General features: G+C 36.0%; 1 protein-coding gene across 1 annotated transcript; it reads right to left on the bottom strand.

Moving 5' to 3' along the window:
• Nucleotides 1–32,328: 32,328 nt before the first annotated feature.
• Nucleotides 32,329–37,295, bottom strand: LOC131150248 (receptor-like kinase TMK4). The gene is made up of 2 exons (XM_058100854.1): nt 34,726–37,295; nt 32,329–33,330 (listed from the first exon to the last, which is right to left on the bottom strand). The coding sequence occupies exons 1-2, from the start codon at nt 36,983–36,985 to the stop codon at nt 32,816–32,818; spliced, it is 2,775 nt and encodes a 924-aa protein (XP_057956837.1). The 5' UTR covers nt 36,986–37,295; the 3' UTR covers nt 32,329–32,815.
• Nucleotides 37,296–63,328: the final 26,033 nt, after the last annotated feature.

Raw genomic sequence — 63,328 nt, 5'->3', positions numbered from 1 at the left:
CTCTCTCTCTCTCTCTCTGTTTTTTATTTTAGTGAAGTCTTCGCCAATAAAAGAAAGACAACAAAAGTTGATGAATCTCACTGAACCCCACTACTTGTCTGTAAAATCCATTGATTATGCTGCTCTTCATATTTAATCAAATTAATTCGATTTGGTAGGGAAACGACTGAAAAAGATAATATTTTTTGAAAATTTTTTATGAAGACATTTTTATTGAATGTAATCCGATCAGATGAATAGATTTTTCTTTGTTTGTTTGGTTTGACTTGCTTTTCCTGTACTAAACTCAACATTATAACTGGTGCCTTGGAAAACTTCCCACCCCACCTTCAGGAAAAATGAAGTAGAGAGACTTGGGATGAAAATTATTGCAATGGCCCCAGCTCCTATGAACCACTTTAGGAGGAATGATAATAAAATAAAACGATCTTCTAAACAGGATTGGAGTACTCGTATTTTAACCTTGATAATTCTTCTTTTTCGCTATTCAGTATATTGGAATACTGAGCTAAGCATAAAGAGCTTTTTGAAGCCTGTACTTAAGTTATCATGGTTACATACTTTTGCAAGTGTAGAAGTGCTTGACTAGTCAAAATTGTTGCGATGCTGATTCCACCTCTAACTGAAAGCCACGTTACTAATTTGGCGACTTTTATCGAGCATTTGTTAGAAGTACACAATCTCGATTGAAAAGCAACGAAAATTTGCTTGCACAAAATGTTAGAGCAATATTAACTTCTAGCATCACATGTTATTGGTTGATAACAAGAGTATGCTGATATCCCGTTGTCACGCCCCGAACCCGGAATTGGGACCTAGGGATGAAATAGTAATTCTAACCCTTCCCTGTATCATACAAATCACCAAAGATACAGTATGATCAATGAGGATCCGACTCCGTGGGGTTTCCAGGCACCCTATACATATTCATATACAACCATATACACAACGGAAGATAAGTCTTTCTATACATATACAGTAACATACCAAAATCTACACAAAGGAGTCAAACTCCGCAAAATACAACACAATCCCAGGTGTCAGCCAAAACCACCGAAAGACTACCCAGTACAGTCCTAGTACTTACCCAAGTAGTTCTTACAGTACACCGACCACTACGCTCTCACATCAGGACGCTAGTTTCAATTACTCGACAGTCCTGAAAAATATGTACATACAGTAGGGGTAAGACACCTCTCAGTAAGGCAGATACATGTTATATCGGTGTGTGACATTTGAGTGTTATCATGATAGCAAAACATACACAGTTAAATGCAATTCTAGTACTTTCACAAAATAGTTTCAAAATAGTGCATACACGCACACACACATGATCAAGTAACCTGGTGTCGTCACACCCTTCGGCCTGAAGCCGGCTTGTGATACTTGGCGTCGGCCCATAGCCGGCCCGCGATACAGAGTGTCCGTGGCACACGACGAACCCCAGGCTCCTATGGCATCGTACCGGTACAAACTAGTGGATCCACACCCTTCGGTGATCAACCAGAAAGGCTCACGCTCTCGGATATAGAGTCAGACACTCTTGCCAACGTTGCAGGCGATAAACACACGCCCTCAGATATAGAGTCGGACACTCTTTCAGTACCTAGAATAGCTTGAAACCCAGTTCCTATTGCATTTCATTTTAAAATACAACTATGCATGCTTATATAACCAAACATACCACACCCATTTGGTAATCTATAAATCATGATTTTTCAAATGTACACAGTTTAATAAAGTTAAGGCACAACCATCCCTAACACAGTACATAACACAATATACCAAAGGTTTTCCAACAAAACCAAGGATTGCAGCCCAGTACCCTTTTTTTTTTTCAAAAACTGTTACATGAAAAACTCATAATTTTACCCATTAGATTTCCCCAAATGAGTAACCAAAACACACACAAAACGGTGAACTATAGTTCTACCGAGTCTGATTTCAAAAATAACCGACATATACTGAATCCCCTTACTTTTTCCCGAATGACAAATCCCGAACTTTAAGGCCCCTAAACCGCGAACCAAGTTCCAAAACCTACAACACACAGTACAAAACTCGCTCACAACTCTGTTACCTACAAGACTACTGAATCAGAACTGAAAGCCGAACCTTAACTCTATTTTGGGCCAAAAACCGAGAATACCCGAAACGAAAATCCAATTTGTAGAATTTGTAGAGAATCCTTCCCTGATTCTCGTGGTAATGTCGAATCTACGATTCCTGCTACATACAGCAAAGATATCTAGAGAGATAGAGAGTAGGTTGAGTTTCTAGAGAGATAAAGAGAGAATTAGAGTTTTCTTAGCTGATAAGTAATGAAAATATCTATTTATAAACCTTGGATCCAGCCACTCCTCATCGACAAGACTCTACACTTCGTCACCGAGAACTATAAAGACTTCGTTGACGAACTCTGGCTTCGTCAACGAAGCTTGCCTAATTACCAATTTACCCTTCTCTTAATTAATTAATTCCCTATATCATGGTTCGGGTTCTTACAACCTCCCCTCCTTTCAAAAATTTTGAGGAAACCTCCCCTACTTACAAAAAATTTTTCCTCAAAATTTGCTATCTCTTATTCATAAACTCATTCATGAAGTCAATTATACACTCGACTTTAAGAAGAAAACCGATGACTACTATAACGCAGCCCCATCACAACATATACATACCCTCACTTATGGCGGAGGAATACCATGGTTACAAACATAAATCATCTCAGGAGTTCACAAATACACACACTCCTCAAGACCAACCACCTATTCCAATACAAAGTAGGGTAATGTACATAACTCAGAACAACTGTGGATACTTCTGGCGTATTTCTGCTTCAAATTCCCAAGAAGCTTCCTTAACCTCGTGATTCTGCCACAATACCTTCACCAAAGATAGGTCCTTCGTACGTAGCTTCTGAACTTTATGGTCCAGAATCTGAACAGGTATCTCCTCATATGCTAAATTATCCCCAATCTTCTCATTCTCGTAGCTAACAACATGTGAAGGATCCAACACGTACCTCCTCAACATGGATACATGAAACACATCGTGGATCCTCGAGAGTGTTGGGGGTAGTGCAATCTTGTAGGCTATCATACCCACTCGCTCAAGAACCTCGAATGGTCCGATGTACCTCGGGCTCAGCTTGCCTTTCTTCCCAAATCTCATCACCTCTTTCATCGGAGCGATCCTAAAAAATACCTTACTCCCCACCTCGAACTCTAACTCACGACGGCGAACATTTGCGTAGCTCTTCTACCGACTCTGAGCTGATTTAGTCCTTTCTCGGATCAAACCTACCTTCTCAGATGCCTGCTACACAAGTTTAGGTCCTAACACCTGACGTTCACCAACCTCACTCCAATACAGAGGAGATCGACACCTCCGACCATACAGAGCCTTAAACGGTGCCATCCCGATATTAGCTTGGAAGCTGTTGTTATAAGCGAACTCTACTAGTGGCATAAACTATATCTAGCTACCACCGAAATCTAACACACAAGCCCACAACATATACTCCAAGTTTTGTATGGTCCTCTCCGACTGTCCATCAGTCTTGGGGTGGAACGCTGCACTGAAAGTAAGCTGCGTCCCTAATGCTTCTTGCAAGATCGTCCAGAATCAAGAAGTAAACCTTGGGTCTCGATCTGATACAATGGACATCGGTACCCCATGCATTCTAACTATCTCATGCACATACATGTCTGCTAGCCTACCTAAAGGGTAGCTAATCTTCATCAATAAGAAGTGAGCAGATTTCGTCTACTTGTCCACGATCACCCAAATAACATTCTACCCATGAAGTGCTGGTGACAATCCAGTTACAAAGTCCATGAAAATCTGCTCCCATTTCCACACCAGAATAGCTAAGGGCTGTAATGGCCCTGCCGGCTTCTAATGTTCAGTTTCACCTTCTGACACATCAGACACTACTCTACAAACTGAGCAATTTGCCTCTTCATACCACTCCACCAGAAGGTCTCTTGCAAGTCCCAATACATCTTTGTACTACCTTTGTATCGTATACAAAGAGCGACGCTCTTCCTCCAGAATCGTCCTTTTGATCTCATCGTCGTTTGGAACACATAGCTTGGTCCCAAACCTCAACACACCTCCCTCAGAGATGTTAAAATTCGCAGCCAGTCCCTGCTGCACCTTTCCCATAACCTTTGTCAACTCCGCATCACCAGCTGCATGACTTTTATACACTCAAACAAAGTCGGTTGGACCACCAAACTAGAAAGGAAAGCCTGATGATCACCACGCACTAACTCTATACCTGAGCTCTCCAGATCCTGTCTGATGTGATGTTGAGCTACAACTGCAGATACTTCCACGTAATCCGACTTCCGACTCAATGTATTGGCTACCACATTAGCTTTTCCTGGGTGATAACTGATGGTGCAATTGTAGTCCTTAATCAACTCAAGCCACCATCTCTGCCTCATATTTAACTCCTTCTGTGTGAAAAAGTACTTGAGAATTTTTTAATTAGTGAAAATCTCGCATTGCATACCATACAAATAGTGTCTCCAGATTTTCAGTGCATATATAGCAGAAGCCAACTCCAGATCATGTGTAGGATAATTCTTCTCATAATTCTTCAGTTGTCGAGAAGTATAAGCTATTACCTTACCCTACTACATAAGCACGCAACCCAAACCTTTCAGAGACGCGTCGCTATAAATCACAAAATTGCAATCCCCAGAAGGAATGGTTAACATTAGAGCAGTAACCAGCTGATGCTTCAACTCCTGAAAACACTGCTCGCAATCACTGATCCATTTAAACTTTACCCCCTTCATGGTCAATTGAGTCAGAGGCCCAAACAACTTAGAAAACCCTTCCAAGAACCGACGATAATAACCGGTCAGTCCTAGAAAACTCCAAACCTCCTACACACTCTTTGGCCTCACCTAGTTGACCACAGCTTCGATCTTGCTAGGATCAACTGATATACCTCACTAGTTACTACATGACCTAAGAATGCCACTTGATTCAACCATAATTCAAACTTCTATAGTTTAGCATACAACTTCTTCTCTCGTAGAATCTGTAATACTAACCTCAGATGGTTCTCATGCTTTTTCGTACTCCTCAAGTATACCAGAATATCATCAATAAACACCACCACAAACCATTCCAAGTACTCACCCTGTTTATAAGATCCATGAATACGGCCGGAGCATTCGTCAACCCAAACGACATGACTAGAAACTCGTAGTGGCCGTATCTAGTACAAAAAGCAGTCTTTGCTACATCCTTAGATTTGACCCTCACCTGATGATATCCTAACCATAGGTCAATCTTTGAAAAGACCTGCATACCCTGTAACTGGTCAAAGAGATCATCAATACGAGGCAGCGGGTAGCGATTCTTCACAGTTATCTTGTTAATCCTACGATAATCAATGCACATATGCATCAACTCGTCTTTCTTCTTCACAAAAAGTACTGGAGCTCCCCAGGGCGAAACACTAGGTCGAATAAAACCCCTGTCCAGTAATTCCTATAATTGTTCCTTCAACTCTCGAAGTTCTGCTGGAGCCATCCGGTACGGAGCTTTAGAGATCGGTGCCTTACCAGGCAGCAAATCTATCACGAAATCCACCTCACGATCTGAAGGTAAACCGGGTAAATCATTTGGAAACACATATGGGAACTCGCTGACTACCCGAATATCCTTGAGCCTCAACTCATCCCGCGGTGGTTCCCTCATACAAGCCAAGTACCCCTGACATCCGTCCAAGAGTAATCTCCTCGTCTGCAATGTTGATAGAATCTGTGGCATCGAATGCACATACGATCCCACAAACTCATACTTCTACTCCCCAGGAGGTCTGAACACTACAACCTTCCTACGATAGTCGATCACAACATATCTGGAGAATAACCAATCCATTCCCAATATAACATCAAAACTTGACATGTCGTATACTACAAGGTTTGCTGGTAGCAGCTTCCCCTAGATTACCACTGGGCAGTCCTCCAACATCCTCCTATAGAATGATATACCCCCAGATGGTGTGGCTACAAACAATTCCTCTTCCATGACTTCGGCCTCCACCCCACACAGTTTCACAAAATTAACAAATATAAAGGAGTGGGTCACACCCGAATCAAATAAAACCACAACTCTATTTAAAAGAAACATCATATTACCTGTCACCACATTCCCTGCATGCTCAGCATCCACTGGAGTAAGTGAGTACACCCTCGCTAGAGCTGTACTTGTCTAGTGGGTTCCCCGGGATACCTGATTACTCCCCCGATTCTAACTAGAAGAAGGCGTACCCCTCTTCGGTGCGTGACAATACCGAGCCATGTGTCCTGACTGACTAGAGTTGTAGCAGTTACCCCCAAATGGCTAGCACTCATCGCTATGCCATCTGCGGCACCTGGTACAACGATCGCCCACCTGGCTCATCTGAGAACCCTGATGCTCGGTAACTCGAGCCCCTGTTCCTCTTCTTCCATGAACCTTGACAAGATCCAGACTGAAAACCAGAAGGTACTGGCCTCTTCTTCAACTCCTGATCTACCTCGTCCTCTCAGATACTAGTCTCAATCACAGTGGCTTTATCCACCAAAATTGAAAACTCACAGATCTGAAGCATACCCACTAATCTGCAGATGTCCTTCCTCAAGCCCTTCTCGAACCTCTGAGTCTTCTCGTACTCCTTCGAGATCAAACACGGCGCTAATCGGGATAGCTCTATATACTGAGTAGCATACCCCTGCACCGTTATACTCCCCTGAGTCAGTGTAGAAAACTCATCCGCCTTAGCGTCACATACAGAAGCCGAGAAGTATCTATCAAAGAACACTTCCTTGAACCAACTCCAAGACATCTCCACAGGACCAACCCTTTGCTTCTCCAACAGATTCACTGCATTCCACCAACGCCCTGCCTCTCCAGACAATTGGAAGGTAGCATAGAGGACTCTCTGTTTGTCTGTGCAGTGTAGGACCCCCAAAATACTCTTAATCTTCTTGACCCAGTCCTCTGCTATCGTCGGGTCGTGTCCCCCTGAGAACGTCGGAGGTTGCGTGCAGGTGAACCTCGTAATGGAGCACCCCATAGACGTAGGGGAGCGTTCACATCTCCTGAAACTCTGCCCAATCTCTCGCAGGACCTACCTCGTCAGTCCTTGAGGCACAGAAGGAGACTCATCACTCGCTGTCTCCTCGGAGCTACTCTTCAAGTTATTATCCTTAGGCTCCATTCTGAAAACACTATAGGAATCTTATTAATACTCCTGCAACATATACAATTAACATAATTATCTAACAAAAATCATGTTAACTACCACATGTCAGGTCCAGGTTTGTCCTATCACATCAACACGAAAGTCATCAATGGTTTGCCATGATTTTACTAAAATCGTCATTCTAGGAAAAACACAAAACATCGCCGACGAGTCCCAGTTTAACAATAGAACATCCCTCAACCAACTCTACCCACATCCAACCTCCTATGCTCTGGTATGTACACATAACTATGTCTAACCAAGTCTGTAAGACCTAACAACCTGGTTAGCTCTGATACCAAGTTGTCACGCCTCGAACCCGGAAATGGGACCTAGGGGTGAAATAGTAATCTAACCTTCCCTGTATCATACAAATCACTAAAGATACAATACGATGAATGAGGGTCCAACCCTATAGGGTTCCCAGGCACCCTATACACATTCATATACAACCATATACACAACGGAAGATAAGTCTTTCTATACATATAAAGTAACATACCAGAGTCTACACCAAGGAGTCAAACTCCGCAAAATACAACACAACCCTGGGTGTTATCCAAAACCACCAAAAGACCACCTAGTACAGTCCTAGTACTTACCCAAATACCTCTCGCAGTACACCGATCACTACGCTCCCACATTAGGATGCTAGTTTCTGTTACTCGATGGACTTGAAAAATATGTACGTACATCAAGGGTGAGACACCTCTCAGTAAGGCAGATATAGGTTATATTGGTGTGTGGAATTTGAGTGTTATCATGATAGCAAAACATACACAGTTAAATGCAATTACAATACTTTCACAAAACAGTGCATACATGCACACACACACACACACATGATCAAGTAACCTGGTGTCGTCACACCCTTTGGCAAGAAGCTAGCCCGTGATACCCGGCGTCGGCCCGTAGCCGGCCCGCGATACACAACCACCTCGGCACACGGTGAACCCTAGACTCCTGTGGCACCAGTACAAACTGGTGGATCCACACCCTTTGGTGATCACCCGGAAAGGCTCACGCCCTCGAATATAGAGTCGGACACTCTTGCCAATGTGGTAGGCTATAAACACACGCCCTCGAATATAGAGTTAGACACTCTTTCAGTATTTGGAATAATAGTAACCCAGTTCCTATTGCATTTCATTTTAAAACACAACCATGCATGCTCATATCACCAAACATACCACACCCATTTGGTAATCTATAATTCATGATTTTTCAAACGTACATAGTTTAATAAAGTCAAGGCACGACCATCCGTAACACAGTACATAACACAATATACCAAAGGTTTTCCTACAAAACCAGGGATTGCAGCCCAATACCCTCTTTTCCCAAAAACTGTTACATGAAAAACCTATAATTTTACCCGTTAGATTTCCCCAAATGAGTAACCAAAACACACACAGGACTGTGAACTACAGTTTTACCAAGTCCAATTTCAAAAATAACCGACATAAACTGAATCTCCTTACCTTTTCCCGAATGACAAATCCCAAACTCCAAGGCCCCTAAATTGCGAACCGAATTCCAAAACCTACAACCCACAATACAAAACTCGCTTACAACTATGTTACCTACAAGACTATAGAATCAGAACTAAAAACCGATCCTTACCTCTATTTTAGGCAAAAACCTGAGAACACCCGAAACGAAAAATCCAATCTGCAGAAGTTGTAGAGAATCCTTCCCTAATCCTCGTGGTAATGTCGGATCTATGATTCCCGCTACATACAACGAAGAAATCTAGATAGAGAGTAGGCTGAGTTTATAGAGAGAGAGAAAAAGAATTTGAGTTTTCTTAGCTGAGAAGTAATGAAAATATCTATTTATAACCCTTGGACCCGGCCACTCCTCGCCAACGACACTCTGCACTTCGTCTTCGAGAACTACAAAGACTTCATCGATGAACTCTGGCGCCATCAACGAAGCTTGCCTAGTTACTATTTTACCATTCTCTTAATTAATTAATTCCCTATATCACGGTTCAAGTTCTTACACCCATAGTTGGATACCATCTTTTAGATTAATTAAAGTACAATGAGGTAAATAGGTAAAGACTCTCTAGTTGATTTTGTAATGATCTGTCTATTTTACCATAATTTTTTTTATATAATAATAATAATAATAATAATAATAATAATAATAATAATAATAATAATAATAACTCTATCATCCTTTGCTTGACTGTCAAGATCATGATCAACCTGGACCCATGGGTACCAGGGATATACCTGTCATACAATTCTGATACCTAAGCAGTGGAGCACATAAAATTATATATATACAATAAAACACCAGAAACCATACCAGAGTACTACTAAATCTATCGTATATACATACAGTCATACATAAAAATTCCCAAAAGTATCCCTAGGGTCTCACTCCAAAAACCCATTTGACCCTAGCTCAGTAACTCACCCTTCTAACACGGTAACCAAATCAGTATCTACTGCCGCAGAGCTTTATCCGTCCCTCTATCTGGATTTCTTAAAATATTTATAATGCTGGGGTGAGACACCACTCAGTAAGGGAAATAAACTAACATCAGTGTGTGGCAACATAAGTATTCTTGTGTGATAAATATAAATAGTACATAAATCATAACTGGTAAAACTATCTATAATTTTCTAAATAAAACATAACCTGTCTTAACATAACGTATCATATTATATTTCCATAACATGCAAATCATCTTATATATATTGTAGAACACATGAATTAATACTCAAGATGGATAGCTAGCTGATGTCATGTATTACCCCCACATGACTGGGTTATGCAACCCGAAAGCAAGACCTAGCAATGGCTGACCGATCATGCTAGATCAAACATAAGTATGTAAGTATGATGGGTCTGCCCCACCTGGTTTAGACTGCCAGGGGAGCGCTTGCACTACCATGAAGCCACATCGACTACCATCTCCCACACTCTATATAAGTTGTATGGTAGCACAAACATGAATTTGTACTTGAACTTGAACTTGAACTTTTAGCTACGGTACCGTGCTCGTGAAATCTAAACTAAACCATTCGGGTTTTAATAACATATAGTACATTTCAAATACTGTTACATGGTTGTTTTATATTCATAATAATACCTGACATGATAATATTTTCATGAATTCTTGCATATCATACATAATAACGGCATCTGAGCCAACAGGAATCACGACATTTGTAATGACCCAAAAAAAAATATTATTAATTAAAAAAAATATTATTATTAATTAATTAATTAATTATTATTAAGAAAATTAATTAAATTAAGAAATTTGAGGATTTTGGATATATATATATATATATATATGTAAGTATATATAATAGTTTAAAGTATGGATAAAGGAAAGAAAGAAAAAAAAAAGGAAAACTTAAAGGCTAAGTTTCTTGGAGCAAGTAGGAAGAGAAGAAAGAAAAAAAAGGGATTCACGCGCAGAACAGCAGGGAAAGAAAGAAAGAAAAAAAAATATATATTCTCTCAACTCACGCTCTCCACTCCTTTTCTTTCTACGATTTCAGGGTGAATTCTCGCCCAATTGAAAATCCGAAAATACCACTAGACTCCATTCTTCGCTACTGACATATCTAGCGAAGTGGATTTATCATAGGAGCAATGTGGGCATATCTCTTGGGGCAAGGCAAATTCTCATTTTTTTCTCAAATTTTCTTAAATTTTAAGCCAAATGGGCGATCAGACACCACCACGAGAATCCAGGGATGATTCTCTACAAGTCTAGCAGAGCAGATTTCTCGTGGGGTCGTTGTAGGAATAGCTCCAAAACTAGGATAAATGAGTTGTTCAGAAATTAATTGTTATTTAATTATTGTAAATTAGGAAAGCTTAAAATAATATTTTATTGGGGTTGATTTGATTGAATCAAGGTTCGGGTGAGCGCTGCGGGTATAATTTTGGGAGCCCTGTAGGCGTCATTCAGGGAATCAGGTAAGGGGGAATAAAATTATATCAATATTTTTTTTTACGGTAAACCGGTTATTTACGAGTGTATGAAATTTATTATTTATCTATATGATTTTTAGAACCGTCTAAGTACTAGAAAATGATGATTTTGTTTAAGATTTATATTTGGAATAATTGCATAGGATATTAAATTCGTGTGACATGGGAGTAATTTTTCCTAATAAATTGAATATGAATTACTGTGGTATTTGAGTTTGCATGTGGGGGTTGTTAGGAATGATTAGGACATGATGAATGAATTGTTATGTTTGACTTATGTGTGGAAATGTATTGATCTGTTGGGATACTGTGTGGGAAATGAATTGATCTATTGGATTCCTATGTGAAAATGCATTGATGCGTCTGTGTGAACTAACTGGTTTGGTTATTCATATGCATCTTAATATAACGTTGGCATAAGAAGGTTGTTATATTGCCTAGATATAAATCATGATATGACGTTGGCAGGTTGAGGAACTCGTCATACTGTAATTTATATGGAGTAGGACATTGGCCGGTCGAGGAGCTTGTTCTACTGATGTATAATGGGTAGGTCATGGGGATTGGATATTAGTGAATAGTGGTTCCTGTGTGGGCCACGTATTGCGGAAGCTGGAGTGGTGCCTGTGTGGGTCACGTTATATCCTATGTGAATAATGGCGCCTGTGTGGGCCATGTTATGTACCCTGTGTGGGTAGTGGTGCTTGTGTGGGCCACGTTATATCCTGTGTGGATAATGGCGCCGGTGTGGGCCATGTTATGTACCCTGTGTGGGTAGTGGTGCCTATGTGGGCCACGTGTAGATAAGAAGTACGTAGGTGCCTGTGTGGGCCACGTACTGACATGTACGCAGTTGCTCTATGTGGGCCACGTACTGAGGACATTGGAAGATGAAGTATGAGATGCATGATTCCTGTGCGGATGTGTTGTGCGCATGTAAATTTAATTATAGCATAAAAATAATGGTATAACATATTGTGAATGCATGTGTGTGCATGCAGCGAGGTAAACATACCACTGGGGGCTTGCTGAGAAAGGCGAGTGCTCTGTTAGGTAGTTTCTTAGTATTAGTACAAATGGATGCTACTTGTATGGGTAGGTAGACATCCCGATCATCGGAAATCTTTGCCTTTAAAATAATAAAGATGTGTGTACTGGCAGCGAGGTAATGCTTCACCTGAGGGCTTACTGAGTAAGGTGAGTGCTTTGGGAGGTAGTTTTAGCACCAGAGTAGAGGGAAACTATTTGTATGGAAATGTAATCTTCCCTATCCTTGGGGACTTTCGCCTGTATAAAAATTATGTACTTATGCATATTGGATGTGTGTATGACATTGGATGTCGGGAATGTTATTAATGGTACATTTTCTCAGTTGTTATTGATATTATTTGAGAAGTAGTTTATTTTGAAATATAAATATTAAAACTCAGTTGTCACACACTATTATAATTTATTCCACCCTTACTGAGAAGTGTCTCACCCTAGTGGATTAACAATTTTTCAGGTTCTTTTGGAGACTTGGTTTGAAGGCCTAGGCTGGGATTGTATTTGGTGGTTTTTTTTTGGGGGTGTTGTGATATATTGGTATATGTACAGATATATATTTGTACTGGGTTATGTTTAAGTACTGGTTGTGGATACGGATATCTGGATGTTGTAGTGTTCGTTTTTGGGCTGTTATATAGAACTCTAGTCTTTATTTGAGGTCATTTATTTATATTCCGCTACGTGCATGTTAATTATGGTATCAGATACAGGTGATTGGAACACGTGGCACCTGGACCCCACTTGGCGGGTTTCCGGGCGTCACAACATCTGCATCGGCATATCAGAACATGAAAATCACGGCATCTGTGCCAGCATATCATAACATACTGAACATGAAATTCTTGTATTGTTTATCATAATATTCATAAAATCATAGTTCCTGTACCGTTTTCATGGTTTTCCTGAAAAATTGAAAAAAACATGCTTATTCTGGGAAAATCATAATATTCTGATATAACATAATTTCATGGAAATTATACTCATGCCACACAAATATGAATAATAATTTTAAACATAAAACTTGATCTGAAATCATATTTCCCGATAATTAACATTAAATCCATTTTCCTGTTCAATAGTAGTATTCCCAAACACTGTACTAATATATACATAATTTCTGAAAATAAATGTTGTAATTCATGAAAAATACTAACTTAGTTTATCCCCTTACCTGGCTACTAAGAAGCCCACAATCTAACTAAATTTGCTCCTGTGGTGTTCCCAACTCAACACCCTGAAATTCACATTTTTCCCAAACAAAACTTCAGTATTATTTCATCTACTACACCTCCTCAATCCAGAAATACCAAATACCTTATAAAATTTAAAATAATTAACTTACCCAAATTTTAGGGTGGTGCTCAAGTTGGCCTAACCAACGGTCTACTACAATAGATATGAAGAAAATCTTCTCAAGAGTAGTGTGGTGGCTTCGGATCGTTGAACCGACGTGAAATGAGGCCAGATGTCTACAGAGAAGGAGAGGGAAACGAAGTTAGAAATAGAGAGAGAGAGAGAGAGAGAGAGAGAGAGAGAGAGAGAGAGAGAGAGAGAGAGAGAGAGCGAGAGAGAGAGAGAGAGAGAGAGAGAGGAGAAATCAACATGTTTCTCTCGCACAAGTGATTTTTTTGGCCTTTTATAGAAATGCTTATCCATGTTGCCTCATTGACGAGTCCAAGAAGGAGTTTCATTGACGAACGCTTACCCCTCGTCGATGAAATTCAGGCTCTGAGAAACAGTCTCTCGATAAGTTCTTGTTGACGAGACATATGTCCCCGTTGACGAGACCAAGAAGCTTGTTCATCGACGAGCACCCAGCACTCGTCGACAAAGCCCTGCTGAAACCCTTTTTTGAAAAATCCTAGCCTCTACTTTCTTTATTATTTAATTACTATAATTATTCGGGTCTCTACATTCTCCCCTCCTTATAAAAATTTTGTTCTCGAAATTTACTATCTGTATTGAACACCATCCTTTAAAGAAAATGGGCTACTTATTTTATTACTTACCCTCACTTGTGGCGGAGGAATATCGTGGTTACATTCAGGGTCTTGGGAGATTACAAATATATAAACTAAAATTCTCCCAAAACCAAAATACTACCTACTACCAAAATATTATTACATGTACTGATTAACCTAAAAAAGGGACCTTACATACTTATTTGCATTTTTTTCCCTAATTACTGCTAAACCCCACTGAATAAATGAGTGTATTTCTGTAGTATCTGCTCCTTGAGCTCCCAAGAAGCTTCCTCTACCGTATGATTTCTCCATAGGACTTTTACTAAAGGAATCTTCCTATTACGCAATTCCTGATCTTTCCTATCCAGAATCTGCACTAATACCTCCTTATACGCCAAAGTATCCCTGAGCTCTAACTCACCATAACTGATCACATGGGAGGGGTCTTGGACGTATTTTCTCAATATGGAAACATAAAATACGTCATGTATTCTGAACAAAATGGGTGGTAAGGCTAGTCTATAGGCAACTGACCCCACTCTCTTAAGGATCTCAAATGGGCCAATAAACCTAGGGTTAAGTTTACCCTTCTTTCCAAATCTCATAACTCCCTTTAATGGAGCTATTTTCAGAAACACGCGATCTCCTATATCAAATTCTAGCTTCCTGCGGTGAGTATCAGCATAACTCTTTTGCTGGCCTTGAGCTACACTGATCCTGTCTCTAATAAGCCTAACTTTATCATATGCCTGCTACACTAGCTCTAGCCCCACAACTCTCCACTCACCCATCTCATCCAGTATAATGGGGAATGACACCTTCTTCCATACAACGCTTCATAAGGTGCCATCTTGATGCTAGCATGGTAGCTATTATTGTACGCAAACTCCACCAGTGGCATCTATTAGGTCCAACTAACCCAAACTCCAGCACGTAAGCCCGTAGCATATCTTCAAGAATCTTAATAATCCTCTCAGTTTGCCCATCTGTCTGAGGATGAAAGGTCGTTCTGAAAGATAACTGAAACCCTAGAGGCTTTTGCAAGCTCTTCCAAAACCGTGACGTGAAACATGGGTCCCAGTATAATATTATAGACACAAACACACCATGAGAACGGACTATCTCCTGAACATAAATCTCTGCCAATTTGTCCATGGAGTAGTTGTTTTTAATGGGAAGGAAATGGATGGTCTTCGTTAGACGATCCATGATCACTCAAATTGCATTTTGACCATGCAATGCCGACGGCACCCCCGTAACAAATTCCATAGATATGTGATCCCACTTTCACTCCAGAATGAAAAGTGGTTGCAACTGACCTGCCAGTCTTTAGTACTCAACCTTAACCTGCCTGCACGTCAAGCACTGTGCTACAAACTCAGCAATCTCCTTTTTCATGCCGCTCCACCATAAAAATTCTTGAAGGTCCCTATACATTTTCATACTGTCAGGATGAATCGTGTATAGAGATCTATAAGCCTCCTCTAAAATCGTTCTCCTGATATCAGCATCTACATGCACACACAATTTGGTGTGAAACCTCATAGTTCTGTCATCTGAAATACTGAACTCCTCTCCCTGACCACCCTGTACTCTGGTTATTACCTCTACTAATTATGTGTCCTCTTTCTGAGTAGCTTTAATCCTTTCCTGTAATGTAGGCTGCACCACTAAGTTGGCAATAAATGCCCGAGGATCACTCTTTACCAACTCTACACCGAGTCTCTCTAGATTCATCAGGATTGGATGCTAAACCTCCATAACTGCCAGTGCTGGTCCCACTGATTTCCTGCTCAAAGCATCAGTTATCATGTTTGCTTTCCTTGGGTGGTAACTGATAGTGCAGTCATAATCTTTAATAAGTTCCAACCACCTTCTCTGTCTCATGTTCCTCTCCTTTTGAGTGAAAAAGTACTTCAAACTTTTGTGATCGGAGAATATCTCGCATCTCTCACCGTACAAATAATGCCCTCTAAATCTTTAATACGTGTACCACTGCAGCCAATTCCAGATCATGAGTAGGGTAGTTCTTTTCATACTCTTTCAACTATCAGGAGGCATAATCTACAACCTTATCATGCTGCATCAATACACAGCTGAGCCCTTTCAAAGATGCGTCACTGTAAATTACATAGCCATCACCCCCCGATGGAATCATCAGTACTGGTGTAGTGACGAGCAGTTGTTTTAATTCTTGAACGCTTTGTTCGCATTCATCGTCCTATAAAAATCTGGCATTTTTCTTGGTTAGTTGTGTCAAAGGCCCTGATAATCTTGAGAATCCCTCTACAAATTGACGATAATATCCCATAAGTCCTAAGAAACTCCTGATCTCCTAAACATTCCTCAGCCTTTCCCAGTTTACCACTGCCTCTATCTTACTGGGATCCACTGAAATTCCATCACCAGATATAACATTCTCTAGAAACGCAAGTTTTTCAAGCCAGAATTCACATTTTCTAAACTTGACATATAATTTCTTTTCCCTGAACATCTGAAGTACCAACCGTAGGTGCGTCTCATGCTCCTCAAAGCTTATTGAGTAAACCATTATATAATCAATGAAAACTACAACGAGCTGGTCTAAATACTCTTGAAAAACTCTGTTCATCAAGTCCATGAACACAGAAGGAGCATTCGTCATACCAAAAGGTATAACTAGAAATTCATAATGCCCATACCTGGTCCTAAAGGCTATCTTTAAGATGTCTTCTACTTTAACTTTCACCTGGTGGTAGTCTCATCTGAGGTCAATCATGGAATAGACCCATGTACCCTGAAGCTAATCAAATAAATCATCTATACGGGGTAGAGGATACCTGTTCTTGATTGTCACCTTATTAATTTCCTTGTAATCTATATACATCCTTATAGACCTGTCTTTCTTCTGTACAAATAACACTGGAGCTCCCCATGGTGATACACTAGGTCAAATAAAACCCTTATCCAGTAAGTCTTGCAACTGATTCTTTAGCTCTCCCAACTCTGTTGGAGCCATCCTATAAGGAGTTTTAGAAATTGACGACGTCCTTGGGAATAAATTGATAGCAAAATCTACCTTACGATCGGGGAGGCAATCCAGGTAACTCTTTAGGAAAAATTCAATTCATTTTCTATCACCTCCTTTACATAAGTCATAAACCCCTGACAACCATCCAAGAGTAGTTGCCTCACTTGTATGATTGACACTAACTGAGGTGGAGAATATACCCGTGACCCCACAAATCTAAATTCTTGCGTTTTCGGTGGTTTGAAAATCACCTCTTTCAGATGACAGTCATTGTTAGCATAATTAGTAGCCAGCCAATCTATACTTAGTATTACATCGAATTTATGCATGTCAAGCACAATCAGGTCATCTAGTAATACTCTCCCCTGAATTTCTACTGAATAACCCCTGAGCACCCTACGACACTTCACCACTAACCCTGTTGGTGTAGCTACTGGCAATTCAACTTCCAATAACTGGGTCTCATCTCTAGACAATTTAACATGCGCCACAAACACAAAGGAATGGGTGGCACCTAAATCAAATAAAACAATACATGGATATGATAAAGTAGTAAAGGTACCTGTCACAACGTCACCTGCGGTTTCAACGTCTCCTGACCATCAAGGCATATACCCTCGCCGGAGCAACATTCCTCTACTAACCTCCATGTGATGCCTGATAACCTCCCTGGTAAGGTCTAGGAGTACTTACATAAGACTCTTTAAGACTTAAACGTTCTAAGCACCAAGTCTTTATGCTTGTCTTTCTTTGTGTCCATCTTGTCTTTAAGATTCAATATACTTTAAGTTTCATCATATTTTTCTATCTTTGAGCCCACACTTTAAATATACTTTAATCTTTCATTTGACCACTTGTCTTTGGAGTATAAACTTTCAACAAAGCTTGTCAGCACTTGATCTTGAACTCATATGCTTGATTCCTGAAACATCATCACTTAACCAAAATATGTTAAGTTCCCTTTATTTGTTATCATTAAAATAAGATTTGTAAGCCTTGTTTGGCCAATAGTACAAGATGACCAAAAGAAAGCTTTAAGCTGAGGCGGATGAATTAACTAAAGAGAACCAGGAGTTGAAGAGATAGAAGACTCAATAGGAAGCTAAAAAGGCTGAGCTTATGGAGAAAGCATCTAAGGTGGATGATTCAAAAAGACAAATTCACTGAATTTTGGATTTGAACCAGAGCTTAGGGAATAAACTATGGGAAGCAAAGGCGAACATCTATGGACAAAGTAAGGAGATAGCAGCCCATTAGATTCATGTATAGGAGTTGGAGTTGATTGTCATGCACAAGGAAAAGCAGTTATCTCAATTTTTGGTTTACAAGAAGGAGTCATTGGAAATGTTGCAAATTGTCATTTCGGTCTACCTCGCTATGTAAAAGAGATTTGATGCCTTAGATCCTATACTTTAGCAGGTTAGATAGTCAGCCCAAGAGCTTTATCCCTTAGTGAAAGAAACATTGGATGGGATGACTCTAACCAAGTCCTTTAAGACTTATGATGTACTAACACAAGTATTAGCCTACTTAAAAATGGCTAAGGATGTATATAAGGAGGAAAAAGCCAAGGCCCTTCCCTCAAATGAATGATTGTCCTTTGAATTTATAGTGGAATAAAAGATTTGCATTTGTTTCTCATTAAAGAGGAATCATTGGACATGTTGTACCTAAAATGAAATTCAATTCCATAATTGTGTGTTTCGTTAGCTTTATTTCCTTTTCTTTGCATTCACCCAAATTATGTCACATATTCTAAAGGTCTATCAAAATTCCACGAAGAACTAAAAATTATTAAGCAACCTATGACCCTATCATTACAAGAGCTCAATTATAATGCATGGAAATGTGAGTTCACCGAAGACGAGAATTGAGGCTTTGGAAAAATATATAGCCCACCTGGTCAAACTTATTAAAAAGAAAGCACTCCTTGTTGATGAAAATCAACCTACTCAACCAACTTCACAAGAACCGATTTTCATTAAGATAATAGGACAATGAACTAATACAAAGTTAGTAAAGCTAGCTAAGGTAGATAAAGTAGATGTTAGGACCCTGTGAGCAACTAGAAAATTATGAACACCAGAAATTTACGTGGTTCGGTCGAGATTGACCTATGTCCACGGAGCACACCACAAATTCACTAAAACCGCTAGAAAAATACAACTCTCTTCTTCTTCTCACTCTCTTCCTCCTCTCTTTCTTCTCTCTGCTCTCTGCACCTCTCTTGTACGTCTCATAACTCCACATCTCCTCTATTTATAGGGCTTTGGAATCAATTACAATTAAATACGATAAATCAAAAAGAGAAGTTTCATCCATTTAAATTAAATGATGGATAAATGGTGGATAAATGATGTATAATAGCTCTAGCTTGCAACGTGTCTCCAACTCCTCACGCGTCTCCTGGCTCTAGCATAACAATCTCCCACTTGGAGACTGAGACGCCTCCTAAACTAGTATCATGAATAAATGATGTGCTCAAAATATGTCTTCAGGCATGAAGACCAACTGAAGTTAAACATAACTTCAGCTTCTCTGTAGTCACCACCTTAGTTAACATATCTGCCAGATTTATGCTACCTAGGATTTTTTCAAGTGTCAACACACAGTCTTCTATTAGAGATCTAACGAAGTGATAATGCAATCCAATATGCTTAGTTTTGGAATGAAATGTAGAGTTCTTTGCCTGATGTATCGCACTCTGACTGTCACTGTACAAAACATTCCTCTCCTACTTTAATCCAAGCTTCGTTAACAAACCCTGAAGCCAAATCATCTCTTTACTGGCTTCTGTCACTACTACATACTCAGCTTCTGTAGTGGATAAAATAACAATCTTCTGTATTTGTGACATCCAACTTACAGCTATTGTGCCAATAGTGAATATATACCCGGTGGTGCTTTTGCGATGATCAATTTCACCTGCAAAATCAGCATCTACAAATCCTTGAATTTTCAAATCACTTTTACCGAAACATAGGCACTTATCAATAGTGTCACGTAGATATCTTAAAATCCACTTCACTGCTTCCCAGTGTGTCTTCCCTGGGTTTGACATATACCTACTGACAGCTCCCACTATTTGGCCAATATCTGGTCTGGTACCAACCATAGCATACATTAGACTTCCAATGGCTAAGGCGTATGGTACCTTAGCCATGAAGTATTTCTCTTCATCTGCCTGGGGAGACTGATCCTTAAAGAGACGAAAGTGACCTGCCAATTGTAATGACCCCGGCCCGCCATGTGGGCCCGGAGTGCTACTTTAGTGACGTCAGTGTACTTAATACCTTGTTCATTATATATATATAAAACACATATACAGCGGAGATAAAATATAAAATCCTCAAATTACATTACCAGAGTTCTAACTATCTTTATACACAAATATATCCATTTTCACATAATTACGTCTTATAAAACTAAACAAAAAGAAAATCTCTATCTACACACTACCTACATAAAATTTACACCTCTAACTCGGCTCCTCTAGCCCGCTAGAACTGATCTCTAAGATTCCCTGAAAAGACAGTTCATAAAGTAGGGGTGAGGCATAACTCAGTAAGGGAAAGACTAAGTTAATGTCAGTGTATGGCCAACATGCATTTAGTGTACAAAAAAAATAACCAGTTCACTAAATAGATAAACACATTTATGAAAACATTGCTAAGGATAGGGAAGATTACCCGCCCACACAAGTAGCTTCCCTCTGCTTTAGTATCATTACTGCAACCATGGCACTCACCTTTCTCAATAAACCCTCGAAGTTATCTTATTAATTAACTGTATTCACATAAATTAACAGATATGCACATAAGAAACTTCCTGTGACAAACACGCCATTTACATCCCCATGGCATGGGTTGTGTGGCCCGAAGGCTAGACTAAGCCTGGATGATCAGCCCAAACAAAGTCAAATACAACATCCTTTGCAAACACATCTACAGGCATCCACAGCAAAGCTGTAGGTCCGACGCCCTTACTTCAACCTCACGCAGGCAGTCGGCTGGACCCCCTACACTTCTATCCAGACAGTGTGGGTGCACATGGTCTAACTAGCAACGGTACCGTGCTCACAATACACTGGTCCCCAGGGTTCCTAAAGCATATCATGCAATTTAGATAATAGAAATCACCATTTAAAACATTAATTCACATATATTTCCTGTTGTTCCAAAAATCTAGCCCCCGACCAAAATACAATTCGGCATATAGCCATAAATAAAACTCGACTCTCGGCCATCAAATAATAAACTTGGCCTTTGCCATCAAATAACACCCGGCCATTGGCCGTTAGTTCAAACTCCTGCATTTCATAAACAGTTCCAGTATTTTCACAAGCATTTCCAGTATTTCTCAAATAATTCAGTATTCACAGACAATTCAGTATTTCAAAATCCCAAATCCAGATATACAATAATCCATACAAATTAAATCATCTGCCACACAATTTTCCACATTTTGACATATCCATATAAATAAACAAGTTTTCCACCATTCATTTTTTTCAAAAATACCATATCATATATCCTAGGTTTGTAAAATCCATTTCGAACGGTTGGTTTTCAAAATAACCTTTAAATTCTCAAGTGAATAAATAAATAAATTTATATAAACATAACAATTAAATTGATTTAAATTTCATAAAATTACTGACTTAACTTAATTCCCTTACCTGATTCCTGAAAAAAATACCCGATAACACCTCGGCCTACACCCCAGGTGTTCAAAAACCCCTGAAATCCTGAAATTCAAATTTCACCATATTATCCGTCATAATTCTTAGAGTAACTTTCCCTAAAATTTCCCTAAGTTTTGAATACCCTAAATAGCCCAATAAAATCCTAAATTATCAAACTTACCCCTGATTTAGGATTGGTACCCTAGAACTCCAATTCAAAAACCTGCTTCGACTAGATTGTAGAGAATCTCCCTATGAGTCTCCTGCCAATTTTCGTTCGTTAATGGGGCTTATAGTTTAAGAGAAATTGAGGTAAGTTTGAGATTTGACCTTACCCAAGGAGATATGCCTACGCCGCTCCCACAACAGATCCGCTCTAGTAGAAATGTCGATGGCGGCGAGTAGAGCCCAACGATATTTCTGAATTTTTGATCGGCCGAGAAACGAAGATGAAATGAAGAAGAGTGGGAGAGAGGAGCTGAGGAGCTAAAGGACGCCAGGAACTGAAGGACACCCTGCGTTGTTTTTTTTTTGTTAGAAGGTTACTTCCTTCCTGAAGCTATTATTATTATTATTATATTATTTAATTAATTAATTAAAAATTTTTTAAACTTTTAATTTTAGTTTTAATTTAATTTAAAAATTTTTTAAATTTTTTTTTTTTTTTAGGATTACTACACCAATGGTGTATTTACAACCTTGGCACTGCTCATGTTGAACCTCTGTAAAACACGACTAATGTACTCTGACTGAGATAACAACAACGTTCCTTGTTGCTTATCTCTAGAGATCCGCATCCCAAGAATCTGCTTTGTAGGATCCAAGTCTTTCATATCAAATTCTTCTAACAATAATTACTTCAATTTTCTGATCTCTTCTATATCCGATCCTGCGACTAGCATATCATCAACATATAACAGTAGAATAATATAACTAGTACGATACCTTTTGAAGTAGCAATAGTGGTCGACATTGCACTTCTGAAAATTGTTCCTCTACATACAACTGTCAAATTTCTTGTACTACTGTCTAGGAGCTTGTTTAAGACCATACAAACTCTTCTTCAATTTGCATACAAGATTCTCTTTACCTTTTACCGAGAAACCTTCTGACTGTTGCATATAAATTTCCTCATCAAGATCACTATGAAGAAATGTCGTCTTCACATCCAACTTCTCAAGATGTAAACCCTCTGAGGCAAGAATACTTAGAACAGATCTGATGGTTGTCAGCTTGACAACTGGTGCAAAAATATTAGTGTAGTCAATTCCTTCCTTCTGTTCGAAACCTTTGACTATTAACTGAGCTCTATACCTTTTGGATCCATCATGCTCTTGTTTGATCCTAAATACCCATTTGTTGTGGAAAAGCCATTGGGCAACTTAGCTAGTTCCCATGTTTTGTTGGAGTTAAGAGACTTCATCTCGTCTTTCAATGCTTCCACTTGCTCGAATCTCCTGCCTGACATGTTTTAACATAACATTCAGGTTTTCCTCCATCTGTAAGAAGTAAATGGTTTGCATACCTCCTATTTGGTATATGTTGCCGAGAAGATCTCCTAAACTTTGGTGCTGGAGTAGGGGGTGGTGGTGTAACAATTTGCTCCACATGTTCAGCTGCCTGAGGAATCTCGATATCCCGTTGAGAATTCTCGGTGTTCTGCTGACGTGTCCTTGCACCTTCTAAAACATCATCCACATCTATAAAGGTTGTTTCAGACTCTATAGACTCTGTTGTGTGTCTATCTTTGTACATCACCTTTTCATCAAAAATCACATCTCTGCTTCTAATCACTTTTTTGTTTTCATCATCCCAAATGCGATATCCATATTCAACTCCACCATAACTGATAAAAGTGCATTTCTGGGATTTCAGATCCAACTTATTCCTGATTTGATCATTGATATATACATATGCAACACAACTAAAAAATTTCAAATGTGAAAGTCTTACCTCTTTATTACTCCAAACTTCTTCTGGTAGACTATAGTCCAATGGTACTGATGGACTTCTGTTAATTAAATAAGTTGCTGTGTTGACTGCTTTTACCCAAAACATCTTTGGCAAGCCTAACTGCATACACATGCTTCTGGCTTTTTCTGTCAACGTTGTGTTCATTCGCTCGGTTACGCCATTGTGTTGAGGTGTACCTGACACAGTTCTTTCCATTCTAATACCATGCTCATAGCAGAATTTCTTGAACTTGGTGTTAACATACTCACCACCGTTATCTATTCTCAACTTCTTGATTTTCAAACCAGTTTCATTTTCTACCATTACTTTCCAAATTTTAAAAGCATAAAAAACATTAGATTTATACTTCAGGAAGTAAACTCATACCTACCGTGAATGATCATCGATAAACGTAACGAAGTAATTGTAAAGACCCGAAATTTTAAAAGGATTAAAATAATTTAGAAAATAAATAAATAAATAAAATAACAGATAAATAAATAAAAGGAATGGCGTGGGAAAAAGAAGAAAAAAAATTTAAAATTAAAGAAATTAAATTAAATTAAGATAAATTAAATAAGTAGTTATTAAATTAAATATTTTTACATTGGATTAAAAAAAAACTACTTAGAATGATATATATAAGTTATTATAATATATATATATATATATATATATATATAAATTAAAGTTAAAAGAAGAAAGAAGACGCTGGATCGGCACGCCCCCCCCCCCCCCGGTTTACAAAAATTTCCTGCGTGCAGCACAACCACTTCTGTTTTCGTCTCTCTCTCTCTCTCTCTCAATTACTCGACGAGTTTGCGACGGATTGGGAAATGGAAGGTGCCGTAGGAATCCTGGTTCTGCTGTCGACATTTCTACTGGAGCAGATTTTTCATGAGAACGGTTTAGGCACTGCTCTTGGGGAAAGGTAAATTTTCCTCATTTTCTCAATTTCGCTGTTAATATGCGGTTAAATCGACGATCGGACACCACCACGTGATCCTAGTCGTCGTCATCATCATTGTCATTTTGACGTAGGTAATTTTTCAATTAGGATTTTCTAGACCCTACTCCAAAGCGAGAGTGGGATTTGGGAATTTGACTAAATTTAAGAGTATTATTATTTATTTAGGAATTATGGCCCTAGGAAATATTTAAATAATATTTTATTTAGGAATAATTTATTGGAACTAGGAATTTAATTTCAGGATCCGGGTGAGCGCCGCAGGTATTTTTCGGAGTCCCTGTTGGCGTAGTTCAAGAAACCAGGTAAGGAGAAAAATATATATTAAATCAGAATTTTTATGAATTTAATGGAAAAATAAATTGTGTTATATGTACGTGTATATGTTTCGATATGGGTAAAATGTCAACTGTTTAAATTGTATTTTTTTTTCGAGTTTAAGGTTGTTTATTAGATATGTATATATGAAAATGAACGAATGAAAGTGGAAAGAATTTTCTAATGAATTAAATAAGAAATGAAATGTAATTTGAGCATATAAATGTTAAATGTGAGTTGACTTATTTTATGAGAAATATGTATGAATTTTACTACTAAATTGTGTGGCATGAGAATTTGTGCAAATTATATATTAAATGTATGAGATGCAGACTAAGTAAGTAAGACATTGTGAATAAAATATGATATGAACAATGTTGCCTGTGTATGTTAAATGCAACCATGTAAAGGTACGACAGCTGAAAGCCGGGTTAGCAGATTCTAGCACATTTCTATGTGGACTAACTGATGACAGCTAAAAGGAGCTGTGTTAGATTTTAGTGCATTTCTATGTGGACTAACAAATGATGGCTAAAGAGCCGCTGTAGTACAAAGGAATGAAATGAAAATGTTATGCAATGAAATGACAAGGAATGACGATGCAATGAAGTGAAATGTGAAAGGTGAATGATACAAATGGGAAAGAGTCACTTAAAGTGAAACCCAAGGAAATGTTAAGTTATGAACATGAAAGAATGTGAATGATTGAATAACGATGGAAATAATGATATATTATGATATTAGAAGTATCTATGTACGTTGAACATGATGTGATTAGGTGAGGCATACTCTTCGCCTGAGGGCTTGCCGAGTAAGGCGAGTGCACTAGTAGTTACAGATGTGACAGTAGTCGCATAACGCACTAGGGTAGAGGGAACCTACTTGTATAGGTGAGTAGAATTCCCTATCCTCAGGACCTTTGCTGGTAAACTATTGTTGAATGCGTGAGTACGAGATCAATTTATCACTTGAGGGCTTACTAAGTAAGGTGAGTGCCTTGGTATGCTTTAACTGCGAACTTTGGGTTGCCTAAATATCAGAGCAGAGGAGTACTACTTGTATGGGAGGGTAATCACCCCTATCCTCGGGTAATCTCGTGGGTTAAACATTTGCATGTGTTTGATTGGGTTCAAGAAATGATTTCAGAAATTATGTTAACGATTTTCAAATGTTAAATAATATGTCATATATAAACTCATGTTAGCCACACACTGTTTTAATATATTGTTTCTTCCCTTACTGAGATGTGTCTCACCCGAATATGAATTTTTTTTTCAGGATTTCCTCGAGATTGAGCTTTGAGAGCTCGAGGTTTTTATAGCATTATTGGGAAATAGAAAAAGAAAAAGGTATATTTCCATGTTAATTTTGGCGAATGTAAATATTTATGTTTTATGCCTTTATGTTTTAAGACTATTGAGCAAGGAATGATTGTGAAAATACTGAATTGTTTTGGGACTTATGTAGATTTATGGAAATGTAGGAGATGGATGATTTATATGGATTATAGTTAGAATTAGTAAACTCTGGTGTTATGTTATATGGAGATTATGATTATGTTTTCCGCTGCGTATGTTATGGATTATGATTTATCAGGATATGATCAGGTATAACACACCGGACCCGGGTTTAAGGGTTCGGGGCGTTACAATAATGCTTTCCACCTGTGGACGAAATGGTTGTTGGTCCCCATACATCTGAATGGACTAGTTTAAATCTCTTCTTCTTTGGGGTACTGATGTTTGTCTAGAAACTGACTCTCTTCTATTTCTTAAATATGCAATCCTCACATGTGTCAATCTTCACTGACTGTAAATCACTCAACTTACCTTTTGAGTGCATCATCCTGAGTCTCTTCTTGCTCAGGTGTCCGAGTCATAGATGCCATAAGTTGCTATCATCATTTTTTGTAGCAATTGTAATAGACATGCTTGTATCAGGAGTTACATAAAGAGTACCATTTTTCTTTCCTTGAGCAATTGTCAATGCACCCTTCGAAATCTTGCATTCATCACCAATGAAAGATGTGTTATATCCTTCATCTGCCAATTGACCGACTAAGATCAAATTCTTCCTTAGGTCTGGAATATATCTGACATCTCTCAGTTTCCATACTAACCCATTCATTTTGATCTTCATTGTCCCCTTACCGGTAATGTCACAAGGTTGATCGTTGCCCAGATATACTTTACCAAAATTACCTTATGTATACACCTCTACGTAATCTCTGCTGTAAGTGGCATGGAATGAAACTCCAAAGTCTAACAACCAAGACTCCTTTTTGCTCTCCAAAGAACAGATCAATAAATCATCATTTTCTGAAGCAACATTGGCTTTTGTCTTTGCCCTTGTCTCGTATTCTTTCTTCAGACTTTTGTACTGGTTCTTGTAATGACCAGTTTTTCCATAGTTCCCGCACTCAATAAATTTTGTGCTCTGGGAACCTATGTCCTGAGAATCTCTAGGATTTCTGGATTTAGACTGCTTGGGCCTAGATCTGTTGTGGTTGTTTGATCGTCCATACCTGTTTCCTCTGCTTTGACTTTCCATGTTCAAGGGCGAACTTGAAGTGGAGCCATGGTTTGACTACATTTTGATTTCCTCCGTCAAAATCATGTTGACGACCTCATCGTATACAAGCTTTGATTTTCTTGCGGAGCTACTAATTGTAGTAACAACACCATTCCAACTTTCGGGCAACTGACTAAGAATCAGTAGGGCACGAATTTCATTATCAAATGTTATCCCGACTGAGACGAGTTGATCTGAAAACTCATTGAAATTATTCAAATGTCTGCTAAAACTTTCACCTACAAATATGCTCATAGTAAATAATCTTTTCATGAGATGTACCTTGTTAGCGGCTGACAACTACTTGTACTTATTAGAAAGTGCATCCATCAGAGACTTGGTGGATGATATATGTTTGATATTGAATGCCACAGACTTTGATAACGTCATTCTGATGGCTCTGAGAGTTTTTTTATCAAGCAACTCCCACTCGTCCTCGTTTATAGATGCTGGCTTACCCTTCAATAGTAAGTGGAATTCCTTCCCAAACAAATAATCTTCTATCTGCATCTTCTAGAAACCAAAATTGTTGCCATTGAACATTTCAATTTTTGAGCTCTTTTCTTTTGAAATCTCGATTCACTGATCTAGAGATGGAATTAGCTCAAATGGATAGCACAGTTGGATTTGGAATGGTCAAAAACCATAGAAATGGTTCAAGTTGTTCAAAAAACAGATCCAAAATGACTCCGAAAAGTTTGTTCAAATCTGGTCGAATTGGTCAATGCTGACGTGGCACTATGGGCCCAGATGACGTGGCACGCTGACGTGGTGGTTTACTCAGCACCACTGACGTGGCCGAGTTCTGAGGCGGCGGATCAGATACAGATCCGGGTTGGGTTTCTGAGGACCGAGTCGGGTTTCTGGGTAGGTATTGGGTTTTCGGGTCGGGCTGAGATGGTTCGGGCAAGGAAGACGTGTGGGCGCGCGTGTGGCGCGTGAGCGGCAGGTCACCGACACATGTTCGGCCCGTGGCGAGGCGTCTTGCTCCGGTGAGGCGGGTGGTTGCGTGTGTAGCTTCTTCTGAACTCCTTTTGACCTCCAGCTTGCACGATTGGCTTCGTTTCGGTGAGGTGAACGTGATGGTGGCCTCAAAATTCAATTTCGAGCCACTGGGCAAAGCTCTGTTTTCAGTGTACAACTCCAATCTGGCTTTCCCTACTCCAACTGGGCTCTAATACCACTTATTAGGACCCTGTGAGCAATTAGAAAATTATGAACACCAAAAATTTACGTGGTTCGATCAAGATCAACCTACGTCCACAGAGCACGCCACAAATTCACTAAAACCGGTGGAAAAATACAACTCTCTTCTTCCTCTCACTCTCTTCCTCCTCTTTTTCTTCTTTTTGCTCTCTGCACCTCTCTTGTACATCTCATAACTCCACAGCTTCTCTATTTATAGGGCTTTGGAATCAATTACAATTAAATACGATAAATCAAAAAGATAAGTTTCATCCATTTAAATTAAATAATGGATAATAGCTCCAGCTTGCAACGCGTCTCCAGCACAACAGTAGAGAACAAATCAGAAGGGTATAAAGATCATATGGCCTACAATGAAGAACATCTTAGATCCATTAAAGCAATTCGATAAAGTGGAGTTGGAGATTTCGAAAACGCATGTCTCTTTACTAATGTGATACTAATAAAAAAAAAAAAAATTCAAAGTCTCTGCATGACTTTGCTAAGTACAATAACATGGGTTGTCCAAAAATATATCGAAAATTGTATGCAAGGAAGATGACACCATATGCAAAGAATTAGAAACTACTTATATATATATGTCTTCCATAAGAGCTTGACTAGGCTTGCACTATGGTGGTATGCCTCCTTATACAAAAGCGACGTTCAGAAATGGAGGGACTTGGCAAATCTTTTTTTGATCGGTGTCGTAATTGATTGTATAACTTTGCAAAACATAGAAAAGAAAAGCTATAAGACTTTCAAGGATTATGCGCAGAGATTGAGAGAGGCTACAACACAAGTATACCCCAAGCCTTTTCTTGCAACCTAAATGTGTTGATAGATGGTATATCAAGCATGATTTTAACTTTCAAATCAAATTGACTGATCTGATCGAGTTTGATTAGTTGGGCTAGAATTGAGTCCCTGGTCAGTCTAAGTGATAAGATGAAATAGGATTTGAAGGAAAGTGGAATCAACCCATCTAAAATTTGGGTAACTTGACTTGATTTGGCTAGGCTTGATGAACTTGTTGGGTTGACTCGACTCCTTATGCTATGGAAAAAGCAGAAGAAATGTAACTCAGGCTATGGGGAAGCTTGAGCCTGTATTTGATGCTACAATGTTTGGAACAATATAAATATGCGCATGTGCCACAAGGGTATTTGTGTGTGTGTGTGTATAATTATAAATTTATAATAATTTTTAATCAAATAATATTTTCCCATAAATAATATTAAGTTTAAAAATATTTCAATAATAGAAAAAGTAGTTTTTTTTGTTAATTATTTTCCTAGCTGACTATTATAATTTATAAAAATTATACAAATATATATACACACAATGGGGGCTTAGTAACCTTTTTTTTTTTTAAAAAAAAAAGAATTGAAATTATGTAGATAATGGGGATATTAGAGGAGATTATGGTAGATCTAAAAAGTATTTAAAATTTTAAAATTAAAATTATTTTATTAAATACTTATGCATCCACGTTTTTTAAATTTTGAAAGTAAATGATTGTAAGAATAAGGACACTTGGAAAAAAAAAAATAATAATGAGGAGGAAAAATGTTGACTTAAAAAATCACTTATAGCCTTCCTTTAATTAAATTAGTGTGTCTATGTGGGCAACTAATTTGACCATTGATTTGGCTCATAGGTTCGACCACTCTAACTATTCAATTTGAATTTTAAGATCATGATAAGAAACTTATATAAAATAAATAAGATGAAAGACCCTACTAATTATGCATTGGAAGCTTAAAAATTATGGAGGGGAGCTCAAAAGGTTTTTTCCAATCAAGAAAATCATATTCATATGTACATATAACCTTTTGATCACATTAGGTTTAATTTACTTACTGTTTAATAAATTGTTAGAGATACATCAATAAGGTTGCCCAAATTGAATTGAAGTTTAGAGTAATAATTATAACACAGGCATCCACTCACAAAGGCATTTATCATAAATGGTCTTTGCTTAGAAAAGAAAGTGTAGACAAAGATGGGTGGGCACAAAAGTCATACCAAATTAAAGGGTCTGTTTTCCAATTCAAACACCTTGACCCCTGCCCTGCTCCATCATCTCTCTGTCTCTCACTTCCCATGTGATATGCACATCATAATTAATACACTTTTATTATTACTACCACCATGCTATTTCTTGCTTTCCCTTTCCTTTTTCTTTGTTCTTTCAGCTTTGACATTAATGATATATAAAGACTTTGTTAACACAAAAAATAAATTAAAATAAGAGTATATTGAATTATGTGAATCTAAATAAAATTTAATATTATATTTTATTTACATTAAAACTAATTCAAATCCACTTAACAATAGATTAAAAAAATATGAAATTAATTGGATATAAGTTTGGCATGAAAAGATAGAAGACGGTCTTTTTCTTTATGCCAAAAGGTAACCTTCTCTTAGATTTGATGAACAGATAATGACCTCTTTTTCGGTTTCAAAAATTTCAGAAATTTTCTTTGAGATTTTACAAATTCTTAGGATCTTTTATTGAGTTTGTCAGAAGGATACAAATTTTTTCTTGTATTTTATAAATAAATAAAAAAAAAGACATTTTTTTAGGGGAGGTCTCAATGCTTTTGACAAACCTCGGAAAAGGTCTGAAATTTTTGAAATTTTAGGAAAGACTAGTAACATTTTTGAAACCTCAGAGGAAACCCCATTTTTTTTTTTTTTTTTTCAAATTTCAGAGAAGGTAAATATCTTTTACCATTTTCTTTAAATATTTTTTAAAGTGTTTGGTCTGTAATGTAAAATTTGTTTCTGAAAATAATATATATTTTCATGGAACTCTTCAACACCAGCATTTTTATTCATATTTTAAAAGGTTGTAATCTATATCTCCTATGAGAGGATTAACAAAGAAAAAGTAAGTAGTATTTTTAGGCCCGGAGAAGCATCAAATCAATTTTACCAAAGGTAAAATTATGTATGCTTTTCATTTTTGCAGTATAGAAGGGGAACCTGGCAAACAATTTTTTGTTGAAAATTTTGAGACTGATGACAGCATTATTATTATTATTATTATTATTATTATTATTATTATTATTATTATGAGGTTTTCAAGAATACATTTGCCTCTCATTAAGGTAAAGTTATTTTTTTACTCTTTATTTGCACTAATCATTATTAAAGCGCAAAAAACTTTATAGCCGTTGGAAATTTGAACCTAGAGTTCTTGCATTCAAACTTGGACCACTGGAGCTAAAAAGTGCATGGGGCTAGATTTAGTCTTTGAAATAATATGAATAATAAAATATTCATATTGAATACATAAACTTGGTTTAGATGTTAACAAAATTAATTAATTAGAAAATTCTTAATATATATTTTAACGCTCGTAACATATATTATTTATATACAACACTCAATAAGTGAGACACATTTAAAAATATACATATAGGCAATGCCATTGTCAAAAGTTATTAAATTTTTTTGCAATTTACACTAAAAACCATACAGGAAAATGGGCACTCCCTCCTGACATAAATCAATGCAACAATTAACAAATATACATTTTGTGATACATCAAAATAAATATAAAATAACAATGGAGGAACACAGTAGGCAAATTGGACATTTTTTTTCTGCCCCACTCCCATCATCAAGATATCAGTTGGCTTCGACCAAAAAACAGGGACATCAGTTAACTTTAAATGAATCCTACAGAAAACAAACAATAAATCTATTCGCACAAACAAAAATCATAAAAATAGGAGGCCAAAAAGACTAATAACGAACAAATAAATTTAATACAATCTTACAGTTCTTCAGGGATTCACCAGATTAAACAGCTTGGAGATCTTTCTTCTTGCATCCTGTCCTAAAATGGCATTTCACCCTTTTCATTGACACGTGTGTCCTGCTTCTTTCACCGGCAATCCATTGAATCAAATGTGTCTGCGAACCCTGAAGGTTTTGAAGGAATACTAGATTGGGACTGACTATAGGACAAATCATTAAACATTGTGGAAGTGCCTTCGTTGTTTTGCCATCTTTGTAGAGCTTGAGGAAGGCTCATGTCGAGGTTAATGCCAGAGCTCTCTTCTTCTTCGTGGCTAGCAGGTTTCCACAATTGCACAAGAGGGCCCAGTACATTAACAGCGTGGCCCATATCAGGTCTCTGATAGGACTCACGAGCAGTACAGTGACCTGCTAGTTCAGCTACTTTGCAAATGCTCTCATATGTGTCATCATCAAACTCAAGAGTTTGATCAATACACTTTCTGATACCATCCTTGTTGATTAGAACCCTCCGAAACCATGTGACCAAATGAGCTCTCTCATCTGGCAGGGTATCATCCAGTGCTTTTCTTCCAGTGATTATCTCCATCAGAACCACTCCAAACGCATAAACATCCACTTTGGTTGTCACTCTTCCTGTAGCTGTTGGACAATCTAAACATCAGTAGACTAAAATAACAGTTGTGAAACAAGATTTTTGCCAGCTTAAGAAATTTGAAAAAACAAGTAATTCAGCAACTATGAATGTAACATAAGAAAATATTGAAAAACAGGGGATAAAAACAAATGGGGGGCACAGGGATATTCTTTCACACGTGTATTATCTAGAAGAAAACAGTATGACTCTTGTTTCACACTTGTGCTATCTTGTTTGAAGAACACAAAAGCATTTTAAGTTAGCTCAAATTGAAGTCGTAAGGCAGGATACACATCAGTTGGTATGTGGCTAAAAGTATGCACATGGTATTGCATGTGCCCAAATTCACGTACTAATCTTTAGGCTGTCAAATAATGGACACCCCTAAATCGTCAATTTCTCCAGGAATCTCCAATTTTCAACATCAATACCACAAATCGCAATGATTGAAGTAACATAACAGGCACAGCAGCAAATCAATGTATAATAGGTCTAATTATAATGATCACATGACCAACAAATTATTTGCCATAGCCTTACTATTTATTGGACATGCCAACAGAGTAGCGTGTGCCCAATACATATCATAATCATTATTTGTATCTGACATGAGTACCAACATTTAAGCTTCAACAAATTTGTTTCAAAAATCACAGCTAGTACTAAATTTTATTTGATGGGTTCAATCATCGGAGTTTAAAATTTTAAAGAAGTTTGTCCACAGTAGAAATATAATAAATTATCATTACAAGATCTGAGCACATATTTAAATAAAAAGCAAGGACAAAAAAGAAAAATAATAATTCACAATCCCCACATAATCTTCAATGAGCTAGATGGCCCCATTTTGAAGTTAGAAATATCAAGGACAAAGAAAATGTGAAGGAAATCACTTCAGCGCCAATATTTCTATTCTACATGTCATATTCTTCAATTTTTTTGAACATCTTGATATCTTTCTTTATAAAGGGATAACACAATAAAAAGTTGATTTCCTTCTTATTTTCTTTTCCTTTCTTTTCTCTCATCCTTGATCAAAATGAAGCCTAAATTTCTGGTATTGGGCATGTGAGAATATGATGCCATTAAGGTAAGAAATGCTATTTCTCTTCTTCCTAATTCTATTCATGCAGCCTTGTCTGGCTCTCTCTTGAAAGGTGCTTGTTCATATTGATTCTTGAAGCATGGTTTAGTCCAAGAAAGGTCTAAATTAATCATAAAAGCAAGAGGATTACAAATTCTTAAGCATTGCTGCGGTTTCTTAGCAAAAATAATTACTGCATTGGACAGTTGAATGAATCCCATATGTGATAAAAAGCCTGAATGACTGAAATTGAGCAATTCTCCTTGTAAAATTATATGATTATCAACAATTAACAAAATTTAAAAGTTGCACTCACCAGCATATTCAGGTGCAAGATACCCAAATGTTCCTGCCAGCCTCGTTTCCACAGAATACTTTCCATCAGGCGCATTTTTAACTAAACCAAAATCAGAAACCTTGGCCCTCATGTCATCACCAAGAAGTATGTTAGAAGGTTTCAAATCTCTATGAATAAAACTTTGTTGTGCTAAGCTATGTAAATATTCAACACCCCTGGCTACATCTAATGCTATTGTCACTCGCTGCTTCCATGTAAGTGGAGAAAAACCATGCTCGCACCACTCAAACAAATGCTCCCCAAGAGTCCCCTTTGGCATGTACTCATATACCAAAATCCTCTCACTCCCATTGATACAAAAACCTAAAAGAGCAACCAAATGCCTATGCCTAACTTTTGTGAGAACTGCAATTTCAGCTTGAAACTCATTCATTCCTTTTGAGCCCATTGCCACAGATTCCATCCTCTTCACAGCAATCTTCGTTCCATCATGCAATTCTCCTTTATAAACAACTCCAAATCCTCCTCTACCCAGTATATTATCTTCACTGAAATTGTTAGTCACCTGCCGAAGAACTTGGATAGAGATTGAAACATTTCCACCTTCAAAAACTTGAATTTCAGTGTGATCGCCACTGCTCTGGCTGTGTAACTCACTTGGCACACCACCATAACCACTCATACCACCCATTATACCATTCTGCACCATTTTCTGCCCATTTTGGGGATTCTCTACCTTGCCAAATTTTCGATGTCGTCTTATTGCAAAACATTTAAAACAGAAAAACCCTATAATCCCAAGAAAAACTATGACAGCAATAACAATACCAATAATCAAACCCGATGAAACAGAACTAGTGGATGATCCGGATGGGCTTCCAGCAGGTGAAGTGGCACCCTGCCCAGAATTTGTACTCCCACCTCCTCCACCTTCAGAGCTTGAATTCTTTCCGAGCAAAGGATTCCCTGTTGTAGTCAGCTTCACCGACGATAGAAAAACTGGTATTTTTCCAGTAAGGTTATTGTTGGACACATCTAATGTCTGAAGCTGCTTCAAACTTGTCAAGCTATCAGGAATGGAACCTGTAAGGTTATTATCATTCAAAGAAAGGCTCTTGAGCGAAGTAAGATTCCCAAATGCCGGTGATATTGTCCCTCCAAAATATCGCTTCCCAAAATTCACAATAGTCACACTCTTCCTTTGCGCATCGCAAGTAATGAACGTCCATTGTTGGCAAGCATCATTTCCTTGCCAAGATTCAGCCAAAGTCATGGGATAGTTTAAGGCCCCAGCAATCTCGAGCAATGTAGTGACTTGAGGATCACAAGAACCCGCATCACTTCGGCAAAAGCTATTAGTAGTACCCAATTCAGCTTTCACATTTTTCCCGAAAACAGGCAAAGGACCTTGCAATTTATTGTTCGTTAATGAGACGTTGGCCAAATTAGGAAGGGAAATTACCGAAGACGGCACAACCCCGGTGAACTGGTTGTCGCGAAGCTGCAAATCCCAAAGTGATTCGCAATTGGAGAGGTCAGGGATCGGACCGGTGAAGGCATTGTTTTGCAACCACACCTGGTACAACTGAGACATGTTCGATAACACGCCGATCCCGCCGGAAAGCCCCATCGCCTGGTTGTTCAGCCACAGGTTCTTAATCGCAGATCCGGCGAACGACGCCGGCAGAGCGCCGGTGAGGTTATTGTAGGACAGCCGAAGGTCCTGCAAATTCGGGAAAGAAGCGAAGATGTCCGGGATCACACCAGTGATCTGGGAATTGCTGGCGTAGAAGCTGACGAGGGTGGAGGACTGAGTCAAGTCCGTAGGGATCGTCCACGGGTCGAGATCCAGGTTCTGACTCAGACTGAAGGTGGTAAGGCTGGTGAGCCCTTGGAAGAAACCGGCAGGAATGGAGGTGAAGTTGTTGTCGTTGAAGTAGATTTGCTGGAGGGAAGAGAGGTTGGCAAGGGAGGGCAATGCACCGGAGAGTTGGTTGTTCTGGAGGGAGAGGGTTCGGAGCTGAGTCAACTCGTTGAGTTGGGAGGGGAGGACGCCGGAGAGGGACTTGGAGGCGAGGCTGATGGAGGTAACTCGGCCGGAGTTGTGGCAATTGACGCCGGTCCACGAGCAGAATTTGGAACCGGTCCAATCGGAAGGGAGGGAGGAGAGGGCAGAGGCCAGCTTAGTCATCACGGCGGCGTCGTCCGCCGAGGAGAGAGAGACAAAGGAGAGAGAAAGTACGAAGATCCAGAGGATCCCCATTGTTGCAAGCCCCATTCGGGCAGAGGGCGAGGGAGAAGCAGAAGCGAATATAGAGAGACGATGAATTTGAGGTCAGGAGTGGAACTCTTTGAGAAGGGTTTTTCCCACTGTGGTTGAGGGGGAAGAGAGGGAGAGAGTTGTTGGGCACTTTTTAGCTACTATTTTCGGTTTTACATTTTTATGTTTGAGAATTGAGAGAGAGAGAGAGAGAGAGATTGGTCGGGGCGGGTGGAATGAGGTGGAATTCGGTGACAGGCTGGCGCTGAGTGGGGTGAACGCGGAGGAAGGTGGGGCCACTTTTCATCTCAGTCTCCAATTAACTTCTGGCAGAGACGCGTAACCTAAAACCTACATTGGCCTTGGCCTTTGCCTTGGCCGTCGCCTCGGGTTGCGTTGCGTTCTCTACCCTCTACGCCTTTCCCTTGAAAGTGTTGTACAGTGCCGTCTGTTCACCGTTCACCTTTCTTTTCGTATTTCGTATCCCTTCAGATTACTTCTTTCCAGAACATGTGCCCAACAGAATATATATAGAGAGAGAGAGAGAGTAATGTGTAAAATCAAAATTTGTTCATAAATTTGATATATTTTTTATTTTCTTTCTTAATCAACTAAACATAAAAATGTGAATTTTTTTAATATTTTTCTTTCATTTTTCTAATATTTCCCAAGTTTCAAATAGAATCAAAATGAAATGAAAAATCAAATAACTCTCTTAAATCAATCTTATTTAACAACCCAACCAACACACTCAATTTGACTACTAAAAACCAAATTGACCCAAAAATCAATTTGGAATGGTTTATCAGTCAATTGATGGTGTTCTATTTTACATAACTCAATCATATGGATTGATTTACGGGTTTAGCGTCTAATTCATCCAACAAAATTTAAAACATCTCTTTGTGTGTGTGTATATATGTCTACAATTACTCAATACTTGTGAAAGAATGCATAAGATGGTAGGCACATGCATTTTAAAATGTTTATAGTTCCATATTTTTAATTTTATTTCTATTACAGTAATTCTTATGGATATGATGTTTTAGTCTTTTGATTGTTAATGGTATGTGTGTTATAAAATTGATATATTTTCAAATTTTTGATTTTGTGTTGTTGATGTAGGACGGTTCTAAGTAGTCATAGTCTTACGGTTGACCCTCTTTGTTGCACACACACAATATCACAATCTAAGGGGAGAAATAAATTAACAAATCATGACACATCACAAACATATTCTAGTGATTACAAATTGTTGAGATTTTGAAAACGTATATGATTTGATTTAAAAGCCCTTAGTTGATCATTTCTTTCAAGTAATCAAGTTCACTTTATCAGAAGTTATATTAGAAGCCTTAGATCACAAATCCTAGCGTACAAATTAAATATCCCTAAGCATGGTACTAGCAAGCATGTTCATGTTGAAAAATCTAAGAATGTTGTGAAAAATGAATACACAATGAAATAAATTAATCTTACAATGCAGCACTCAACAGTGAAATATATACAAAACAACAATCACGTAGATTATAATGAAAACAATAACAATGACATAAAGGATTACGTCGTTCGGCAATGCCTACATCCACGAGAGTTATCAATAGTGTTTTTATTACTATCTTGTGTCCAAATACATGAACATTCAGAGTTACAACATATAAAATGTATATATAACCCTCCCAAAGGTTTTCCCCCCAAAACCTAACCTATTGTTGACTTTGGGGTATTTCCAAGAGAGGGTGAATTGGGTATTTAAAAATTCTTCCTAAGTTAAACCAGATTCCACAAGCAATATTACACAAACTAAGGTCTTTCTATGTAATCACAAACTCAATTAAATTTTCAAACAATAAATATAAACATATAGGTGCAAAAAGTAAATTGCGGAAAATAAAACAAACACTAGATATGTTATTGGAGTTCGGCCAATACTGTCTACGTCCCTGCCTCAGCTCGCAAAGCCGAGGATTACCACTATTGCTCACTTAACAGGTAGAGCGGCACCGTTTACAATCAGGTTAAATTATTAAGACTGACCTCAACCTTTACAAACTCTCCTTTAAGGGCGGAGAAGACCCTAACAACTAATCCTTACAGGTTAGATCAATACCCCCTTAGACCACGTTTGGAATACAATAATCAATATGATTTTTGCGTGTTGGCCTAACTGGACTTTTCAATCATGTTTTGATGATAACAAAATGAAGGATGTTTTAACATGCGTTGTTGAGTGGTTTTAATTCAGGTCTAAGTAAAATGACACTCACGATCAATCATGGAAGTAAGCTGGAGATCAAAGTTAATCAAATGAAAGTTTCTCAGAGTATTGAAGAAATAAAAAATATATGAAGAGCTTAAAGGCCAAGCAGATCTTGAAATAAAGACTGAACCTCAAGAGGCTATAAGACTTAATGATTAAGGAGATCATACTTAGAAGAATATTTGTAAGTATTTCAAGTCATCACTATTTAGATATGTGAAGCTTCTTAAGATAAAAAAACTTAGAGATCAGCACTTAAAAAAAAAAAAAAAACTCTTGAACATATTTAAGTTTTTCAAGTAAACTAGATTTTAAAGAAATCAGAAATAGAAAATATTTGAAAAGAAAATATTGCCCAGCCAACTAACTAGTGCAAAAAATGACCCAATTGAGTGAGTCAGTCGACTGACTCAGTGGAAAATTTTTGAATTTCAAACTTGCGAGAAATTTTTAAAAAATTAATTCTATAATTTAATATTTTTTGAAAAGTTACCTAAATGGAAGATTTTCAAAATTAATTTTATAATTTAATATTTTTTTGAAAAGTTACCTAAATGGAAGATTTTCAAAAATTAATTCTATAATTTAATATTTTTTGAAAAGTTATCTAAATGCTTCATGTTAAATAAGGAAACTTTTCCTTAAAAAGGTCTATAAATACTTTCCTTACTAAATGAAGAATACATTCAAACAATACATGATTTATATGCTAAAACTCCCCTAAAGCTCATTTTTTATCTCACATTTTTTTTTTTCACCAAACGAAACTCTAGAGATGAACTAACGATGAACGGAAACAAGAATGATTCTGAGTTGCATCTAAAATTCTTGATCACACATTTGTTGGGGGAAAACTCTACGAAATTGTTGGATTAAAAAGGGGTTCTGATTCTGAGTTGCATCTAAAATTCTTATATCAATAAGAAAGAAACTTTAGTAATTTCTAAATCTTGAGCTTCACATTTTCTATTTAGTTTTGGTTTTGAAGTACGATTTGAAATTTAACTTGTACAATTTGCTCTGTGTTTTGAGAGTATTTTTGTACGCAGATCCATATCTTTCTACCTGATTTTTGACGGTTCAAGGCGTTGTTGAATCATTGGACCAAACATAGGTTGTTGCTTGGAGAGGTTTCTCTTCCTGAAAAAAAGGATAATTCTTGCAAAGTTTTTGTTCCACCTGGAAGGAACAAGGTATAGTGAAATCCTTAGGTGGTTGACCTAAGGCGAGGGCGTAGGCTAGGGTAAGTCGAACCTCATAAAAGTTGTGGTGTCACTCTCTTTCCCTTACTCTCTTTTAAATTTCAGCAAAGATATAACCTGCGTGGATGTTGTAATTCTTTCAATCATAAAATAACGCGTATTAGAAATTAAGTAAACCCAAAGTCTAATTTATTTTTGGGTTTGCGAAAACTGAAAAGGAGTACGTTGGTTAATCAATCTTTTGCGGAAACCGTAAGGAAGTACTTTGATTGGTTAATAACCCAAAACAAATTAGCTGAAGGTTTATTTAAATTCTGATCTTGAAAAAGTGTTTGGATGGTATTTTAATATTCAATTCAAAACCCAACTACAGAACTTGCACATTCATATATAGGGCTGCTGAATATTGTAAATTAAGAATTGATTTCTTGTGTTGTGGTATTTTTGCTTGAACAATTAATTAATTAGTTGTGCTTGTTGTGATTGTGGATTGATTAGAGGAAGTAAGAGTTTGTGTGGATTGCCTAATCAATAAGAACAAAAGAAGTCTTTAAAGAATTGTAAAAAGTCTAGAACTTGTGAAAAGACTTTAAGAATAATTTTTAAATAACCCAATTCACCCCGCCTCTTGGGACTACGTCTTAGGTTTCTATTGGTATCAAAGCTCGTTTATAGCAAAACCTAACAAGTAGTTATATAAAGATCAAAATGGCACAAATAGGAGTAGCTCCCTTTGGTGAGGGTCAATCCTCAACTAGGCCACCCATTTTTTGTGGACTAAATTACACTTTTTGGAAGCAATGAATGAAAATCTACCTTCAAACAATGGATTAGAAGACATGGAATGTTGTTACAAATGGAAATCTGATTCCTACTAAACTAGTAGATGGAAAAAAAGTCCCTAAAGAAGATAAAGAGTTAATCAAATCAGATTACAAAATGTTGCAAAATAACTCAAGTGCAATAAACGCCTTATATTGTGCACTTGATGCAAATGAATTCAATAGAGTAGGCGTGTAAAACTGCTAAAGAAATTTGGGATAAATTAGAAGTAACTTATGAAGACACGGTAGATGTTAAAGACAACAGAATTGATATGTTAACTAGTGAATACGAAGCTTTTAGAATGAATTCCGATGAAACTATAACAAGCATGTATACTAGGTTCACACATATCATAAACTTACCAAGTGCCTTAGGAAAAACATATTCCACCCATGAGATGATCCACAAAATTCTAAGCGCTCTTCCACCTATTTGGGAACCAAAAGCCACAGCCGTAACTGAAGGGAGTGTTGTTTAAGGTGTAATCCCAAGAGGGGGGTGAATTTGGTATTTTAAAATTCTTTGAATGTATTTACCACTTAATCCCTACTTGTATATTTAGCAAAACAATCTCAGGGATTTATAACTAACTTAAATTTGATTTTATCAATGAGTTCTTATTTCCTAATTAATTGTGTGCAATGTTATTCAACCTACACATACAATATGAACAATTTAAATGTAGTGCTGAAAGCAAAGAGGTAAAACAAGAGAGAAAACAAATGCAATTTTTACAAGGTTTAGCCAACTTGGCCTATGTCCTCGCCTTGAGCAACCACTCAAGGATTTCACTAAAATCCCTGCTCCTTAAATTGGGACGGAGATTCCCTTACAATCTACTGCTTACAAGAGGCAGAACTCCCTCCTACTCCGCTGCTTACAAGAGATACAACTCTATCCTCAAACGCCGGTTCACAAGCCAAATCGTGAATACAATGAAATCTGAAACACTCAAAATTGCCTCCAACAAAAGCTCTTCAGTACAATTCAAATTCCTAATACATTAACATATGATATAACTTGAAGCTCAGAATGTATGAAATGATACAATCATTTATGTATGATATGCTTCAACACACAAATCCCTTTTTTATCAAAAACTCCCAAGTAAAGAAATATTTGAAACGCTTTGGAGTATATTAGGGTTCTAGTTCACTTTGTAAAATGCACAAATATATCTAATGTGAACTTATCCAAAAGAAACTTTGTCTTGAATATTGTATTAATCAAATCAAAAACTTTCTTTCAAATATTCAATCACAATTCGATCTTTGTAATATGCATATATATATATATATATATATATATATATATAATATGTATACCAAAGATAAAAGCCCTAATGTAATATATTTCAGAGAATATCCTTCAATAATATATCGTTATGAACACCTAGAATATTCAAATAAGTAGATTTGTAATATTAAAAATATCAAGTTTTTGAATGAAAACTCACTTGAACCAAAAGTATTTAATCAACAACTAGAGCTCTTCTCAAGTGGTAAATTTCTAAAAAATGATTTACTATATGCACACTCAAGATCAACTTCTTAACAAATATTCTAAAGTAGATTTTGCAATGGTAAGCTCTATGAAAAATATATATATACTCTTGAATCAAACTATTCAACTAATAGCTAAAACCTTTCTCAAGTAATGATCTTGTCAAAAGCAATCTTTATATGTATAGGCACACTCAAAATCAAATTTTCTAACGATATTCAATAACAAGTGATGAGATGAGAAACTTTTGAAAATATTAACTTGAATAATCAAACCTCAATACTGCAATGAAAAACCAAATGAGTAAACGAGTTCCCTTCGAGATTTTGAGTTGATTTGCGCAAGCTCGATGAGTAGAAGTTGAGGTGTAGGCAATTGTATAGCAATAAAAGCAAGTTTCTCAATATTCTTTTAATAATATGTATTCTTCTCTTTACGTTGATCTTCTCTTTTGTCTTAACTCACACTAGGGTTTAGATGATGTATATATAGGTGCTTTACCCTTAGAATTGATCTCAACTGTTGGATCAAAGAGATAGCTTGCGAGTTCTATTAATAAAAATCTGAATTTTAAACTTTCTCGCGACTTCAGGCAACTGAAGTGAAGTTCAGGCTCCTAAAGTAGTGACTTCAGGTGACTGAAGTTCCAGTTCAGGCAACCAAAGTACCTCGGTCAGATTCTGTTTTTCCCATTAATTCTTCAAGCTACAGAACTTAATATTCAGGCTACCGAAGAAATTCTTTAGGCGACTGAAGTTGAGTTTAGGCTATCGAAGTGCCTTTTTTCTCAATTTTTCTTTTCTAATTTAAAAATCTAGTTTGCTCTCTTTCTTGGGTCTTTTATAAAACATATTTTTCATGATTTTAAAAGTATATGTAAGTCCATGAAAGTCCCCTAATGATATACATGAAATGCATGAATCCTAAAGTCATTCTAAATTATGTTAAGTCTCAAATTAAATCATAAAATGTAAATACATGAGGTCTAAGTACCCATTCCCAAGATGTTCTTGAATTTTGTCGCTTGCATCTTGATTCTCGTACTCTTTGAGTTCTATGGATCTTGCCAAGATATGTATGCTTTACTTTAAGGCTTCCATGACTCATTATCCTTCCATGACTCGTTATCCTTCCATGACTCGTTATCCTTCCATGCATGCTTAATATAGGTCCTGTTCACAAACTCAATGCATAGATCAAATACCAAGTGATTTGTCATTATCAAAATCAGATTGGACTCGTAGAGTCAACAATCTCCCCCTTTTTTATGATGACATATACATGAGTAAAAAATGTATAATAGGTTACGCTTAACAAAACTCCCCCTCAATTAATACATCAAATATTCAATGAATGACAATATGCTCATGTTCATACACAAAGTGTTTAGCCTGAATTCAAATAAAGTGTGAAATATACTCATGTTCATACACAAAGTGTTTAGCCTGAATCCAAATGAAGTATGAAATATGCTCATAATGAATATGCTCATGATGTTTCAACCATGACATCAACAACAGTTTCTCCCCCTTTGTATATCTCACCCTTCGCATAACATCAACAACAATTTTTGCTCATTCTTCTTTGCTTCTGGTTTCTATGTGTTATTATTTTTGCTCCTCATTTTTCTCCCCTTTTTGACATCAACAAAAAGATGTATAATAGTAAGACATGAGTGGATATAACCTTTTGTTCTTCTCCCCTTTGAAATTTTAAAGTTTTAATCTTGTTCAACCATTATATTTTTAACAACCTTTACTTCTCCCCTTTTTACATCAACCATCCCCCTTGCTAATGCATAAGTTTCAACGATTACGTGAGGATACCAAATATTGATTGATGTGATACCAAATGTGAACTAATGTTATATCATATGAGAACAAATGTTAATTGATTTGATACAAAATGTGAATTAATGCGAAACTAAAAGTTGATTGATTTGATACCAAATGATTACATCTTAAGTGAAGTTGCTCCCCCTGAATTATGTTATGTAATATAATTCTAGGCAACCATGTTTATTTTAGCTTAAAAAAAAAAGCTCTCCCCTGTTTTATTTATTTAAGCTCATACACATTGTGGATTATGCAATAAAAAATCTCTCCCGTTTTAGTGCTCATCCAAAAATTTACTCTATTACATATCTCTCACCTTTTGGATATTCAAACTAAGTTGTGTTCTAGATATTTGCTTTAAGTATATTATGAAAAGAATTATAACTAGAGAGACTAACTATGCAGAGTCTAATTATCAATGCATTTCAAAACAAAATCATATGGTTAACTCAAGCAATTTTCAGAAAAGCAATATATTTTTTCATTTTGCATATTCAACAGAATCATCATAATTGAGTGCATGCTATAGAAAGTTCACTACACATCTAAGCACAAGAAATATTGGTAAGCATAATAAGATAAGTAGTAATTTCCAGATGCTCCCCCTATGAATTTGAATACTTGCATAGATGAAATGAAATGCTTATACTTATCAAGGATTAATTTTACTACAAGTTCAAAGCCATATAAGCAATCATAGTAAAGTATTTTAGACCAACTAAAGTGATACTATGAGGCACATGAGTTCTTTACGCTCTTTCTCTAGGAATGGAGCTCAGCTGCCCTAAGTATTTGCTAGCACGCAACAAGTTTAGTTCAGTATAGTTTTAACACAACACTCATTTGGTTAACATGTTGTATCAAATATACACACAAAAATTTACACGTACCTTTCATGATTTGATACTAGATGTAAACACAAAATATGATACTAAATGTGCTTATGATTATGTTTCAGAGCCACAGTATTTTCAAGCTAATTTGCTCCCCTTGATTTATACCCTTATCATATTCTTATGACTTTTCCTTTTTATCATTCTTCACCAGTATAGCTAAGCGTTCTCAGATTTTGAATGATTTATACTTGACTTTACCAACTTTAGCTTAGAAAACCACAAAGTCATATACCATTATACTTCAGGGTCATAAGCCTATACTACTTCTTTTCTTATGAATCTCAATGCACAGATTTCCTAGTGATTTGCATATCATATAGATTAAAACCTATAGCATATAGCTTAGCCATTTGACACATTCAAACTCTTCTAATAGATTTGACTTGAAGTTTGAGAGCTTGTGAAGTAAGATTTTGCAAATACTCTTAACAGTTTAATTATCCTTAAGTTCGGAAGAATATTCATTGTGTGTGGACAATATTTAAAATATTTTCATGGAAGTGAATATATCCAACTACATAGGCCAAAGAGCAATTTTGAATAATATTAAATTTGGAATATCGCTCTTTAGGTATTTCTGATTATCCAATTATTGGATGGTACCTTATAAGTAAGTCTTCAATATTAAGCAATGGTACGACCCTATAATGGATGCATCTTTACCGGATAAGATCATGGTATGGTAAAGATTTCTTATGGAGGATGTTGCTTAATCACATATCAAACTTAGGGATTTTTACGTTTTAAGCGCAACAAGAATATTCATTAAGAATGTCTTTGTAAACAAGTTTATTCCCTTAGAGAATGCCCCTGATTTGATTATAACATGATGTCTTTTAATAAGCACTTGATATATATACGAAATTTAAGATTATTAGTGCTTGTGGCTAGAATGATGACAAATTTTACCCTTTGAACCTCCAAGCATGAGTTTAGGATTAGATGATTTTTAATATATGATTTATTCCTAAAGGCTCAGTCTTATGCAATGGACATGATCTGCTTAACTTAGGATTTTAATAATTAAGCACGTGTTAAGCACTAAGAGTTATTCGTTAAACAACAATGCTTTAATCCATTTGGAAGTGGATTTATTCTTCAATATTATGATTTTTGTTACTCATTGCAGGGATATTGGGTTCCTGATAGTCTAACAGTTAATCTCTCGACCTTCACCTTGAATACATCTAGATTTGCTTGCTATTCAATGTTTTAACATTTCACCCAATCATTATGATATAAAAGCATTAGGTAATTAGATTGGATATCCTGCTCAGAGAATCATATTAACTTAACTTTCTCGTAGGATTCTTAGTATAATAATAGTGCAGGAGATACACATACTAGGATTTACATTCTAAGCATATACTAATCCCAAGCCTATTAGTCATCACAACCCTATAACTAGTCCTAAGAACAAGGAAATAATTAAATGGTCATGTGATTCCAATTTGAACCTTTTTTGATTATCTTGTCTTTGTCTCGAACGCCTCTAAGTGGACACTTATATCGGGTATGCCTTTTCATTTTACAGAACAAGCAAACTTTGTATATTCGTGGGAAAGTATGCTTTTTTTTTTCTTCTTACTTAATGTGGCATAGCTATGGAATTTTTGAGATGCATCCAAACCCATTTTGGAAATATACTTTCTTCTAACTTCTAAGGGTTTATTTAAACTATCTTCAGCATGTTCATCTATTTTTCTATCTAAACATGTGATCTTCAAGATCTTCATGATTTTCTTCTTTTCTAGAATAGCGTGATAATCTTTTAATTCCTCTAATTGTTTAGCTATCCTTCCATTTTCGTTTGTCAACCACATTTTCTCCTTGGATATCCTAGCTAGAAGCTTATGCATTTTGACTAAAGCTTTTTCTATATCTCCATATGAAGACATGCTTTCATTACATGATTCAACACATGATTCAACCAAAATTTATCACAATAACCATCATATGAATTATTCCACACTTTATAAATAGAATTATCAACAGACGATGTCACACATGTTTCATTACAAGCATTGTCATAATTTCCATCATTTGAATTATTGCATACATCAATAGCAATATTGTCACAAGGGAAACTACATGAATCATTACTAGAATTATCTACATATGATTTAACACATGATTCATTGCATAATATAACGCAGGATTCATCACATGATTTTTCATAAGAATTATAGTAAGATTTATCACAAAAATCATAACATAAATCAATAAATGAATCATTATATGAAGTAGGCTGAGATCCATATACCTCCTCCTTGACTAACTCATTTTGTTTACAATTTGCCACCTCTTGATCATTTGAACTTGGCATTTCTAGAGTGGTGGTTTCTTTCTCCTGGGTTTCTCCATACTTCCTATCAAGTTCTTCCCACATATCTCTTGCACATGTACATGCCGTAAATTCATGAAGAATGTTAGAATCTAAAGCACGATAAAGTATATCCATGGCATTTGAATTTGAATGAATTAAACTAGTATCATTTTCATTTATAGACACACAAATTCCTTTAACTATTACCTGCCAGGCCTTCCAATCCATTGATTTTATAAAAACACTCCCTTTTAGTTTCCAGGTTGAAAAACTTTCATCGCAAAATATTGGAGGACTAAGATAAGATTGTCCCTCACCGAATGGGGTTACACTGATGTGTGCCATGTGATATTTTTACAAATTGACTATTAAGTCTACGTATATCCTCTCTGATACCAAATGTTAATTAAGGTGTAATCCCGAGAGGAAGGGGGGGTGAATTGGGAATTTAAAATTCTTTGAATGTATTTACCACTTAATCCCTACTTGTATATTTAGCAAACCAATCTTAGGAATTTATAACTAACTTAAATTTGATTATATCAATGAGTTCTTATTTCCCAATTAATTGTGTGCAATGTTATTCAACCTGCACATGCAATATGAACAATTTAAATGTAGTGCTGAAAGTAAAGAGTTAAGGAAAGAGAGAAGACAAACGCAATTTTCACGAGGTTTAGCCAACTCGGCCTATGTCCTCGCCCTGAGCAACCACTCAAGGATTTCAATAAAATCCCTTCTCCTTAAATTGGGATGGAGCTTTCCTTACAATCCACTGCTTACAAGAGGCACAACTCTCTCCTACTCCGCTGCTTACAAGAGATACAACTCTCTCCTCAAACCGCGGTTCACAAGCTGAACCGCGAATAAAATGAAATCTGAAACACTCAAAATTGCTTCCAACAAAAGCTCGTGAGTACAAGTCAAATTCCTAATACATTAACATATGATATAACATGAAGCTCAGAATATATGAAACGATGCAATCATTTATGTATGATATGCTTCAACACACAAATCCATTTTTATCAAAAACTCTCAAGTAAAGAAATATTTGAAACGTTTTGGAGTATATTAGGGTTCTAGTTCACTTTATAAAGATGCACAAATATATCTAATGTGAACTTATTCAAAAGAAACTTTGTCTTGAATATTGTATCAATCAAATCAAAAACTTTCTTTCAAATATTCAATCACAACCCGATCTTTATAATATGCAAATATATATATATATATATATATATATGATATGTATACCAAATATCAAAGCCCTAATGTAATATATTTCAGAGAATATCCTTCAATAATATATCATTATGAACACCTAGAATATTCAAATAAGTAGATTTGTAATATTAAAAATATCAAGTTTTTCAATGAAAACTCACTTGAACCAAAAGTAATTAATCAACAACTAGAGCTCTTCTCAAGTGGTAAATTCCTAAAAAATTATTTACTATATGCACACTCAAGATCAACTTCTTAACAAATATTCCAAATTAGATTTTACAATGATAAGCACTATGAAAAATATATATATATACTCTTGAATCAAACTATTCAACTAATAGCTAAAACCTTTCTCAAGTAATGGTCTTGTCAAAAGCAATCTTCATATGTGTAGGCACACTCAAGATTAATTTTTCTAACGATATTTAATAACAAGTGATGAGATGAGAAACTCTTGAAAATATTAACTTGAATTATCAAACCTTAATACTAGAATGAAAAACCAGATAAGTAAACGAGTTCCCTTGGAGATTCTGAGTTGATTTGCCCAAGCTTGATAAGTAGAAGTTGAAGTGTAGGCAGTCGTATAGCAATAAGAGCAAGTTTCTCAATATTCTTTCAATAATATGTATTCTTCTTTTTACGTTGATCTTCTCTTTTGTCTTAACTTACACTTGGGTTTAGATGATGTACATATTGGTGCTTTACCCTTAGAATTGATCTCAACCGTTGGATCAAAGAGATAGCTTGTGAGTTCTATTAATAATAATCTGAATTTTAAACTTTCTCGTGACTTCAGGCAACCGAAGTGAAGTTCAGGCTCCTAAAGTGGTGACTTCAAGCGACCAAAGTTCTAGTTCAGGCAACCGAAGTACCTTGGCCAGATTATGTTTTTCCCATTAATTCTTCAGGCTACTAAACTTAATCTTCAGGCTACCGAAGATATTCTTCAGGCGACTGAAGTTGAGTTCAAGCTATCGAAGGGCCTTTTTTCTCAAATTTTCTTTTCTAATTTAAAAATCTACTTTACTCTCTTTCTTAGGTCTTTTATAAAACATATTTTCCATGATTTTTAAAGTATTTCTAAGTCCATGAAAGCCTCCTAATGGTATACATGAAATGCATGAATCCTAAAGTCATTCTAAGTTATGTTGAGCCTCAAATTAAATCATACGAAAATGTAAATACATGAGGTCTAAGTACCCATTCCCAAGATGTTCTTGAACTTTGTCGCTTATATTTTGATTCTCGTACTCTTTGAGTTCCATGGATCTTGCCAAGATATGTATGCTTTACTTTAAGGCTTCCATGACTCGTTATCCTTCCGTGCATGCTTAATATAGGTCATGTTCACAAACTCAATGTACAGATCAAATACCAAGTGATTTGTCCTTATCAAAATCGGATTGGACTCATAGAGTCAATAGGGAGAAACCTTAAAACAACTTCCTTAGATGAACTCTAAGGATCTCTTCTAACCGATGAAATGATGTTGAAGGAAAGAAGTAATGAAAACAAAAACAAGAAGTCTATAGCTCTAAAAGCCTTGAAAGAACATTCAAGTGAGGAAGATAATGAATCTAGTGAATTAGAAGATGAAGACTTAGCTCTCATAACTAAAAGACTTGGAAAATTCTTGAAAAGAAATAAGAAATTCACTAGAAAATGCAACGGATCAAAAGCTGAAAGAGGTGAAAGTAATAAAAAGGAATACAAAAGCAAAAATGATCCTCTCACTTGCTATCATTGTAAAAAGGTTGAGCACATCAAGCCAGAATGCCCACAACTCAAGAAGAAAAAGAAGAAAAAGAAGTCTGCAATGAAGGCAACTTGGGATGACACAAGTTCGAGTGAATCAGAGAGTGAGTCAAGCGATCAAGAAGTAGCAAACATGTGCTTCATGGAACATAACAAAGAGGTAAACTCTTGTTGCTCTCTCTTTGAAGATTCGTGTGATGAATCATGTAGTAATTCGTGTGAAAGCATGCCTTCTTACAAAGAACTTCAATCTGAATTATTTTCTCTACATAACAAGTTTATTAAAGTCTCAAAGAGAAACATAAGCTTGAAACAACAAATTGAAACACTTAGAAATCAGATTGAATCCTCAAAACTTGTTGAAGAAGAAAAAGACTTAAAGATTGAAGAGCTTGAGACGAAAGTAGATAACTTGTCTAAAAACTAGCTAAGTCTTAAGTGAATGAAGATAGCAAGAGAGTGCAAGAAATAAATGATCTTAAGAATCAAATTCAAGAGAAAGAAAATGTCATCTACAACTTTACCAAAGGTAAAGATAACTTTGAAAAAATAGTAGGATAACAAAGGATGGCAAAGAACAAAGAAGGAATTGGTTACAATGGAGCACCAAACAAAAGAAAGAAAAATTTGTTTATGGGATATTTTGTAAATCAATCTAAACATTATGCAAGCACTTCATCAACAAATATTTATGAGCACACCACTTGCTACATGTGTAAAAATAAAGGACACATAATGTTTAGTTGTCCACTCAAGAAAAAGTACATTAAAGTAAAAAATGAGTGGAAGATAAATGCTAAAACTAGACAAGATTTAAAGAAAGTTAAGAAGGTTTGGATTCCAAAAGTGACAACATAAATCCTTCCTTGTAGGTTTGCTTTAGGACCACTTCGTCTAAGGATAAATGATACCTGGACAATGGATGTTCAAGGCATATGACGGGAGATAAATATAAGTTCACTTCTCTCACACAAAAGGATGGAGGCTTTGTAACCTTTGATGACAATGCAAAAGGCAAGATCATTGGAATTGGTAAAATAGGTAAAGACTTTTTACTTACTATAGATGATGTCTTGTTAGTAGATGGTCTAAAGCATAATTTATTAAACATTAGTCAACTTAGCGACAAAGGATTTGAAATAATATTTAAGAAAGACAAATGCTTAATTCAAGATTCTAAGGATCAAAAGACACTATTCACTGCACATAGAATGAACAATGTATATTGCATAAACATTGATAGCTTGATTTCTCAAGATATAACTTGCTTAGCGGCTATGAGTGAAAATAGTTGGCTTTGGCATAGGAGGTTAGGACATGCAAGCATGGATCTTATATCCAAGCTTTCTAAAAAGAATTTAGTTAAAGGCTTTCCTAGCACCAAATTTGTCAAAGATAAAGTGTGTGATGCTTGTCAACTAGGAAAACAAATGAAGAAAAGCTTCAAAAAGAAGAAATATATATCAACTAGTAGACCCCTAGAACTCATACACTTAGACTTGTTTGGTCCTACTAGAACTCAAAGCTTAACAATACGCCTTCATAATTGTTGATGATTACTCAAGATCATGGGTGTTGTTCTTAGCTAACAAAGAGGAAGCTTGCAACTTATTAATCACTCTATGTAAGAAGCTTCAAAATAAGAAAGGGTATAATGTCTCAAAGCTTAGAAATGACCAAGGAAGAGAATTTAAGAATCAAGACGTTGAAAATTTTGCAATGAACATGACATAAATCACAACTTTTCAGCACCTAGAACCCCACAACAAAGTGGAGTTGTGGAAAGGAAAAATAGAACCCTACAAGAAATGGCAAGAACAATGCTTAATGAAAATAACTTACCCAAGTATTTTTGGGCCGAAGTTGTAAATACAACTTGCTATATAATTAATAGGGTTTCCATTAGATCAAGCCTAAACAAGACACCATATGAATTGTGGAAAGGAAGAAGGCCTAACATAACTTACTTTCATGTCTTTGGATGTAAGTGTTTCATACTCAATAACAAAGACAACTTAGGAAAATTTGATGCTAAATTGGATGAAGGTATTTTCGTGGGATACTCTACAAATAGTAAGGCCTATAGGATCTACAACAAAAGAACATTCACCATAATTGAATCAATTCACGTAGACTTTGATGAGTCAAATCATTTTTCAAGAGAAGTAAAAAATGAAGAAAAGGATGATTTTTTCAAAAAGGAGGATGAGATAGAAATCAAGGAAGAAAAGGAAGTAAACTCAAAAGATGAACCTATAGAAAATCTGGAATTACCAAGAGAATGGAGGTATAAGAAAGATCATCCTTAGGAACAAATTATAGGTGAACCATCTAGAGGTATAACTACTAGATCTTCCCTAAAGAATCTATGCAATCACTATGCATTCCTATCTCAAAATGAACCTAAAGATGTTGAAGAGGCCTTGAAGGATGAATCTTGGATAATTGCCATACAAGAAGAATTAAACCAATTTGAAAGAAGCAAAGTATGACAATTAGTACCCAAACTTGAAAATCATTCGATCATAGGAACTAAATGGGTATTTAGAAATAAAAAGGATGAAAATGGTATAATCATTAGAAATAAAGCTAGAATTATAGAAAATGGGTATAATCAAGAAGAAGGGATAGACTATGATGAAACATTTGCCCCTGTAGCTAGAATGGAAGCTATTAGAATGCTATTAGCTTATGCTTCCTACAAAGAATTTAAGTTATACCAAATGGATGTCAAAAGTGCATTCTTGAATGGGTATATTAATGAAGAGGTATATGTTGAACAACCCCCTGGTTTTGAAAATATTGAAAATCCTAACAATGTATTTAGACTAACTAAGACTTTGTATGGATTAAAACAGGCCCCTAGGGCTTGGTATGAAAGACTTAGTGGATTTCTAATTAAGAAATGTTTTTCAAGAGAAAAAATACATTGTACCTTGTTCATTAAAATTAAGGAAGATGACATACTTTTAATTCAAATCTACGTAGATGATATAATATTTGGTACCACTAATGAACATTTATATAAGGAATTTGCAAAATGTATGCAAGAAGAATTTGAAATGAGCATGATGGGAGAGTTAAATTATTTTCTTGGACTACAAATTAAACAAGCCAAGCATGAGACTTTTATAAGTCAATCCAAATACATTAAAGACATGATACAAAAATTCGGTATAGAAAATAGTAAACCAATAGGAACACCTATGAGTACTTCCATCAGCCTAGAAAAAGATGAAAAAGGAAAATATGTAGACACAAAGCATTATAGAGGTATGATTGGAAGTCTACTATATCTAACAGCCAGTAGACCCGACATAATGTTTAGTGTGTGTATGTGTGCACGTTTTCAATCACTACCTAAGGAATTCACCTAATAGCGGTTAATAGAATCGTAAGATACTTAATAGGCACTATGAACTTAGGACTATGGTACCCTAAGAACACTGATTTTAAAATGATAAGTTATTCAGATGCGGACTATGCAGGGTGTAAAGTAGATAGAAAAAGTACAAGTGACACATGCCACTTCCTAGGAAGATCTTTAGTTTCTTGGTTCTCTAAGAAACAAAACTCTGTGGCTTTGTCAACTGCTAAAGCTGAATATGTAGCAGCCGGGAGTTGTTGTGCATAAACACTTTATTTGAAACAACAATTAAGAGATTTCAATTTGAAATACACAACTATACCAATTAAGTGTGATAATATGAGTGTAATAAACATATTTAAAAATCCTATGTCACACTTAAGAACCAAACACATTGACATAAGACGTCACTTCCTAAGAGATCATGTTCAAAAAGAAGAAATTATTTTAGAATTCATCAATACAAATAATCAATGGGCTGATATATTCACTAAACCACTCTTAGAAGATAGATTCATAACCATTAGAAGAGAGCTTGGTCTACTACATAGTAGAGAAACTAACTGAAAGGACAAATCTTAAAGAAAAATCTACAGTCAGTCAACTGACCTAGGGTTTGTCTCTTTGTGTACTCTAAATATTTTTGGCCTATACTTTGATGTGTTGTATGACACAACACTTAGTTTAATTGCCTTCTTTTCCCTTGTTTCTTGAATGATAGACTTCATGCTTATGTGTCATATGCTACATATGTATGTCTTGAAATTGGTATCTTGAAATCTTTAACAATGATGCAAAGATATTAATGATTTATGGCTCACTATATTTTTGAAAATCTGAGCATAAAGTTATTAGGCATGATTTAGAAACATGAAGTTTGACATGACTTGATTAATTTTGACCATATATGTTTATTATGGATCACATGGATAAATGAAAATTGGCATCTATGAGAAGTGCATGATATGATATCAAGTATATTGGTATCCATGAATATATCACTTGGTATTTGAGCAATACAACATAATTATGAGTATGTAATGATATTGGTAACATTGTCATGATCTTGGTAGTTGAATGATGCATTATGCATGACAAATGATATTTTTGAAGTATTTTTGTTAGAAATATGAAAGTTGGACACCTCATGCATGATTGAAAATTCAAAGATGTCACAACACATATGCAATAAGAATGACAAGTATGAAATATGACTATTGAAGCACATTATATATACTATATTGCAATATATTAAGAAGTGTGTTTTTAGTTGAACTTAATCTTTTTTTTTAATTATATCTTACTCTTTTTTATTGATGTCAAAAGGGGGAGTAGTATTGAGCAAAATTTGAGCATGAGATTGAAAATTCGAACATGAGATATGTATCAAAAGAAAAAGGGAGAAGAATTTGATATTGAATGAACTTGAACTCGATTGATGTAATGAGTATGATATTGTATGATGAATATGACATTGTATGATACTGAAATTGGTCTTGAAACTACAAATATTGTTAAAATGATGCTTGTTGTAAGGGAGAGTCTACTCATATTTTTTTTGCTCCTTATTTGTCATCATCAAAAGGGAGGAGAATGTTGGTCTAACTGGTCTTTTCAATCTTTTTTTGATGATAACAAGATAAAGGATGTTTTAACATGTGTTGTTGAGTGGTTTTAATTCAGGTATAATTAAAATGACACTCATGATTAATCATGGAAGTAAGCTGGAGATCAAACTCAATCAAATGAAAGCTTCCCTGAACATTGAAGAAATAAAAGATATATGAAGAGCTTAAAGGCCAAGCAGACCTTGAAGTAAATACTGAACCTCAAGAAGCAGCAAAACTTAGTGATTAAGGAGATCATGCTTAGAAGGATATTTGTAAGTACTTTAAGTCATCACTATTTAGATATGTGAAGCTCCTTAGGATACAAAAACTTAGAGACCAACACTTAAAAAAAAAACTCTTGAACATGATTTTGAAAAGTCATAATTAAGTTTTTCAAGTAAACTAGATTTTAAAGAAATCAGAAATGGAAAATATTTGAAAAGAGAAGACTGCCCAGCCAATTGACTAGTGCAAAAAGTGACCCGGTCAAGTGAGTCAGTGATCCAATCAAGTGAGTCAGCCGACTGACTTTGCGGAGAATTTTTGAATTTCAAACTTATGAGAAGATTTTCAAATATTAATTCTATAATTTAATATTTTTTGAAAAGTTACCTAAATGAAAGATTTTTAAAATTAATTCTATAATTTAATATTTTTTTTAAAAGTTACCTAAATGGAAGATTTTCAAAAATTAATTCTATAATTTAATATTTTTTGAAAAGTTACCTAAATGCTTCATGTTAAATAAGGAAACTTTTCCTTAAAAAGGTCTCTAAATACCTTCCTTGCTAAATAAAGAATACATTCAAGCAATACATGATTTCTATGCTACAACTCTCCTAAAGCTTATTCTTGATCACACCTTTGTTAGGGGAAAATTTTACGAAATTGTTGGATTAAAAAGGGGTTCTGATTCTAAGTTGCATATAAAATTATTATATCAATAAGAAAGAAACTTTGATGACTTCTAAACCTTGAGTTTCACATTTTCTATTTAGTTTTGGTTTTGAAGTACGATTTGAAATTTAACTTGTACAATTTGCTTTGTGTTTTGAGAGTGTTTTTGTACGCAGATCCATATCTTTCTACTTGATTTTTGAGACCAAGCATAGGTTGTTTCTTGGAAAGGTTTCTTTTCCTGAAAAATAGGATAATTCTTGTAAGGTTTTTGTTCCACCTGGAAGGAACAAAGTATAGTGAAATCTTTAGGTGGTTGACCTAAGGCGAGGACGTAGGTTGGGGTAAGCCGAACCTCATAAAAGTTGTGGTGTCATTCTCTTTCCCTTACTCTCTTTTAAATTTCAGCAAAGATATAACCTACGTGGATGTTGTAATTCTTTTAATCATAAAATAACACATATTGGAAATTAAGTAAACCCAAAGTCTAATTTATTCTTGCGCTTGCGGAAACCGAAAGGGAGTACGTTGGTTAATCAATCTTTCGCGGAAACCGTAAGGAAGTATGTTGATTGGTTAATAACCCAAAACCAATTAGCTGAAAGTTTATTTAAATTCTGATCTTGAAAAAGTGTTTGGATGATATTTTAACATTCAATTCAAAACCCAACTATAGAACTTGCACATTCATATATAGGGTTGCTGAATATTGTAAATTAAGAATTGATTTCTTGTGTTGTGGTATTTTTGCTTGAACAATTAATTAATTAGTTGTGCTTGTTGTGATTGTGGATTGATTAGAGGAAGTAAGAGTTTGTGTGGATTGCCTAATCAATAAGAACAAAAGAAGTCTTTAAAGAATTGTAAAAAGTCTAAAACTTGTGAAAAGACTTTAAGAATAATTTTTAAATAACCCAATTCACCCCCCCCCCTCTTGGGACTACATTTTAGGTTTCATTGCGTACAACTCAAATGCTTCTTAATTAAGCAGTTCTGTACTACAATTCAGCACAATATAGCCAATGCACTTCAAATGGATGAGAACTATAAGCTCAGTGCAACTATGTGATATAGCACTCAATGTACTGTCAATAAGCAATTAAGTGCAAGAGTGTATTATCAAACTATCTTTATGACAATATATATCAATATATCAATCACAAATAGGGTTTCAAAGATTTCGTAAATATAATCAAATATCTCAAAATGATTTTCAAAAACTTTAAGCTCAAGTGATATTTTGTAAACCAAGCCTGCCAAAAATATTTACTTCACAGTACAAGACAAGCTTAAGAGTCTTGCAATCAAAATGCAAAGACTCACAAGCTAAATAAGGTTTCCCCAAAAATGAATTTATAGATTAAACCTAGGGAAAAACCTTTTGGCCTAACTCTCAACAAAATCAACAATCAATCAAGCCAATGAGAGTATAAGCAATGTAAGATCTCTCAAGATACACTCACTTAGAATGATTTTGCAATGGAATGAGTAAAAGTGAGGAGTATTTGGGCTTGGAGTATAAAGAGGGGCTCTCAAAAATTCGGAGAAACTTTTGGCTAGTCATAATCACTAATCTTATGTTAATTGTGCAAATGAAGCCATATATATAGATATGCCCATAATTTTGACCGTTGGGGACATAAGGGGAATTCTTAAAAATATTTTAAATGAGTTTAAGAAAAATAACCCTCTTTAACCCCAATTAACCTCAGTAAAAATTAGGCCAACCCAAGAGTTTCGGTTGACCGAGCCATAGGTTTGGTCGCTCGAACAGACACATGAAGAAAAATAATTTTTGAATTTCGGGTGTTTGAAAAATGGTTTGGGTGGTTGAACAAGGCAATTTTCTAAATTGTCCGAGGTTCGGTCGCCCGTCCTCGAGTTCAGTTTGTCGAACTTGCATGTTCGGTCACCCAAGAGTATTTTGAACATAAACGTTCGGGTGCCTGAGTTGTTGGAAAAATTCAAGACTTGGGTTTGGTCGACTGTGGACATTTAGTTTAAATTTGTTTGGTCGCTCGAGCCTTAGTCAACAGTTTGACTTTTCAATTGTTTGGTTGACCCAGGCCTTTTTAAAGCCAAGGTTCGGTCACCCGAAACCTTTCCATTTTTAAACCTTAAGCCATATTTAACCCTTGTTATTTTCCTAAGTGAAGTGCAGGGACCTAGGGGTCAGATTATGGCCTAGGCATTTAAATTTAGCCTAAAAAACCTGGCGTCGGTTGACCAAAGTCAGCCCTTAAGTCATTTGATTAACTTACGATTGGTCTACAACATTACTGAGCTTACAGGTCCTACACGCATTGTAATGACTAAAAAGATATATATACGATTAAAGCATAATAGTAATAATAAAATAATAAAAATGATCATTATGTTAATATCAATAAAGAGGAGCTTTTCTATAGGATCCTTGATTCCATGTTTGATGCTTAAGAAAGACCTTGTCTTAGCGAGTGTTCAGAGACTATTGCGGTTCAGTCGCTCCCTATAGGTCGGCCTGGTCAAAATGGAATTTCATAAGATAAACAAAGTAGACACTATTTGTACACGTAAATAACTACATATACATAAAATAATGTTTTGATTGACATAATTTGTAGAAATATATGATAAAATAATAAAAATAAAATAGGTACCCTATGCAAGACCCACATAACTGGGTGGGGCCCACATAACTGGGTGCGATCTTCATGCACTGAAAGTTTTCATGTAATCTATATGTACCTACAAAGAGTTACAAATTGAAGTGTGTTTTGAGTGCATGTACTTGTTTGAGGGTTGAACCATAAGACATAGATCGACCATATCCATTCTACATTAGCATCCTTGTATACACTTCATAAATCTTGCAATATAGGTGATCATTCCCACATCCAACACATGTGGGGCCCACAAAATCACATGGGGCCCACATGAGTCTCGAAGCTATGTGGGGCCCACAAGATTACGTGGGGTTTGCATAAGTCCCAAAGTTATGTGGGACCATAAAATTGTGTAAGACATATTAGAGTTGTGTGGGGCCCACATGGGTCTCGAAACTGTGTAGGACTCACAATACCGTGTGGGGCCCACAAGAGTTTTGGACTTGAACTTACTTTTTCCTTTATAATAAATAATAAAAATCTAATTAATGGTGACTCTTACTCTACTCATTATACCGTTCACACTTTCTTCCCAAATAATATGCACAATAAATATATATAATTAAAGATAATAATTTAAAAAAAAAGAAAAAAGAAAAAAGGTGCGTTGACAACCCAATTGCAAAACACATCACCCCACATCCCATTACATGTCATCCCATTTTCCACCAATAATTTGAAAATATTAAAATTAAAATTTCATCCTCTCTCCCCACACTTTTGAAAATGTAATTTTCCTCCCTAAAATTTTCCTATAAATAGGAAGTTCACAATCTTCATTTTTCACAAAAAAATTTCAAGAAAAAGGAGGATTAGTGAGTGAAAGAATCAGTGGTAGAAAGAGAATTTTTGTTATAATTAAAATTTTCACTCACCCACTATTTCCGATCTCATTTTCAGAGATATTCGTTATAATCGTATCATAAAGTTAAGTAAGAGGTAAGTAAATTTGATTATATTAGATTTTTATTTAAAATTTATACCCAAATTTATTTTAAGTAAATTTGATTGTGTTAGATTTTTATTTAAAATTTATACTTGAGTTTATTTTTAAGTAAACTTTGATTATGTTAGTTATTTTCATAAAATTCTCTTGAATTTATTTTGATATATATTTAATTATACCAGTTTTATCTTAATATACTTGCGTTTATTTTTGAGTTTAAAAATATTCTAAACCCCTCGGGTATTTTACAGCATTAATTTCTATTCAAAAAAAATATTTTTAACATGAAAATTTTGTGACATGAGTTTATCTCTATGTTGCATATTTCACGAAAATATGAGTAAAGATGACATGAGTTGATTAATATGAATGAAAATGAGATTTTCATGAGTTTATTTTAATTGTATAAATTATATAATAAGATGTTTTCAAAACCCTCTTATGGCTTAAACGATACAAAAAATTACGAATGTTCGGTACCGCATCTTAAAGTTTAAACGGAGCATTCGTAAGCCCAGGTGTGCAATTGAGCTAGTGAATAGGATCATGATTTAGAATGCACGAATGGTAAGCATGATATGGAAGCCACGAGGAATCTAGAGAACATACCACTTGACTCAATCCATGGAACTAGAAGAATAAAAGGATGAAGAAGCAAGCTTCAAGTTCAAGATCTTAAACGGGAATGAGTATTTAGAATTGAATGTATTTACATATTTCATATGATTTAATTTGAAACTCAAATATACCCTAAATAGACCTTAGGACTTATGCATTTCATGAAAGATTCATTTACACTAGTTCTAGGTTGAATAAAATTTTCGAGGCAAATTTTAGAGGCCTCATCGACGAACCCCATGGCCTTGTCGACGAACAGTGTTTTGAAGGCCACTCGGTGATGAACAGTGTTTTCTCGTTAACAAAAAAATACCGAGAGCCCAAAAAGTTCAGACAGTGCTCTCGTCGATGAACTCATAGCCTCGTCTACGAATGAGTGTTGGACACTCGTCGACGAACGTACCCATTCGTTGACGAAGGTCGCGGTGCAAATTTGTGTTTCAGCACAGACATGGACGTAAAACCTTTATTTTTAAATGATCCAATGACTAGGATTTAATCAACTACTGGGAACATTTATAAACCTAATCTCTAAACCCTAGAGCACCACTTTTTGCCTATCTCTTGAGAGCCTTGAACATATTGCATCAATCTTTGGTATATTTTTGAGAAGCCTTGAACATATTGAAAGACTTTTGCTTGCACACCAAAGCATACTCATCAAGTTTGGGCATTTGTTACATTAGTCAAAAGGCATTCAAGCTCATATTTTGCAAGCATCGTTTGTATTGAGGTTTGAGTATTTTAAGCATTCAAATCTTATTTTTGTTTTTCCATATTCATTATATTTAATATATTTCTTGGGAGCAAAAATCATAATCTGTGTATTGTATATTCATTGATTGAATAAAATACTTGAGAAAAGTTTTCTAAAACCAAAATCTTTGAGATATTCAAAACTATATTTTCATTCAAAGATTTGGTATTTGGTTATTGTAAAAAGATTTGATTGAAAAATTCTAAGATCTTCTAGATACATATTCTTGAGGAATAGTTTTCTAAAATATTGTTTAAATCTTTGCGATATTCAAAGTCATATTTTTTATTCAAGGATTTAATCTTACAAGCTATTTGATAGCAAGAACATAGATCTGCACATCATTCAATATTATTTTTGAGAGGATCTTATTTTCTATTCTTGCATAAAGTACTCTGAAATCGAACCCTAAGATCTCCAAAGCTTTTATTTATATGAAATTATTTTTGGGAGAAATTGATTAAAGGGTAAATTTGTGATGCATATCATTATTCATATAACGTTTTTATTGTTACATACATATTGAGCTTCAACTTTTATCATATGAGTATGTATTATGTGATGCCCTGATTTTTCATAAATTTTTTATATTAATTAATTATTTATTTATCCACACCAATCGGCCACGTCATCAACCCTGATACCATACATATCACCTAGCCCGCATTAGGCACGGGTACAGTGGTCACATTATATTTCAAATACTTATCAGCGGAAGACAATATATACATACGCCACCGCGAATATACATACCAGAATATAATCCATTCAAAAATACATACATCAACAAACACCCCAAAATAACAAAACTCTAGGGGAAAACATCGATCCCTAGATCAAATACTCACCCTGTATATCAGGGTCCCTGCTCCACCCTATCTAGGAGCTTTATCACCAACCCGATCTCGGTTTCCTAAAATATTTAATACTTGGGTGAGACACATCTCAGTAAGACGAAATAAGTTATTGATAGTGTGTAGAAATATGAGTGTGATTACATCAACACACACACACACACACACACACACACACATATATATATATATATATATATATATTCGATCAAAACATTATTCATCTGATATGATATCTGATATGTGCGAATAGCTATATAAATATAAAACACAACTGTTACAAACTTTATATCCCATTTCCCAGTTTCATTTATTTTTCTCATCTTTCTTTCATTTTAGTTTATTTCCATTATATCATTCTTTTCTCATTTATTCGGCCCATAAGTATCCTCAATAACCTTTCCATATCGTGTCTGATACTCATGGCCATTTCTAGTCTGCTATCCAGCCCATGGGTATCCTCTCTAACCATAACATGCCGTGTTTGTAACCCATGGCTGCCTTGAGGTTTTTCTTCACGCCATGCTTCCCCTCATGGTCAAGGTTAGTTGGCCCGAAGGCTAGATCTAACTGCAGTTGGCCGACCTAGTTAGATCAAATAATACCATATACCTATCTGTAGTAACGAATGGCCTGCCACATACCCTGGTTCGAAATCTAGAGGGCCATAATCAACTATACTCTGGCCCATTTGCACTGCCATGCCACACGCTCCACGAGTCCATTTGGTTGCCCTTTTCAACTACTAGCATTGGTACCGTGCTCGATATCATAACCCATCGTCGAGGCTTACATATCCATCCATCAGGGTTTTCATTTCCACTATTTCACA

Source organism: Malania oleifera, chromosome 3, assembly GCF_029873635.1.
Source record: "Malania oleifera isolate guangnan ecotype guangnan chromosome 3, ASM2987363v1, whole genome shotgun sequence".
NCBI classification, from domain to species: Eukaryota; Viridiplantae; Streptophyta; class Magnoliopsida; order Santalales; family Ximeniaceae; genus Malania; species Malania oleifera.
This window is presented reverse-complemented; position numbering and strand designations above follow the sequence as displayed.

Excerpts from the sequence above, each read along its gene's own strand:
- LOC131150248 (XM_058100854.1), bottom strand. The coding sequence starts at position 36,985 with ATGGGGCTTGCAACAATGGGGATCCTCTGGATCTTCGTACTTTCTCTC. Across the intron at positions 33,331-34,725 it reads TCTTGCACCTGAATATGCTG|CTACAGGAAGAGTGACAACC; the intron begins GTGAGTGCAACT and ends ATTGTCCAACAG.